General features: G+C 38.3%; 3 long non-coding RNA genes across 3 annotated transcripts; 1 reads left to right on the plus strand and 2 right to left on the minus strand.

The window, feature by feature from the left end:
- Window positions 1–24,184: 24,184 nt before the first annotated feature.
- Window positions 24,185–26,157, minus strand: LOC125179324. Its single transcript, XR_007157223.1, has 3 exons — window positions 25,895–26,157; window positions 25,136–25,297; window positions 24,185–24,404 (listed from the first exon to the last, which is right to left on the minus strand). It is a non-coding gene; the product is annotated as an uncharacterized LOC125179324 (long non-coding RNA).
- A 7,019-nt stretch (window positions 26,158–33,176) lies between these two features.
- Window positions 33,177–33,462, minus strand: LOC125179323. Its single transcript, XR_007157222.1, has 2 exons — window positions 33,368–33,462; window positions 33,177–33,259 (listed from the first exon to the last, which is right to left on the minus strand). It is a non-coding gene; the product is annotated as an uncharacterized LOC125179323 (long non-coding RNA).
- An 11,737-nt stretch (window positions 33,463–45,199) lies between these two features.
- Window positions 45,200–47,583, plus strand: LOC108672156. Its single transcript, XR_001930876.2, has 3 exons — window positions 45,200–45,245; window positions 46,229–46,322; window positions 46,878–47,583. It is a non-coding gene; the product is annotated as an uncharacterized LOC108672156 (long non-coding RNA).
- Window positions 47,584–72,089: the final 24,506 nt, after the last annotated feature.

Genomic DNA, 72,089 nt, shown 5'->3' on the forward strand with positions numbered 1-72,089 from the left:
TTTAGCAGAGATTTATGATCGATTTAATTATGAGATGGATAAAAATTACTATAAATAATGTCATGAATAAAATTGTTGGTTTAGCATGAAATAAGAGGATTTACAGATTAATATTGAAATCCCAACAATGAATTGTTTAACTAATTTTCGATGTTTTTGAGAGAATCTCAACTGTGAATATTTCGTCGAAGGTTCGTATACTGTTAGAAGGTGGTAGATAAACGGAAACGGAAGATGTACGAAAAGCTCGAAAGATGATGAACACTTTGAAGAGAACGACCATACACTAGAGACATAATTAGTGCCTCGTGCGGTAATAAGTAGTCTTTGAGTGGTGTAAGAGACGTGCACACGGGAATAAATTTACGAACATTGACAATTCCTTCCTAAAATAATGGAAACACACTTCACTCAGCGATGACAATGCATTCTGATAGCCTTCCAAATTGCCTAAGTAGGTGCTTAAGTATTCAAAGTTCTCGATAATGGCATCTTCCCACGTTTACCTGAAAACGGGTTTGTCTCTGTCATGACCAGTAGCCTTGGCCATGATGGACGAGCATTTGAAATAAAACACTGGACGGAAAACAAGTTGTGAGCAATTCCTTATTTCACACCGTAAATTTGTACATAGATTATAGGTTGCTTTCATTTAGTACACTTTTCTGATTTGTGATTTCATTCGTGATAAAAGTAGGTATTCAAAGTCAGCGATTATGTAGCAGGCTCACAGGTCATCGAAAGTCGGTTCAAACATTAGCTGCATATGGAAACCAAATTCAATTTTTTTACGCGATTTCTGGTTAAAGTGGAATTAAATCATAAATCTCGTAAACACGTCCTCCACTATCATCATTCATAAACAGTTCTGCCAACTTTTCTGCACCCGAACTTTTATTTATTTCTTATATCTTGCTTAAAACCTGTTTCTCTATTCACTAGTTGGTGTGAATGTTGTTATATTCAGTTTTGATTTGTTTCCTTTGCCCTTTAAAATTCGTTTGCTTATTCTGTTGGTAGTTGGCTTAGTTTAAGTAATTTAATTCAAATTTAATGCTTAGATATATATATACTGTTTCAAACAGTCAACTATCTCCAAGTGTTCTTTGCTTTGATAGTGCGGTGTATTATTACTTTACCCACGAAGTTCACTACAATTTAACCTTAAGATTAAGTCTATTTCTAATTTTCAAAAGCAGTAAACCTCTTCCTATAATATCTATTTTTCTAGTCCAACTTCCCGCCCCTACAACTGATTTACACTAATTTCTGCAATAAATCTTGATACAAAAAGTGTTCAACCATACTGTGCAATAAAACCTAAGATTGATAGATTATTTTAAGAATTATCTCGGTTTTCTGGTAACTTATAGTTGAATATTATTCCAGCGCTAAATGTGTCTATTCTTAATATATGTAAATCCATTCAACATAATCCAGTTATCCCGATCCAGTGAGTGGTCTGCTTATCTTTAACATTTTTCCGTCATCCATTCGTCACCCTGTTTTCCAATTAATGAGTCCCCTGCTACGAGCCTTCGATAATTGAAATAATTTGCAATGGGTTCAACTTGTGGATCCAGCAGACGAAACGGATCATTACGAACATTTGAGAGGTACTTTAACCTTTATCTCAAGAAAAGTCAGAACAAACTTCAATGCCCTTCGAAACTTTCTTGGTTAAACTTGAAATAAAAGTTCCCAGAATTATGGTTTCTTTGCCTTTACTTCCTCGTTTGTGTGATTAAACAATAATACATTTGGCACAGTATACGATCACGAACAAACCTTGAATTACGGCATCACTTATGCTGGAGGACTATAGCTCTACGACTCAAACACTTTAACGCAGTAAACCTGTCCATATAGACATTTACAGAGTTTTCACACTTAATTTTACAAAATGACCATGTATATCTTCATTTTGTAGTTCCAGTTCTCTCCGGCTCTCATGCATAACATAAGGGAATAAATCTCAGAAGTAAACAAAACTTGAAATGCGGAAGGCACGGAACCAAATTGGGAAAATAACGATTTCCAGAACAAAATTTCCGACAATGTATATATATTCGTTCTATTCTTAACGAAATGCTTGTCGGAGACCACCACTGCCGTGTTTGGAACGAACCTTCATGATCTTTCCCCTCAAGAACGTAGCCTATAACACTTCTAAATTGTAACATTATCAGCCGCGCGCCACCAGAAAGATCACATCCGTTGAATTAGATAAATCAGCACACAGGAAAGTAGCCTGACGTAGTATGGCTCAGCATTGTCTGCCAATACACGAAAAAATTCTACACCACAGGTAATCGCAATTGTTCACATGTAAGCTTCACGTAATCTTTCCGTTAAGACCTTCAGTCAGTCGTCCGACCGAAGTTAACCTGGAGATTAATTTGTCATTCGTAGTTAAAACTTCCTGTAATAGAAATACTTTGGTGAGTTTAGTGCTGCAATTTATTAGTTTTGCATCATTGATTTTGATATGATATTTTTGGATTACTTGGATATAATTTTGCTTCTATTTGTTTTTCATATAGATCGCTAATATTTCTTATGCCATACTATAACTATGCTTTCAAGATTATTCAATTAAACTCCTTGAAACCCGAGTATCGAAATTTCCCTTATGCCACTAGGGCTTAAGGCCCTGATTGAGAACCGAGAGGCTTCTAACAGGCTCGGCTCTTCCCTATGCGTTTCTTCACAAATTAGAATAGACATTACGCCACTCGTAAATGATATGGCAATATGGATTTTTCCATGCTTACCCAGCTATTTATTTATAAGCGTCGACCAGTAACCAAAAATATGTAAACTTTGTATTAAAAGAGTTTTAATGAGAGAAAATTTCAAGAAACTTTGAATATTATTGTTCATCAAGTCTTCGACTTTTATAATTTTTTCGAGATGTAAACGGGTTGTAATTTTTATTCTCCATTGAATGGTATACTCGGCATTCCTTGATCAGCCTCCTTGTTGTAAATATTATTTCTCAAAAAATAGTTATGATCGAGCCTGCTGATACGAGGAGGGAAAATCTTGCATACTAGCTGTTCAAATGGAGGCGTTGTGGAAGGTACGAGGGGAAAGAGATGTAGTAAATTACTCGACTGTCAGTTCACGACGGGCGGCATAGTGACGGCCAACTCAATGAGGGGCGAAGAATAATACGTGGCCAGTGGTCGGCCTAGTCCATTTAGTTATAGCCGACCGTTGGCCATTCTTCGGCCACCTGAAAGCGACCAGTTGCCGCAAGAAAGGGGCTGGCTAGGATATCATATTACAAAGAGTACAAGCTCGAGGGCAGCGACTGGCCGAGCTTCGGACAGATCAAGAATTTTACACGATGGTCGCGAAAACCTCGCTCTCAGACTTCGCTGCATTCTGACTACAAGCCTTAACACCACTCGGAAAGAGCACACCTCAGCCTTGCAGCGAATTTGATGCCCGCCACTAACCCGTCGCTATCTGTCCCGTGAGTCGAATCAACCTCCGGTTGAAGGGCCACTCGTCGAAGGACGATAAATTTTGGAACAGAACTATGCTCTCTGAAACCCAACTCCAGATGCTTTGAGCTAAAAGTGACCGTCTGGTGGTGCACGGCAGGATTATGCAGTTCCACTGGCGAGCTAGGCTGATTGATCGCAGTCTATTGTCCGCTGGATACTGTTCGAGCTGAAGTCAGGGTATGATGTGATGATTAGATGTAACGCTCAGTAGTGGACGATCATTACTTTGTGGGCTATACGCTTCAGAATATGGTGGCGTTAAGCTCTTGCTACGAGGCATGTTTTTCAAGTAAGTACCATTTTAGAATTAAAAAAAGACTTGCAAATATATCGCAATAATTTTATTTATACATGAAAGCCTTTACCTTAATCTATTTTTCTACATAGAAATTTCCTTGAATATTGAGGCACTTGTCATAATGTGGCACCAGTTAGTGAGTACTTTCCTGATAAAATTCTGGCGCCTGACTTGTTAACCACTGCAACAAAAATGTTTTGACTTCATTATCGTCTTGAAGACGCTGAAAGCCCAGATGTTTCTTCAAGTGCAGTATCAAATGGTCGTCGTTGGGCGCCAGATTAGGGCTGTATGCAGGATGATCTAGAGTTTCCTATTGAAATTATTTGATGCGACCTTTGGTCGGATTAGCCACATATGGACGGGAATTGTCATTCAGCAAAACTATACTCTTACTCAACTTGCCACGTCTTTTGTTCTGGATTGCACGACCCAGATATTTCAGTGTATCTGTATCACAATATGACGCTGCATTGATTGTCTGATTACAAGGCAGAAACTCCACTAGCAATACTCCTTTTCTGTCCCAAAAAACTGTGCACATGATTTTCCGGTCAGAAATTGTTTGCTTACCTTCACTTTTTTGGGTGGTGATGACTGTCGCCATTCCATGGATTGTTGTTTCGATTCTGGTGTGACGTAGGCCACCCATGTTTCGTCACCAGTAACAATTTGGTCTAAAAAAATTACCTTCACTTTTTTGGGTGGTGATGACTGTCGCCATTCCATGGATTGTTGTTTCGATTCTGGTGTGACGTAGGCCACCCATGTTTCGTCACCAATAACGATTTGGTCTAAAAAATCTTCACCTTCATTGTGGTACCGCTCAAGGAAAGTCAATGCACTGCCTAAAGGTTGGGTTTTGTGCACAACCGTCAACATTTTTGGAACCCAACGTGAACACAACTTCCGATAATTAAAGTTCTCGGTCACAATGCGATAAAAAACACTACGATAAAATTGAAGAAAGCAGTCGAACAATGTTAAAATTGTAAATGCTCTCACCCATTTCCTCACCATTCCATCACTCCTAATGTTTTGTCCGTAAACTTCAACAATCTCACGATGAATTTCGATCAGTTTTATGCCTTTAGCACTACGAAATTGTATAACAGCCCGTACTTCACAATCAGCGGGACTCACGATTGTTGGAGGCATCTTAAACACTCAGTAAACAACGTATACAATGAAAACTCAGAGGCGTCAGTGCGTAGACAAGAGATGTAGGTAACCAGCGCACATGCGCGGAACACGACCGTAGCGCTATGGCGGCGGAATCGCAAAACGGAACTTACTCAAAAAACATACCTCGTATTTGAAACAAGATAATGTCATGGGATGGTTACTGACGGCAGAATAAATGCGCGGCTGATTGGTGGCCTTACGGAAATATGCTAGGCGTTCTATTCAGGGCTGATTGGTGCATACAATTGGCGGTGCACGGCTTCACTCCCTTCCTAACACACATTGCAGTGCAGCGTGCTTTTCGTTAACGATTCGCTGTTCCTTCACGCGGACGTGTTCCTGGACGGCAATCAATTGTAAATGCATTCAGAACAGCATAATGCATTCAGAATTCAGGTGAATGCATTCAGAACAGCAGGGAATGTGCCATGTCTACGAAGAGGACCTGAGAGAAGGATTACAACACCACGAAACATCGAGAGAGTTAGAGCAGCAGTACTGCAATCTCCGAAACGCTCTGCTCGGAAGCAATAATTTGCTCTTGGCATTTGTCCATGTCTTGGCATTTGTCCATTTGTCTATGATAGAGGATTATTTTCAGCCAGCTCTTGAGGCGATGGAATTAGGGGATACATGGTTCCAACAGGATGGTGCCACTGCACACACAGCAAGGGTGACCATGAATTGTTTGTTAAGGCAAATGTTTCCTGGACGGCTTATCTCTGTGAGAGGTGATGTGACCTGGCCAGCACGCTCACTAGATTTAGCCCCCATGCAATTTTTTTCTTTGGGGTTACCTGACGTCTAAGGTGTATATCAACCGCCACAACACCATGGAACACCTAAGGAACAATATTGAAGCTGAAATTGGCAGAATACCAGCGGGCATGCTTGTTAGAGTTCATGAAAACTTCAGAAAACGTATGCAGCAGTGTGTGGAATGCGAAGGTCGACATTTGCCAGATACACTATTTAAAACCATGTAATTTATAAATTCCATTACCGTTCAGTATAATTCAAATAACAAATAAATTTTTCTAGTGATCATAATTTTTTATTTCATTCCAAATCAGCAAATTACCGCGCGCCACCCTGTATAAGACTATCTGAATCTATATCTATAAAACGTTCATTTTGATTTCATTTGATATTTACGAAAAATATCAAATTGTTTAATAATTACGAAAATGGGATGTACTAATATCAATTACGAAAATGGGATGTACTAACTTACAATCTCTATAAGCATTAGCACAATTTGTCTGAGATGCATAATCTTTCACAATTTTATGAACTACTGCATATAAATATCATTAGCATAATAAATTTGTAAGTTTTGTTCCGGATTCATTTCGTTACTCAGCTGGGTATTCGAATTTTTTAAGTAACAGTGATCAAATAGCTCATTATTTGCGAGTTGTGAATATCTCTACCAGTTTGAAATGCTAAAATGACATATCGAGCTCTTTACTTCGTGTCAGTCTTATCCAACAATTTTTGATAAGGCTAACAATTTTTGGTTCCAATTGTCGATTCATAGATGCGATTGGTAATCAGATTTCATCCTTTATTCGATTTTATAAGCTGTCATTTTCCAAAAGAATCTTTCGATAGAAATTTTCCCATCGACAAATTTATGATGATTAATTGGATTCTTATTACTAGTCTTACACAAAGCAATTAAATAGTGACCTCTTCATGATTATTTTAGAGCTTTGTTTGTTGTCAACAAAGGAAAGGAGTCGATGAGATGATCGATCGACCTAAAACATCAGAGCGTTAGTGAAAATTATATTAGTGGTGTAAAAGACGAGTCTATATGGGCACAGTCTGCATAAAGGGCTTGAGTGATTAACGACCATGTACGCCCAATTTACATTGCACTCCTGATATTTTTAACCACCACCGTTAGTAAAGTTTGGAAACAATTAGTTACTAAAAAAACCGGGACTTTACCTAGAGCGAGTGTTGGAAGATACTTCTAGAAGTCAGTCAAGTTGGAAAATACTTACCTAGAGATCAGGATTCAAGATGGGAGATATTTCTCTGAAGTATGTAGGTGATAGAAATTTTTGAAATTCTTCCCAGAGCCGAGATGCTTACTTCTTTTGATCAACAAAAAACTACCCTAACAAAGCTCGATGTTCCTGAAGACTACCTACATAACATGGAGTATTCATCATGTCAACTATTGTCCAGAAAATTGCTCAAACATCAAGTAATTACAATTTATTTCATTTTAGAATTACTTACTATGAAAATATTTTATGAATGATTTTTTAAACTCACAAAAAGTAATGGCGCAATTACATCATTAAAATAATATTTTTTATTTACTCAATATACTCGGATATATAAATTAAAATAAATTATGTGATATATTATAGATGAATAAATCATATATATGGATAATTTGTATTCGTGTTGCAAGGAGCTGAAATTTGATTGATGTGCTACATTCGATGATGCATTGGAGTTCACACATTAATACTAATATGTGTGATTAATATCAGACATTATTACTAACAATTTTCCATTTTGAAAAATTTCAGAGCTGCTTTGCATAATTTATTTCTATTTTATAACGAAGCTCCATTTCTCCAGAAGTCCAGAAGACTACTATAGAACTGAACAGAATATGATACAGAGAGAAATAAGCACCAGCGAGGCATCAGAAAAGGAACCTGACCAACTGGAAGCTCTTTGTGAGTATTTTTCTATTACTATATAGTGCAAGCCTCTTAAAAGTAATCATTTTCTCCCTAATAACCAGAGCTGGGCAGCGCGACTTTGAAATGTAGCGGCCGCTACCGTTGCCGCTACATGCTCTAAATTTAGCGGGCGCTACCACTACCGCTACTCCTATTAGCTTGTAGCGAGCGATACCGCTACCGCTTCAGTAAAATGTAGCGCCGCTACATTAGCCGAATAGCCAAAATTATTGGAAATCTCTAAATATTTATTGTTCTCCTATTAGGATTTACTCATAAACATTTAATGATAATAAAACATTTTCAAAACATATCAACGCAACTTTATTGCAATTAACCTAACCGAATTAGTACGGGTTAGATACAGTAAATAAAAGTTACTGTTATTTTTATGTTTTACCTTCCCTACATGGATGTCTACTTTAATCTACCAATCTCAAAAATTATCCACGTATACATATAAAAAATCAGTCTTTTATTTGCATATATATATATGTGGATTATTTTTGAGATTGGCAGATTAAAGTAGATATCCATGTAGGGAAGGTGAAATATAAAAATAACTGTGTTAAAATAAGCATGAATAAGCAAACTGAAACATGAAAAAATACCTGTAAGTGGTACCTGGTAAAAACTTAACAAGTGACAACTAACATGTTGACACTAGTAACAGGCTGAGGTTGACAACATTACACCGAAATCTTTCGTACAGTTTTATTCTGTAATTCATATTATGTATGTATCATGCTGGTTTTTAAATAATATTTAATACTATCAAGTAAAATCTAAAGGCTTATGAATGTAGAGGTAGCGCTGTAGCGGCAAAAACTCGTATCGCTACTTAAATATGTAGCGCCGCCACCGCTACATGTAGCACGCTACTGCCCTCCTCTGCTCATAACTTATGAAGAACTGGACCTGGCACTCTGAAATTTATACCAAACTTTGAGGCTTCTCTTGTCAATGTTCAAAAATTTTCAGGCTAGTATTGCACTGTGTTTTTAACTAGCAAGTAAAATTAAGCAAAATTTAGTAAACCCACATGTTGAAAAACATGTTAAATTAACCCCAATTTGAAATTAATCTTGAACATAAATTTTAGATAGGGCTAACAGAAAATAGTTAGAAACAAAATTGGTAAAGTTGCTACCTCTAGCAATCATAAGCAATGATGATGAAAACTGCTTAAACAGCGCCCAATAATATTGAAAAAATTGTAAAATTATCCAAATTTATTTAACCTGAAGGAGATATCTGGCAGTCACTTCTCCACCTTCTGATATCACTACTTCTGGAGGTCATAAGAAGATACCTGGTCAATGTTTGTAGAGAAAGTTACAGGACCTAGTAATTCATATAAAAATTTTTAATGTGTGGGTTTTTCCAACTTATTCTGACATGGGTGGTTTTTATAGAAGCTTTTTATAGAAGCTTCAACGAATGGCGGAATCATTCAGACTTACCCTACAATAATCAAAAATCATCCAAACTTTAATTTCTATGTTGATTGTTCTTCTCTGTAATAATTAACTATACAATTAACTGCCTTGCTACAAAAATAAATAATTAATACCCATGGCATGTACATTCTCTTGGAACTATGTAGATCACATCATTGACACGGATCAAGAATTGACGAAAGTATATTTCAACGAATGAAAAAAGAGCAATTCTCAAAGCTATAAACCTAATAATAATTAAAAATTATTTTTTTTGCTCGAAGCGAATGCCGTCAGAAAATGCTACTGCTAGAGGTAAAGAATCTAAACATAAGTCATTTATTGAAAAACAGTTCAATTCCGTCATAAAATTTTGAATAAAATGTTTAACGTAACCAATGTGGACCATAATTACGTTTTAACGGCACGTAATATGTGGTACCCGACATTTTCCTCATAAATGTTGATCCATACAATTTTGTAGGCTGGTAATTTTGTTTCGGTCCTGTAAACTCCACACGCAATATCACAGCGATTAGGAAGACAAAAGTTGATAAACTTGACCAACAGGGCGACAGTTGTGAAAATCTCAACGATTCATAGATGTCCTGAAAAGGACAACGGCTCATAGACGTGATGAAAAGAACAACGATTCATAGACGTTATGAAAAGGACAACGGTTAATAGACGTGATGAAAAGGACAACGATTCATAGACGTTATGAAAAGGACAACGGTTCATAGACGTTATTAAAAGGACAACGGTTCATTTAGACGGGCTTAAACACCTGCCTTCATCATGCACGTAAGCTACCAATGGGAGCAAGTAAGGCCGCGCTCGATTATTAACCTCAATTATGGCCAGTTTCAAAAAATTTTCTTGTGTACGAGCCAAAAGGCAAATCATCACCAATGGCAATAGAACATCAACCTCCAATCGTGAAGCTTTATTGCTTGAAAAACAATAGATTGATGCCCCATGCTATGATAAGAGGCAGTTAATAAACAATGTATGTAGTTAATTCTTTGCCTATATATTATCTGCCCTGCAGTGCATTGTCTGCCCATATTTTAACTGTCGTGTTGTTTATTATCTGCCTAATTTATATTATTTACTATTATCAATGTTCTAAAAACCCTACATTAAGGCGCTGCACCTCATTGGCTTTCAGACAGCCAATTGGATTGGCATTCAGACAGCCAAAACAAAGGCCTATCTTTTTCACAATTTTCAATTCATCGGCTGCAGGCTTCTCCTTGAAAAAGAAACAGTTTGTCATGTGATGATAATTTTTCTTGCAACAAGGACACATCATTTGGGAGACTTCAGGACCTTCGTCCATCACGTTAGCAGTCTTTGTAGATAGTGACCGGTTCTACAAGGCGCTGCTATCAGTATTCGCTTTTTAGCGCATTTTCTCATTTATGGAAAAAATGCACTATTGTGCTCGCCATGTCCGTCCGTCTGTCTGTCTGTCCGTCTGTCCGTCCGTCTGTCCGTGACCTCAAGTTTTCGTCGACGAGAAAAGGCGCTCTCTGTCACTCACTGCAGTGAGTACTGAGTTATATTTTTTCTGGTAAGGGGCAGACGGGGAGCTCTCGGAGTTCCGCCTGAAGGTCCACGTTTTCGGGGCTAGAAGCTCGCCGACCGTGGCAAACTTTGCCCTGCGCCTTACTACTCGCGACGGAAAATCCCGATCGGAGAAGTTTAAAACCATAGTCGACCGCAATTTTTACGTCGACGACTTGCTGGTGTCGTATCCTGATGAAAGTGAAGCCGTGGCTTCCCTCCTTGACCTGCGCTCGCTTTTGGCGCAGGGGAGCTTCAATTTAACTAGTTTCGCTGGAAATTCAAAGGAGGTTTTGAGTGCTCTACCGGGAGATTCCCTCTCAAATGCTCTTAATGCAGATGGCATCGCAAGATTTGAGATCTTAATGCAGATGGCATCCCTCTTAAATTGCAGATGCCTGGCATCGTAAGCTTTGCCGCAATCGATGGCATTGGGTGTTACGCGGAACACAGACAATGACAGCTTCGGCTACCGTATAGTTGCTGTGAAATTTCCAGCGACATGACGAGGCGTTTTGCGAACCATCGCCTCCATCTACGATCCCCTCGGACTTTCTGGCCCAGTAGTCGTGCCTACAAAAGCAATTTTACAGGAAACTTGCAGACTGAAACTAAATTGGGACGATGAACTTCCTCCCGCTCTGCTGAGCGCTTCGAATGCTTGGCAAACGGACATTCGTGCTCTGAGCGATTGGTTGGTGCCACGGTGCCTCCACCTCTCGCCAGATGGTCGTCGGGCGCAACTTCATGTTTTTTTTGTGACGGCAGCGAAACCGCTTACGGTGCAGTGGCGTATGCAAGAGTTGAGACATGTTCAGCATAATTGTTCGTCGCGAACAAAGTGGCTTTTATTAGAAGCCACTCATACCCTGATCAGTGGCGCCATGTTTCAACAAAATGCAATCCCGCTGACATTTTAAGTCGTGGGTCATCAGTTCAAACTTTAATACAGAGTGAGTTGTGGCAGAATGGCCCGAAATTTCTCAGAGATCCAGAGGCAACATGGCCCGCATTGACAGTGACTTGTGGTGCTTTGGCGGATGATCCTGAATTGAGGAAGGACGCCATCGCCCTGGTTGCGACTCTGCTCGAAGCGTCTCCAATGGACAACTTCCTAGCGTCAACATCTGACTTGCTTAAGCTCAGCGTTAGAATCACTTGGCTGCTTAGACTGAAGGCAAAACTCTTCTCTAGAAGCCCAGTGAGCGCTCCAGCTAGGTTTGACTTCTGACGAATTGAGTGCGGCCGAGATGAAAATATTAAAACATGCAGATTACAAATTTCGCTTCCGAAATCTCTTCGATTCGAAAAGGTCAATCTGTTGTCAAATCCTCGGCCTTGAGAAAATTGACTCTTTACCTAGACGAAGTGGCGTCTTGAGGGTGAGGGGTCGCATAAAGAACAGCGCTGTGTCCTATATATTAGTGATTAGTGCCCGGCAAGTCTCATCTCGCCGAAATGTTAGAAATGAAAATTCACAGCGACCTGGGACACATAGGTCGCGAGGGGGGCGCAGCCGTAGGCCAAAAATTTTACTCTTAAATAAGCCCTGGAGCCAATGCCTCGCTTCACCATGCGTTAACTGACTCAGCCTCAGAACTAGAAGCCGCAGACTACGCTTAACTTCCGTAATCCAGACAAGCGACACACTGCCGAAAGATAATAGCGCCGTAGGTCTTCAGTCAATGCTTAAGCATGCTCGCTCATAAGCAGGCAGTTCCCCATCCGGCTGTACCTACTCCGGCCTAACCTATTCACGCTGTCCCGGCTCGTATCCTTCTTGCAGACAATGACTGGCTCTACCCGCACACTTGGACCGCCTTTCTAACTTCTTGCAGCCAATGAGGTTAGGTTAGGTCCGCTCAGATTTGTTTTGGTGGAGAAAAGGTTTTTGTAAAGTAACGGTTCCAAGCACTCAAACAGTACAGTGAGTACACCTGGCGAAGCCAGTCAGGACTAGGCGACGCAAAAAAAAAATTATTTTTTCTCAAATCGTATCAGCTGAACTGCATTTTGCAGTGGGCATTGCTAGGTATTTGTCTATAGCAAGTAGCTCCTTCGCCGGCTCAACGCCTCGGAGCGAGACAGCAATCGAACTAAGTGTCAAGTTTGGCGTTTGCTCTGGCATGCGCCCCGCGGTCGCGAGACGGTTTTGTCCTCTATCCGCACGAAATACTGGATTATTAGTGGGAACTCTCTAGTTCGAAAGGCCTACTGTATTTAAAAGCTGATTTTACTTAGAGAAGGTTCACAAGATGTAAATTCCAATGGTATTTGAAATTTAGAGGCTGGTGTAATTTTTTAGCGAACCTTTTGTAAGCATAGTTTTTAATTGTCTATTTCTTATGCGCTCCTATGGTGTACCTGTTTATCCGACCTTTAAAATGTAAAAATAGCCGTCATCAACTAGTTTCATGCTAGCTCAGTTGTTCGTAGCCCGCGTCAAAACTGTTCATAATATTTTGGTGCGTTAATTTATGCCTTCTGATAAGTTGATTTTAGTTCTGATGGTTATTTGTTATAATTGAATATATATTATAAGCATACAATGAAGTTTATGGGGTTAATATATTTATGTTTGTTCTTACAGATACAATTTTCTCATTCAATAAAAAAGGAAATATGTTGTCGGAACTGCGGTTATCCGGAAACCTGAACGCCGACTTACGTCAACCCAAACTCGATAAAACGAAAAGCGTTTTATACTGCTCCTGCTAAGATGCAAACATTTCATTTTTTTCTATATACTATTATTAGAGTGAAGATGATCAAATTTCGATGAAATTACTTCCTGAAATAATAATGGATGTGGCTAATCTTTTGTTATCTTTCGGTGCTGGTTACGGCAAGGGAATCGCAACAGAAGTTCAGCAAAGTTTAGAATAAAATGAATATGAAATAGAATACAAAAATTGACACCTGAAAATAAATCAATCATGGTACGGTAACAAAGGACAACGAAAACACTGCGGGTCATGTGCCAATAGCAGGACAGTTTCGCCGGTCGACATTTTGTGTCGGCAAGTTACTTGTCGATGCCTGTTCTTGCCCAAATAAAAGTTATTATTCTGCTGAATAACTTGCTGCTGTGCTTTGATCACTTTATATGAAGCTATTCAGAGTATTGTTAATTAAACTTTGAAAGCATTGTTTATTAGGATAATTTTGAGTTCAAGTTTGGACAATCAGCTTCTAAAATAAAATGTTGACACGAGTATCTTGAAATGGCAACTACCAGGGCAACGAGCCTAGCGTGTCACGGGGTGAAGCTCATGGTGGGCTTGTTACACCTCTGTGAAGTGGTTACACCGCTGTGAAGTGGTCACGCCTCTGTGAAGTGGTTCCGTCTCTGTGAAGTGGTTACGCCTCTGTGAAGTGGTTCCGTCTCTGTGAAGTGGTTCCGTCTCTGTGAAGTGGTTACACCGCTGTGAAGTGGTTGCGCCTCTGTGAAGTGGTTCCGTCTCTGTGAAGTGGTTACGCCTCTGTGAAGTGGTTCCGTCTCTGTGAAGTCTCTATTTGTTTGGATATGTCTTTATGAGGTCTACAAAACTATGACTAGCTATTTGAATTTTTTTCATTAAAATTTGAATGAATCTATATGCGTCTAATTCACATCATATAATTCCTCATATGTTGTAACTTTCATACAAAAAAAAAATGAACTATCCAAATCAATGAAAACTTAGTAAAAAATTGAAATTAAGTTTGAAAAAAGGAGGCTGCCCGTTGCCCCGTGTTACCCTACGCCTAGACAATTTGATGATTCAAGAAGTGATGTACTAACTATTACTTTTGATCTTGTATTTTGACTTCTATTGGATGAACTTAACTTGAAATAACCACTAATTTTAGCAAATTATTAAACGTTGTCCAATTGCAGAATATATTTGAAAGTATTTTCTACTCATTATTATGAATCGTTAGCTCACTCTAGCACTCTATAAACTGTCCATCTTGGACAGTTTATATATAAAAAACAGCTTCAAATCATTAAATACATTAATGGTAATCACGGTACGTTTCCATGCAGTAGTTTGGAGACAGACACTGGAGAATTAATTTGTATCAATGATGAAATGTAGACCTTCTAGGGGCGTGCTAAAACAAATGCAAAAACTGAAACGCCGGCCAGAACCTGAGAGCCAGTGTATATATAAGAATTTCGAACAATTACCGGACAAAATTGGTAACATTACCGAACAGGGGTTAGAAAACCGGACAAAATCGATTCCGGTTATTAACTCTGCAATTAGTTTGTACTTAAAAACCGGACACGAAAATAAATGAACTACACTACCGGACATTCTAAAAAACGCCAACCTCGCTAGGTTAGGGTTAGAGTTATGGTTAGGTGTGTATAAAACCCTTCTTTACGTTGCTTGACATCTTTCTACTAAGGTTAGGTCCAGCCAGGTTAATTTTTTTTAATTTTTTTAACAATTTTGCTAACGTCCCTGGGCCAAAAATAAGCATAGACCGGTAAAGTGCAATTATNACCATTTGCACGTTAAAACTGGCAAAACTCGATGTGTTATGATGTTTTAAAGGGGTGGGGCTAACCTTTTGCGTCGGGCTGTATCTGTCTCTTATACACATCTAGATGTGTATAAGAGACAGGAGCATACGTGTAGTACTGCACCGTTTGACCTAGGAAAAATATTGATATGTTTAGCAGGATAATATGATTTTCCATGCTTCCATGTAAATCTGGCTATTTATTAGGTGTAGTAATAAATAAGTGAGCATAAGTGTGTTACTGTATAATTACATGAGCATACGTGTAGTACTGCACCGTTTGACCTAGAAAAAATATTTATATGTTTTCAGGATAATATGTTTCTCCGTGGTTCCATGGAAATCTGTCTATTTACCTAATGCAGACATAATCATATAGGTCTGCAGAGCAAGGAATACCTAGGCGGTAAAAAAACATATTGGAGTTACTGCTGATACTGAAGGGATTTTTTTCAGAGATTGTTTGATAATCTAATGCTGTAGGAATTTTTCCAGAGGTTATTTCTGGCCTTTTTTTTTGAGGGTTAGGAATTATTCAAAAAGGCATGTGGATTGTTGAATACTGTGTGGATTGTCTTGGACATGTGGATTGTCTTGGACAGTTTAATAACCATTTGTAGGATATGTTGAAATATGCGTCAAGACCTCGGCTCGTTTGCAATGAAAACCAGTTGTTCATGTTTAAATTATTATTAGAGAGGTTAATTTAAGATGAAAAAAATTAAAGTATATTATTTGAAGAAGCGTACGTGCTATCTGTTTCGCCTTTTTGTTCGTTAATCAAAATAAGTGACGGACGGTAGATTTTTCACACTGCACATTTGACGATATCGAAAGCTTCAACTTTGTTCTTATGCTCTGCTAATCTCAACTTACACAGAAAGGTACTTATGTTTCCTACCACACCATACATGGATCCATCACCTCCTCCATCAGCAGGCTCTCCTGAAGTGGGTATATTTCCAATGCGTCCAATGGCGTCAATCGCCATCCAGATTCCAACGTCGCCCATGATGGAGATGAGCGTTTCCATTTCTTCCTTGGACTGCGGATTTATGTTAGATGGGATTTTGGTGTTCAAGAATTACCCTGAGCATGATTATAATTGTAATAGACGGATTAAAGAGGTAATTGGGTTCTGTGACGGAACAATATTTGGATATTATTTTATGGATAATTCTATCATAATTATTACTATTTTTTTCTAAACCCTTATTATTACGTTAATACTATTTTTAAATATTATTTTATATGTTTTGTTTCAGTGAAGATGGATATTTATTACAGCTATCTTATGTAAAGAAAAGCATGGGGTGCTTTAATTTTAGATTTATTCTTATGAGTTAGTATATTAGAGAATTGAGAGAATTTGACTAAGTTCTTTAGTTCAACAGTAATACATTCCCATTTTGAACTAAATCGTCCAGTTTATCAGCTCTTGTCACAAACGCTGTGAATGAACTTCATATGTTCAAATTGTTTAAATATTTTCAATTTTTTAGGAAATACCAACAGATTCAACAATCAAATTAATTAATCAATCAAAGCAGTAATTGTTGGTCTCAGCGCAACCAGCTGAAAAACGTTGTAAAAATGATACACTGTGCCTCAACAGCTTTGTTAGCTACAATAATGAGAATATTAATCGAAGTGGAATCTCACGAATATTGACTGTGGGTACTAAGTTGACCACACAGCATCGGCTGAAAGTACTAAGTTGACCACACAGCATCGGCTGAGGGTACTAAGTTGACCATACAGCATCGGCTGAGGGTACTAAGTTGACCACACAGCATCGGCTGAGAGTACTAAGTTGACCACACAGCATCGGCTGAGAGTACTAAGTTGACCACACAGCATCGGCTGAGAGTACTAAGTTGACCACACAGCATCGGCTGAAAGTACTAAGTTGACCACACAGCATCGGCTGAGAGGACTAAGTTGACCACAGAGCATCGGCTGAGAATACTAAGTTGACCACACAGCATCGGCTGAGGTATCAAGTACTGATAAATCGCCCGATGAAATTTCGTTGTCATATCTATCGAGTTATTTGCGAACTCATACTTATAAAATTTGAGCTCTCATATTTAAAAAATTATTTAAATTTGAAGTGAAATAGAAAATTTGAAGTTAAATTGAAATTTCACTCTCATTAACACGTTCTCTGAAAATGTTCATAACAGGGTGAGATCAAGGAGGGTAAATTGTTCATGGTGCATTTTGTACAACAAAAAAATTCTATCTCACATTAAAATAATATCAAACAAGATGTAAAGCATCATTTGTTTCCATTAGGAAAAAATTACGCACGAAAATGGGGCTTTTTCTGGTGAAATGCTTTGATATCATGGGAAGCAATATGTACTTGCATTAAATAAAAGAACTGCGCATATTTTGGACTGGTTAAATTACAGTTTTGTAGAGGATCAAAAACAACTTGAGCGAGATATTTAGCTTACAAAGTAAGTAACACTTACGGTGCAGCACACAGAGCTTGGTCGACCGTGAGTAGCAGAACCCCAGGCATTCCTGCTTAGCAGCGTTGCACTTGGCTGAGCATTGTGTCTGTTCGGAGAATAAAACACTATTTAATGAAGAAAATAGTGGCACTTGAGTAGACTGATGCCCCGGTGAAATATTCATTTATTTATTGAACAAAGATAATAAAAATGGAAAAGAGGACAAATAAAAAGGCTGTAAAAACTCGAAAACTGCTTGAAAAGGAGGCGCAACGACGTAGAAATGTATTCAGATTTGCAAAGACGATTAAATATGAACTTATGAAACCCCATGTTATACTAATAGAACCCTTGTCATGTTTTCTGATTTTTTCATCCAAGATCTGGGCTCCGTGGTCTTTGTGCAAAACATAAAAATAAAATACTTTAAAAAAACTTAAAAAAAACACGTTTTTCTAGTGGACTAAAAAGTAGAAAATAAATTTTGACTCGCCCCCAAAAAACGTGGGTCGGGCTATTTTTGGTTCCCGTTTTGAATTGTCTAACTACTAACCAGTTTACTGTTGATAATACGTACTCCTTTGTCGACCGTTTGAAAGATTTTTTCAAGTCGTCGGGCGCCGCAACTCGGAAGAGGCGACGCGTGTCACGGGCTGACATCTTCTTGGGGCGGCCTTTGGTGTGCCGCTTTCCGTAGTTAACGAGGTCCTTGAGATAGTTGGAGATGGCTTTGCGGCTACACCCCACTTGTGCCTCCATTTGACGCAGGCTAGGAAGCTCGCCCTCAGGCAGCGCCATCAGGGCTTGAATGGCACCTTTCTAAAACTCAGTTAGAGGCTTTCCTGAGCCCATTTCTTGCCTAGGTGAGCATAAGATCCGTGCACAACTACTACGCTATGAACGCACCCTTGGCAGCGAGTCTACGCTGCGTCCTGTCCGCAAGAGCGCCAAACTTGCAAAGTGGGGCTAACCTTTTGCGTCGGTGCAAAAACACGGACCGCTTGATTTTTCCGCCAGTAATTAACTTTTTCACCAAAGTTCACCTGCTATAGATTGCAGAGCACAAGACTAATCGTTTGCCACCATTTGCACGTTAAAACTGGCAAAACTCGATGTGTTATGATGTTTTAAAGGGGTGGGGCTAACCTTTTGCGTCGGGCTGTATATAACTTACATCCATCAGTTATGATTAACATCATGGTTAGTGAACCAACGTCACCATAGTCAACGTTACCTGTGCTAATTCAGGAACCTATTCATCGAATGGAATCTATGCGAATTATCGAATTAGCGGTGAAGAAATTAACGAGTTTTTAACTTTGCGTGCTAATTCTATAGATTCTGGCATTATTTAATAACTATTCTAATATTTCTCACTTTACTAAAATGTGCTTTCAGGTTTTATTCTTATAAGTTTTAAATGGCAAATTTGTTATTATTTCCGTTTTTCAGTTTTATCCATTTATTTGATTCTGAGTTGAAGTATAACAAGTTAGGAATGCGAAAATGGCTGCTACATTCCTCAATTTGCATTATTTTATAACATGATATGATGTTCACTTAACTGTGCAGCACACAAGAAGCCGATGAGGCGGAGTAACACATTCCCAGGCAGTCCGGTGCCATGCCGCACTTGACCGCGCAACCCATCTGCGTAGAAACAAACTCATTATTCCAGTTGATTTAAGGCTAAACGTACAAATATCATGACATATTCATGATCAATTTCATCCCAATTAAGTGAGGTCCAAAATTCCAGGTCGAAAATACATCAATCCATTAAAGTCAAATTTCTGATTTAGCAGAATGCTCACAATAGCAGACAATAATTGCGAGTCTACTCCTAATTATTCTTAATTAAAAGAAAATTTTCACACATACAGGGTGCGGCGTGGGAACTTACTCTTTTAAAAAAATNAAGCATCCGAAGTTTTCTCTAAAATGAGATAATCCATCTATTGATATTGAAGTCCAAAATCTGTTGCAAGTAGTTCCGTTCTTTGTAGCCTGTCTCGCTTCATGTTGAGTGATAATATTTAGGTGTCACAGATTAGTTATTTTCAAGCCGCTATATATTCAATTCCATGCTCGATATCTTAGGCAATCTTTCCATATCATTTTCTTATTCAAACGATTCACATCAATACCTCCTTCTCTCAACTCCACACGAGAACTGACCATAAAAAGACCAATATGTTTGAGACACATAACCGAGTGACGCTCAGTTACTAAGTGATTCTTTGGAGTACAAAAATTTCACCTGTTCATTATGGACCGAGTCTTAATGCAGTGCAATGAATGCACTAATGCACTGCCGCACTTTCTCCATCTTGATGGTCCCCGTCGCCTAAATGTTGAGTGCTGCCCACCAAGCAATCTGTTGCAAGAAATGTCCAACCATTGAATTATTTTAGTGTTTTTATGGTTTTGCCCCTTTGTCAGTGGATTGATGATGCGATTTTAGTTCGCCGTTTCCATTAATTTATAAATTTTATTTTTCATCCATCTATTCCCGTAGTATTTCTTATTTGTTGCAGAAAGAGCTGGAGATGAGACTAATTTGATATGGAGACTGTACCCAACTTGGATTTAGATAACATGAACAATTTAAAACTGTATCTGTGCAACGAAGACGGGAAAAAATTGTGCACCTCAGTTGTGTATTTACTTCGTAAATTGCTGCATTTACGCATCCTCGTCGTAGAAATTCAATTTTGCACATGCATTTTGAATTGTAATACCTAAAGCTATTTGGACAGTTTTAGGTATGATTTTGTATCATTCCTTTATGCTGTCAGGAAATTGTCATTTGATGATTTGATGTGCGATCGTTCACAATAAGAATAAACTAAAATATTTATTTCAAATGGCCTGGAGGCACCACTGCAATTTTTTAGTATTCGATGCGCAGAAATTATTTGAAGTCAACTTTAAATTTATAAACACTACTTTACAGGAACCTGACCATGTTTGGCTTGAGGAAGCTCAAAACTATACATGAAATTCAAATGTTTGTGAAAAAATGTATGTTCATGTGCAGTATTTGAGGGTAAATTCAAAGAAAATTTAACATGATTGATAGCGTTTATCATCAATCAATGGATTCATTTCAGCCCAGCACTTAAAACACAGATTAGACGTACAGAAATGATCGCTCCATATCTGAGTAATCAGTCAGAAGTGAGAGAGCACTCAAAAAAATAAATGGGTCACATTGCACTTATAATAACAACCAACATTCTTAAGGACAGTAAGATCAGAGAACGAGCGTGTCAATAGTATACCGCCTTTCAATAGCCGTGCCAAACTAGATCAGGATGACCCGGCCACTAATGGGCAAAGAGTGCAACACCATTAGACAATGTTTCACTCATTTGTTTGAGTGATTGCTCTAACTTCATGTGAGTGCGGCTTCACTAATGGCTCAGGTCACGAATTAACCTTCAACGAAGCTCAGAATACCGAACATTAACACATATTCTGACCCCAGTCAAATTAGCTTTCATTGCAATGAGTTTTGAGGGTGGAGTGGAAGCGACATTTGCTAAAAGAATATCACACAAATCCCAAAATTACGGTTTAAGACAATTGATGAAATTTAGTTTCATAGTAAACTCCTACTTTAAAAAGTACCAGTAATTTCGAGGACAATTTACATAAAGCTATTTCCAACGGTGAAGAAGGGGTGTAGAAATTGAGATGAAGATATTAGAAGGAGAGAGGAATGCCTGCTCTTAGTCGTGGTGACGAGACACAACGGCAGGGAAAATAAAAAACAGGAAGGAGGAAATTTTGAAAATTGGAATAAAGTGAGGCAGTCTGATCTAAATTTAAATCGGCCAAAGTTGATAGCCATCAGTAATTGACGACTGAAATTTTCGTTAATGAAATAGATGCATCCACGTTACTTTGCTAGCTAGGTGCTGATCCGCTTCCATGAGGGTTTGTCAGTGGCACATTAATTAGCTTTTATAACGGTTTACATTTTGCTTTTCGTCAGTACACTTTTTTTCGTGTTCGAACTCGCAGCTTATCCACTACAGCTTTGCAGCCCTATAGCACTCCAGCGTTCTTGACACTTAATTGGGAGCTCTGTAGCAGCTTCTAAATTCGTGCGAGAACGCAACGCTTGGCTTTAGAAGTTTGTTCACAAATTGACTCTGTTTCCAAAAACCGTTTAATTAAAAATAATATGCCTCACTGCTATGCGATTCTAAGCTCTGTTGATTGAAACGTATGACTGAGACAAAGGTTTACGTAAGTCTTTTCTTGACGCAAATGTCACCAAACACTTTAGGCGATCAAATAAGTAGATGCTCTCTAATTTTGGTCGTACACGTGTCACTTAAATGATTTTGCCAATACCTCTAAGGAACTGCTGCTCCTCGTAAAGTGAGATAAATTAATCTAACTTAAAGCTCAAAATTAATGGGAATCTTGGCTTCGTGCGTCGATAGAAAGACTCATTTCAGATAAATTTTATTGCGTTCAGTCTTCTATACATCCCTTTAGCTATCTTACTGCTTAGATACCATGCATGCAGCAAAGATAGCTTCTGACAATACGGATGATATTAAACACATGAGGAAATATCAGATGTATTCTCTTTGAATAACGTTTGTTCATTTAGTATGAACCAATCATTAATTAACGAACAATTTGATCAGACAATGCTCGTATTTCACTGACCACAATTTTCTTCACAGTTGAGGTAAAAATTACATTTAGCGTTTCCAAATAGCACAAATGCAGCTAATGATACGGCGAATAAATTAATATTTGAACATTCTTTGTTTGAAAATGATTAAAATTACTCTCGTCCTTATTCATCGTGGAAATACGATTTTGATTGGCTGTCTTCGACCACGTGGGCCAATTTTAGTGCTGTGCATTACCTGAGCGCCAAATTTATTTCTCTTTATTTGAAAAAATTTTCACTCATCTGCACCGATTTTGTGCGCAAATGACTAATGATAATATTTATCGGCAAATTCCACGTGTAAACGCCTCTGATACTATAACAAATTTCGAAAATAGTCGTCTACTCTAATTTTTATTAGAGAAAGACATACATTGAATTGGAAAATTTTCTACTAACGCTTACCAGTTGAAATACGCAATGAATTTACATATTCAGAGTCCTAAAACTCATGAATTTTTAGCCATTCAATGATTTCATTTCTGTTATGCGACCTTAACTCATCGCATGAATTGTTATGGTGAATTCGCTCAATTATTACAAAGAGCTTTAAGTCAACTGGAGTCGTTGTTAACAGACTTACAAGTTCGATAAATTTAAACGTAAGTTCAGTGATGAGAAACCTTAATTTTTTACGAAATAGTTTAGAGAAATCCAAAATTTCCACAGAAGTTTTAGATTGCTTTCATCCAATAAATTCCATCTAAGTCTAGGATAAATTTATCTAGGTTTCATAGCGTATAGCGCTGTTGATTGGGACGGTGAAATTCTCTTTGAACTTTTTGAACTCACTTCTTTTGAAATTCGTTCTTTTTTGAAATTCTCTTTGAACTCACTGATAGTCGTATACTCAGTATTGACTGATAGAATTATATCTCTTAATGATTGATTAATTATTTGTGCGTGTCGATTATCTGTGCACTTAAATTTAAACACATTGTTGTTTTCCTAATTTACGAGATTTTGCGCGTTGGATTCCGAGCCATGCACTTAAGATTCAACTTCATTGTCACAAATAATTGAACTTGTGTGTCAAAAAGTATTTGAAGTGACAAGCAGAAGTTATTATTCCTGCTTTTATTGAAAATAACGTTCATTATATATTTCAATTTCATTGATTTAAATTGTTATTAATTTATCAAATTATTTTTTTATTCATTTCAACTACTCGCGATCCGTCATAACACTAATGATTCTAAAACAATTGTTCGTAAATATTCTTCAGATTGAAACAAAGAAATTTTTGTCTCAGATCTTACGTTCATATTTTGCTTAACTTCGTCCATCAAGGCCTAAAATTTTTAAAAATTAAGATTTTTGTTGTAACGAAATGATGAGTTACAAACATTAACAGATTTGGGAAAAAGCAAAACGCTGAAATAGAACCGGTTTTTATTATTTTGAACTGATCTTCGCTAGAACCTCTGCAAAAACGTACTTCCGAATTAACCATCAACAAATAAAAGGAATATTTACGTTAACCAATGTCAATGTTAAATACTTCGTAGTACGTGTGGGCACAGTGGAGTTAGGAAGAATAACAGGCGGTGCGAAGTACCAAATTACACGTCTAAATAACATCATTTCTAAAAAATATTCCGTTTAATAAATTGCGATAGAGCGGAAACTTGAACATTGTACACACAATATTCATATAGATTGCAAACATTCAATTGGATTTTGCTAGACACGGTTCCTGTGTCAGAGTACCAAATGAATGAACAAAATTGTGCGCAGACATTTACTGAATCTCATTCATTATTGTTGCACATTCATAAGGGATAATAACGCGTTCATTATCGTAGTTTTTTGAAGCACTTGTAGTCAGCGGGGTAGGATGAATGAGGCAGCGAAACTCGGCTGTACGGTGCGCAAGATTGGCAGATGTACGGTGACGCAATATCGCAAGGAAAGTCGTTGAAAAGACCATTATAAATGTTCAGGCACTGCTCAGAGCTCGTCAAGTGATTTGGTTCACCAGAGCCCCAATTCAGGTATCTCGGTGTCTGGCCTGGTTGAAGAGTGACAAAGAATAATGTTATTTCTCTCCGAATGGGTGCAGGCGATCTAGGTATATCTTTTGCATGATTTATAAAGAATTTAAAACAAAGATGATGGCACAAAAATTCACCATATCTTTATAAAAGATAACGGTTTGGAGTACAACTCCATCGTGAGTTTTTTAAATTGATAAGGTGATTTTTTTCATCTTATTTGTTTTTAAATTCCTTGTAAATTTTCATTGCAATACATCAACTTATCTTAGTACTTTTACGGATATTTATTTGGAAATGGAGACTCCGTATTGATGTCATGTTGGATATGTAAAGAATGAAATTTTTAACGCAATGACAATTTAGGAGTGGATCTCGCTTAAAATTAATTTAAAGTAAATGGCACATCTTCATAACCTTATGGCTGCACAGATTACACATTATAAGCATTATATGTTTTCTTACTTGGATGGGAATTGTAGCTTTAGAAAACATAAACATGATTTAAAAGAGACATTTTAATGAGAGTCTTCCGATTGAGTGATAGGAGGGAAAAATTCTGATTGGATAATTACACGAAAATAAATGAAGATTTAGCATCAAATTATCAAGCTATTTGGATTATCAGTTTCAATTGCAAGGAATATATTAAAGTTTATTTGAACGAAGAGGTAAAAAAATTACATGCTCACTGTTGCTAACATTACGAGCCTATGCTTTATTATAGTTAAAGCCTAAATTAACTGACCTCCGTAGTCGTTGAAAGCACCGCTGGTAACAATATTGTTACCAGCCGTTAGCATCAAGTCCTTTTCGCATCAAGTCCGTTTCGCCCGTTAGCATCAAGTCCTATCCAAAAATATCCCAATCCGGACGAGACTTGGCGTAAATATGCAAGTTCATTCCCATTCTGTAAATAAATCATTCTTTTCAAAGTGTTAGCTATCTGATGATACGTCTTGATACTTGCCATGAAGTTCATTCCTTAATACGCATTCATGTGTAAAATTGTAAATACCGTTTAGGTGGTATCGGAAGAATCCAACTCTGCTTCATGATCGTATATGGTGCCATGGAAAATAATAGAAACCACTTAAAATCTGTTAATTGCAAAATTGATCTGACGAAATGAAAAATTGACGTTCTGTTCCAAATTGGTTTTCCTACTCCCTAGTTTTCTAAGTTCAAGTTCCATTCTCGACAATCGGGACATTAGACTCAAGGATTTTCATAACTCACGCTTCACACTGCCTAACAGTTCTTAACGTCCGCTTCCGAATTTTAACTTACACGAATTACAAGTAAAATGACTCTAATATAAGAACAAGTAATTAACAAATACCAAAAATATCATTAATCTGCAATCGCAAAGTAAGGGTGAAAGTTTAAAGTTAAAAGTCTACATAATTGTAATGAAATATCCTGTATTTATTATTATTTAATTCTTAAATTTGTATAATTAATTAATTAATAAATTCTTGTATAAGCGGCAACAAAAATCACTCACGGCCGGCACTGCGAGGTAGGCGCCCCAGGCTCTACAGTTGGAATAGGCGCTGGCCTGAGGGAGGCCGTCGGAGTGGTAGATGTACGTCATCATTCCATCGATGCGGTTTGAGCTGGAGAGGTAATTGGGTTCTGTGGCGGAACAATATTTGAATATTATAAATATTCGCATACTAAGGCATATTGTTTCCTGTCATTAAATATGAATATTAAATGGCTCATGTTCGAAGAATCATTGAGTGGCTGGCGTTAGATTTACTATTGTATTGATATTTGGGATTCTCCAAAAAAATAAATGGAGGTAAAATTCCGTGAAATTTTTAAAGTTCGGAAATAAATTTTAGACCGTGGATCAAATGAATTAGATTTTGGCAAAATTCTTTAAAAAAGCGTCTGAAAAATAATCTATTTAAATACTCTCTAGTTTTACCTATGGTAGGAAAGATCATGTACAACATTCAAACAATTTAATGATGCACGCAGTCCAGCCAATCCTCTGTCCTCTGCTGTGTGTAATCCCTAATTAATCATAAAAAGTTTATGCAAACATGACGAGCTTCTGAGCGAACCGTCAATATGAAATGGCACGAGGGATATGATTACATAATAATAATAACAATAATAGTAATATAAATATAAAGAATAATAATAATGTTAATAATAATATTTTATATAATTTTCATTGTTATTATTATTATCATCATTATTATTATTAGACATCGACATACACTGGTGAGTTGATAACATTGTGTGGACTGAGGGTTTCGAGTTGTTCACATTGTATGGACTGAGGGCTTTGAGTTGGGTGGGCGAAAGAAGCCATAGAGAGTGTGCAAGCTCTTCTGGCGTGGGAGAGAAGTACGCCTACCATGAATGGGTCTCTATGTTCGACTAAGACTGTAAGGATTTTACACAGTCGAGTTTTGAATCTTTTTAAAAGTTTATTTAATTAATGAAAGCAGAACAAGGAACTTTGGGAGGAAGCAGCAACGGCGCATCCACATATAGAAGAAACTTCATTTATTTAGAATTCATTAAAAGGCTGCAAACTGCTCTTCTGGTAACAGCGCAGAAGCTAGGATGGTTTTGGCACAAAAAAATAAGCACAGTTATTGCAACCAAACAAAACGAAAATGACACACGGCGTTCACACAAAATAAGGAATAGAGAACCAGGTTTATAGGAAGTTTGAGAAATACTTAATGATTGATGAACATGATGACACTGATTGGCAGGCGGTACAAAATTTGTAGTTCGAATTGGTCACTGAAGGAACCGACCACCGCTCGGAACTGCTTAAAAATTGAATCTGCCTATCTTGCTCGCGCAGAACCCAACGTCAACTTGTCCGCACAGCTGGACAAAAAAAGACGACCGCACTGCGCGAAAAAATTAATCATTTGATGTTTGTGTAATTCTCGGGGAGAAATGTTAAATTTCTCACACACTCCCCCCGGCGACAAGAAACTTCAGGAATCGAGAACTCCACGAAGCCGCGCGAGACACCGCTCAGCTGCCATCCTGCTGGGACGGCCTGCACATTGAACAGTAGGAGCAGGTTTTGCATTAGATTCAGAAGGTTTGTATGACGGAACTGAACTAAGGCCTAATTCTAATGGATACAAGAGACTAATGGCATATTCTCCAGTGGAGCGGTCAGACCTCAACACCTCCACGGAGCGACATTTACCGTCTCGTCCGGTAAACAATTTCGTTACTCTTCCCAATAACCACATCGGCCTAGGCTTTACAGGAGAAGATATAAGTACTATATCGTTAACCTTGATCCGATCTTCCCACGAAGGTTCATAACCATTGCGCGTGGCTTCACGTAATGACAAGAGATAGTCGTCATACCATAGTTCTTTCAATTTTGACAGAATTTCTTCACGTTTCTCCAATGCTATTGAAAGCGATTTCAATGACGGTTTCAAGATTTCACTCCCGGAATGCTCTCCGAACAGCAAATTAGTCGAGTTACCACACTTCAAGAATGAGTTTGGTGAGATCACAGTATGGGAAGGGTTATCGTTGTCTCGAGCTGTCAATGGTCTGGAGTTTACTGCATCCTGCACATCGGAAATGAGGGTTAGAAATTGGTAATACTCTATTTTGCTTTTGCCGATTGATTTGAAGAGACAATTTTTAACAACTTTAATAAGCCGCTCCCAGGCCGCGCCGTACCACGCACTGTAGAGGGAATGCGAACATGTTTAACGCTGTTGCGAGCAAGAAATTCTGATACGTAATCGTCTGAAAAAGAAGAGTTAAGTAATTTGGCAGCTTGACTGAAAGTTGGGGCATTATCACTGTAAATTGCTTTGGGAAATCCAAACCTGTTTGTGAATCGAATAAATGAAGACAAAAATGAATTTGTTGACATATCCGGAACTAGTTCAAGATGAATGGCTCTTATGTTGAGGCAGGTAAATATTATCAAATACATTTTAATGCAAGATTCGCCGAACTGAACGAAGAAATGGCCAGTAAAATCCACGCCGACGTTGTCAAATGGCCTGATCATGTTTACTTTGTCGCTATGAAAGTCTGAAGGTTTCGGATATTTGAATGCGTGCGAATTGTACCTCTGACAAGGTACACACTCTTTGAGCACGCTTTTGACAAGTGGGCGCCCTCGTGGCAGCCAAAAGCCCTGATTTCTCAAAGCATTCAAAGTTGAGCTTGCGCCCAAATGTTTACATTTTAGATGACATTTGACAATTAGTAATTTAGTAAAATGATTTTTCCTAGAAATTAATATTGGATTCATGACGTCGTAGGGCAGATGTTTGCAACGGCTGAGCCTGCCTCTGGAACGAATCACGCCGAATTCGTCCAGGAATAAATTTAGATCTCTGACAAGGCTGGGAATAAACTTAGAATTGCTGGGATTACGAAGAAATTTGAGTTCTTCCTCAAAGTGAACTTTTTGTTCATGCAAAATCCAGTAACGTTTTGCCTTTGCTAGACAATCAAACCTGGACAGCTTCACACGTCGACACAAGCCTGCCACATAAAAAAGTCGGGCGGTGACTCCCAAGAGTCGATCCAGCGATGAATAGCGACTGGCAGTCACAACAGGACAGCTACTATGCTCCTCGGAAACCTGTAATGAGCACGTTACAAGCATCTTGTTCTTAGCGGACAAGCACTGCAAGCCGCTCTCGGGCCAGTCAATAGGCGAACGCGTCAAAAACACAGGCCCCTTCTTCCATAGATTGAACTTCTTATCAAATTCTTTGATGGTAAGTCCACGCGTTAACATGTCCGCAGGATTTGAATTGGTATCTACAAACTTGAATGAACAGTTCAAATCATGTTCGTCTCTCAAGGTCTGTTGAAAATGAATAATGTCTTTTACTCTATTGTTGGCGAACACATTTTTAGTTTTTACCTCTTTATTTAATATCCAGGAAATGGCTATTTGCGAATCCACCGCAAAGTAAACATTAGAAATGCGAACTCTCTTCAGAGAAATGATCAAATTCGATAAGCATTTTATAGCAAGATATATGGCCAATAACTCCAAAGTTGGAAGAGTCTTGGCTTTGAAGGGAGCAACTTTATTCTTACTAAATAGCAAATTAGAAGTTATATTACCGTCACTTCCACTGACGGTGTACACGGTAAATCCATAAATTGTTTTCGAAGCATCTGTGAAAATGACTAAGGAAACTTCATCATTAGAATCGAGAGCTCTGCGTTCGAAACAATATTTTGAAACTTCATTCAAATCTTGCCTCAGGCGAACCCAAGTCTTTTTTAGCTCCTCTGGTAGGTGATCATCCCATCCAAGCTTCAACTTCCAGATCTCTCTCATCAGGTTCTTCCCCCTCACTGTGATCGGATTCACTAAACCCAGCGGAACAAAACATTTAGCAAGCCGGGACAACACCTGACGTTTAGTGCATGCGTCATCACGAATGTCTTCATTCTCTACATTCACAAATAAAACATCGGAGTCTGGAGAATATTGGTAACCCAAAACTTTCTGAGACGGCTCACCGTGACTTACGCCTACTCCGTCCTCGTCAAAGGTCGCATTCAGCTCAGGACAATTCGAGGACCATGACCGCAAATCAAATCCACCTGCAATCATACGAGAATAGGCTGTTCGGTAGAGTTCCTGTAGAGTTACTGGGTCATTACACGTCATGAACAAGTTATCTACATAAATTCCGTTATGAAGGAAATGGTTACACAAATCTGAGGGATAATTCCTGACATGATGCTTTATAACGTAATTCAAAATGAAAGGACTAGAAACAAATCCAAATACAATGGTGGTATAGCGATACACAACTAATTTACCATCTTTTTCCCAAAGAATGCAAAACCGATTTCTGTCTTCCTCGGCTGCTAGATTAATCTGCAAGAAAGCTTTGCGAATGTCAGACAAAATTAAATACTTGTCGTGCCTCAAGCCAATGAGAAGGCTCAACATATTAGCCATCAAATTTACACCTGGAAAAGACGCCTCGTTCAAAGACGGGTCTTTACCTACTTTCAAGCTGCAATTCAAGACCGGCCTCACTTTGGTTGTGCAAGCTGGGTCCAATTTAACAACCTCACGATGCGGAATGTAAATGCGCTTCTCTCCATCTGGAGCTTTTAATGGAACTTCTTCCAAAATCCCTTCATCAAGCTGCTTTTGGAGCACTTCTTCATATTTCTCAAGAACATTTCTGGCTCGCTACCTTGTCAATACCCTGGTCAAAACAGCACGAGCTACAGAGAAATTGCTAGGAACCTTTTCAATCTTATCATTCCACGGAAGAACCACATTATACTTCCCATTTCTCAACTCTATACCCGCAGCAAATTCGTCGATCTTAACTTGATCCGTCTCTGACACAGACTCGTTATCTGACAATCCAATTGATTCCAAGCTGAATAACTTCTCAATATTACCTTCGACCTGACTATCCGTAATCACGTCATTAATTGGGTCTTGGTAACGAGGCAAAGGCGACATAACAAAATTGACACAAGACTGAAACTAACTGTTAGCTCTATTCAGTTCATCATACATACGTCTAGCCTGTTCTCTATCCAAAAAATGTTCTACGTTACCAAACGGGATCACAGAGTCGCCGTAGCTAAAGGCAGTCCCCTTAAGGCAAGGAATAATACTGAAAGCATTAAAGCATTGCACAACATCTACCCCCAGGATTCCGTCACACTTTATCACATTGGAATCCGATGTCAGAGAAGTATCTGCTAGCCTGTATGAACGTTTCAAGTTATGCACAGCTTTACCCAACGAGTGAATCTCAAATGACATGTCGAAGGTTTCGTCGACCAAAATTGGAACCTGCACAGGTTTGGTATTATCCAACAAATCCACAGTCAAAGCTACCTCAGAAAATTCCCGAGAACCTTTCTCAAGAAAGGTATTGACAGCGTATCTCGTTACTTTACGGTCTTTGGGAAAGTTAATCTGATCAAGCACACTACTGGAGACATAAGATCGCTGCGAACCTGTATCAATGAGAAATCTGGCATGGTAGACAGCTTTGCCCCTGCTCACAGGAAGTGTTATAGTAGGCAAAACATAAATAGATTGCTTATCCGCAGAAGAATTGAAACAGACATTAGCTTGCAGCTGGCCATCTTTGGCTTGAGCACAAAGAGCAGAAATATGGCTCTTAGATTTACAAAATTTACACTCGTAATTTAAACTGACTTTACAAGACTGTTTTTCATGCTTTGTACTAGAGCACACTTGGCACATCTTAAGCTCTGCACATCTGTCTAAACGGCTTTGGTAACAGGGATACACGTTACAATGAAGCATGTTATGGCTCTGACTGAAACAGAATTTGCAGGTTTTTCTCTCGGGCAACACAGTGGAAGGGTTAGCAAAGACCTGCTTCTCAGCCGCCTGCACCTGCAAAGACTTACTATGCACGGGAATAAACTTCCGGCCGCCATCAGATGCTGCATCGAAGGATCCAGATCGAAGATTTAAAGTTGCAATCACTTCAACATAGTTGTCAATAATTGCTGTCAACGATGGGTTATTGTCACTCAACTTACGGGCAAGTTCCTGTTTAAAAGGCACAGGCAATTTTGCATTATCACGTTACTTACGACTGTTGAAGCAGCATTCTCATTCATGATATCGCATTCGTAACTTTTCAGGTCAGACAAAATACCTCTAACCTCACCAATGAACACTTTGGTTTCAGCATACGTCACGTCAAATTTGCATCTAAGAGACATCAACTTGTTACTAAGATCACTTACAATGGCTTTCCGATTCAAAAACTCACCGTTCAAGAGATCCAATGCAACATCATAATTAGAGTCATTAATGGTCAAATGGCTAACAAGCTTAGACGCATAACCAGATAGATACCCTTTTTAGTACGTAAGTTTAGCCGATTTGCTCAAATTTTTTCGATGGCCTATGGCGTTGTTAAACTGAGTTATGAAAGTGTGATACTTTAGATAGTCAACTTTCTCACCTGAGAAACTGTCTAGCTTCAATTGAGGCAACTTGACATCCCGACTGACCGGACAAATGCTCTCGACACTTTCCTTCCGCTCAACCGTAAGCTCCTTCAACTTGAGCTCAACCTTGGTAGAGTAGGCCACTTGTTCATCTATTTCAGCATTCAGCGATTCATCGGTACCCTTACCTTCAACGATCTGATCGGTTATTTTTTCATCCCACTGACGTACTATCTCAATGTTACGCTGCACCACAGAGCAATGAGCTTGACATTCGGCTACATCACCGCGCCTAAACGCATCTTCAGCGTTCTGTAAAGCGATAGTTACCTTGCGCTTATATACGCCACGTTTCTTGGGCAATGACGAATCCATTACTGAAAGAAATAATTAAAGACAATACAAAAATAATCAGCAGTCAGCACTCCAAACCTGAGAGAAAGCAGGAAAAAACGAGGAATTAGTTTGGCTACCAGAGGATTGGCGTTCAATTGAATTAATTAGATTTTAATGCAAGTAGAAAATTGATAAAAACCTCAGTATTAACCTGTGTAAGGATTTTACACAGTCGAGTTTTGAATCTTTTAAAGTTTATTTAATTAACGAAAACAGAACAAGGAACTTTGGGAGGAAGCAGCAACGGCGCATCCACATAGAAGAAACTTCATTTATTTAGAATTCATTAAAAGGCTGTAAACTGCTCTTCTGGTAACAGCGCAGAAGTAAGGATGGTTTTGGCACCAAGGCAGGCTTAGTTCCGAGCGGGGCAAAATGCGAGGTCTTCTGGTCAAGTCTCCTTAACGTAGTGAAGTAATCATGACGCCAGACGACGTACACGTGACGTAAAAGAAATATCGTCGCAATGGGAAAAGGCGCATCCACTGCAGGACCCGAAACTTGAATGTTGATACTAGAAAGTATTGTAAATTTTATCAGACTTGCATAAGGATCGATTAGGCAAAATTAATGACATAATAATTTCAGGATTGGCACAAAGATATCAACACATTAAACCAACCTGAGGTTTTTAATGCCCAGTGAATTGATGAATTCTATTTGATGAAGCGAATGAAGAATTTAATTTTAGAAATCCAGAGGAAATCAGTAAGAGGAGTAGGAAGTTGGACGGAAGAAGACAGTAAGAATAGTTAGAGGTTTTACGTGTTAGAGGTTTCTGCGTGTTGAAAGAAGAATAAAGACTTAAATTAGGATGGCAAAAAACCGTAACAGTATAATAAACTGCCGACGCAAATTGCACATGCCCATTTCTTGCAAGTAGATTTATTTTAATACAATTTAATATAGATTTGATACATAATTTAATATAGATTTGATATATAGTTTGATATAAATTTGATATAGAAATTTGATATGAATTTGATATAAATTTGATATAAATCTGATATAAATTTGATATAAATTTGATATAGTATTTTGATATAAATTTGCTTAAAAGTATACCACTTGTGGTAGTCTTAAAACGATGTCCAACTTCCTACAGGAGCAAAAAAAATAAGCACAGTTATTGCAACCAAACAAAACGAAAATGACACACGGCGTTCACACAAAATAAGGAATAGAGAACCAGGTTTATAGGAAGTTAATTTAGAATTCATTAAAAGGCTGCAAACTGCTCTTCTGGTAACAGCGCAGAAGCTAGGATGGTTTTGGCACCAAGGCAGGCTTAGTTCCGAGCGGGGCAAAATACGAGGTCTTCAGGTCAAGTCTCCTTAGCGCAGTGAAGTAGTCATGACGCCAGATGACGTACACGTGAAGCAAAAGAAACAACGTCGCAATGGGAAAAGACGCATCCACTGCAGAACCCGAAACTTGAATGTTGATACTAGAAAGAAAGATAAAATTTATCAGATTTGCCTAAGGAGCGATCAGGCAAAATGGCACGATAATTTCAGAATTGGTACAAAGATATTAATACATTAAACCAACCAGAGGTTTTTAATGCCCAGTGAATTGATGAATTCTATTTGATGAAGTGAATGAAGAATTTAATTTTAGAAAGTCAGAGGAAATCAGTAGGAGGAGTAAGATGTTGGACGGAAGAAGACAGTAAGAATAGTTAAAGGTTTTACTGCGTGTTGAAAGAAGAATAAAGACTTAAATTAGGATGGCAAAAACCATAACAGTATATTAAACTGCCGACGCAAATTGCACATGCCCATTTCTTGTAAATAGATTTATTTTAATACTATTTAATTTAGATTTGATACATAATTTAATATAGATTTGATATATAGTTTGATATAGGAATTTGACATAGTAATTTGATATAGTAATTTGATATAAATTTGAGATAAATTTGATATATGTAGTAATTTGATATAAACTTGCTTAAAAGTATACAACTTGTGGTAGTCTTAAAACGATGTCCAACTTCCTACAGGAGCAAAAAAAAATAAGCACAGTTATTGCAACCAAACAAAACGAAAATGACACACGGCGTTCACACAAACTAAGGAATAGAGAACCAGGTTTATAGGAAGTTTGAGAAATACTTAATGATTGATGAACATGATGACACTGATTGGCAGGCGGTAAAAAATTTGTAGTTCGAATTGGTCACTGAAGGAACCGACCACCTCTCGGAACTGCTTAAAATTGAATCTCCCGATTTTGCTCGCGCAGAACCCAACGTCAACTTGTCCGCACAGCTGGACAAAAAAAGACGACCGCACTGCGCGCAAAAATTAAATCATCTGATGTTTATGTAATTCTCGGTGAGAAATGTTGAATTTCTCACAAGACGCGGTTACCTCATTTCCCCTCATTCCCTTAATTTCCCTCACTCCTTCTACTCCCTCCCCCGCATCCATCACTGCTGCCCGACATAGTATTCCGCCTACCCCAACCCTTGACCGCAACGTGACCCCTCCCCTTTCCGCTTTAAATACCTCGAACAAGAGGCATTTAACTGTTAATAAACGCGTTTGCTGGAGATACTTTCAGGCAAGTGCGATTGAGAGAATGAAGAAATGAACTGTAACTATTCTCACCCTAAGATCTGTCACAAATTTGCAACATTTGGAAGCAAAAGCCAACGCGGATGGAAAAACGGGAGAGGCTGTCAATACTACCATCCGTTCTTGGCTGGAATGCTATCAAAAATGTAGCTTGCAAACGAGATTCCTGTCGGTTTCACCACCTTTAACTCAACCTGCAGTTGAGAGGTAACGCCGAAGAGAGTCGGGACTCTGATAGTTCCTTCTCGGAACACAGGATAGATACTACTGCTACGCTCAAAACATCGGAAAAGATTATATAGTTAGGACTAAACTCGACTCAACTCGATTCGACTTTACTCGATTCGACTCGTCTCGATTCGAGACTCGACTCGACTCGACTCAACTCGACTCGACTCGACCCATCTTTAAAAGAAATCAGTTCTGGGAAGGGAAAATCGATTTTAATCAATGGAACAGGACAGTTCAGAAAATTATCGCACTGGCCAACCCAACCTACCGGAGTGAAGAAGAACCAAAAGGACTCGATATCAAGCGCAGCAATTTTTTAGGCCTACAGAAGTAAGTAGATCAGATTCAACAACAAATGCAGCAGCTGTTGACATTGCAAGAACAACAGCAGATATCACAGCAACAAATGCAACAGCATATGAGCCAGATACCCCTAGCAGTGCAGTGTTACAGCAACTAAGAACGCAAGGAAAAGAAGAGTCTGGCATCATGATAGCCAACATAAAGGGGCTCTTCCCAAGAAGAAAACGCCACAAGATCGGTGTACTTAGAAAAATGCTGAGACGAAAGGAATATTAGTATGCCTGCCTTAACAGGAAATCAAAAAAAAAAAAAAGAGGATAAAAGAGGATATCCAAGATGGAGAAATCGAGATGAAAGGCTTCCAACATTACCGAGCAGACCGAAAAGAAGGGAGGAGAAAAGGAGGCGTTATAGTCTAACTCAGGAACTCCCTAGCGGCAAAAACAGTTCCCCTGCATTTAGGCTCCAATGGATATGTGAAACATGTTATATTATACATCTCCCATCTCCAACTGTGCATAGCTATCGTATATCAACCGCATGCCTGCCCGCCGGAAAAATTAAAAAAATAAATGATACTCTCGAGAGAATAGAATCAGAGGTAGCCAACTTAGGTGTACCTTCCCCAAATATTGTGTTTGCGGGAGATTTTAACCTACCACACATACGATGGCCACACTTGGACTGTTTGGAACGGCACCGAGATCAGGCCAGAAACCAGGCAACACAACTACTTCGATTCGCAAGGGAGCACTTGCTAAGTCAACAGGTTCTGGTGCCAACAAGAGAACACAATATCCTGGATCTATGCTTCACCAGAAATGAAGAACTGGTTGCTGATATTCGTGTTGAGCAGACCGCACTGTCAGACCATCGACTAGTGGTAGTCGATACAACAATTGAGAGGGGAATCCAGCCAAGACCTACACCTCGAGAGGGGCTAGCTGGGCTAAATTTCCATCGTNGCGATCACGTGGACTCGTAGCAACATTTTTAGGTATTAGTGGCAAGTATATTAAAATATTTGAGATAGGAATATTTTGCATATTTTAAAACGTATAAAAATTATTTGTATTTTTATTTTTTAAAGTACATATGCAACATAGCATAAATATTTTTAAATGTGTTTATAATAGTAAATACGTTACATAGTGATTAGAATATAAAAAAATGTGAATTTCAGCATTTGGCGGAAATTTATTGCTTTTTACAAATTGGTAGAATATATGAATAACTTTGTAATTGGGAAAGTGGGATTAGAACCTATAATTAGCGCAACTTTGATCGCTACTTTATAGAATAGAATAGAAGCTGTCTCTTATACACATCTAGATGTGTATAAGAGACCACATTGTATGTAATCAGGGGTTTAAGTTGACCACATTGTATGTAATCAGGGTTTTGAGCTGACCACATTGTATGTAATGGGGGTTTTGAGGTGACCACATTGTATTTAATAAGGGTTTTGAGGTGACCACATTGTATGTAATCAGGGTTTTGAGGTGACCACATTTTATGTAATCAGGATTTTGAGTTGCCACATTGTATGGACTGAGGGTTTTGAGTGTCGAATGAGATACTTACAACGTTATACTCAACTTTGAATATTGATTTCATTTTTAATTGAAATAAAGCGATCTATGAATTACAATCAAATTTATACTAATCGATAAATTATCGCGAAATGATCATAACGGGGTTAAAAAGGAGGTTAAATTCTCACTGGTGCATAATGCAAAGTATAAATATTCTACTGTGCATCAATATGGATTTTTAATATATTAACTTGAAATTATTAAGTACATCATATTCCCCTCCAGGTAATAACCGGCATTTTCTGCTCTCGGAAAGTTTATCCTGCAATCAATTTTTAAACGTGAAAAATGCTTCGATTTTCTTTGAAGACTATACTTATTTTATTACCAGACCTAAATGGTATTTAATATGCAATCTATATATTGTTTGGGACTAACAAAACATAGTTTTGTACGGAATTGGAAACAACAAGTACGAGATATACGAGCCACTCACTGTGCAGCACACAGAGCTTGGTCGACCGTGAGTAGCAGAACCCCAGGCATTCCTGCTTGGCAGCGTTGCATTTGGCTGAGCAGTGTGTCTGTTCAGAGAATAAAACCCCATTTAATGAAGAAAATAATAGTCTTCAACAAAACTGATTATCCTTGGGGTGTAATCGGAGTATTTTTAGACATTTATTAAAGATAATAACGGAATACTGTAAAAACTTTAACTCAGTTGACATGTTTAAAAAAAAAGATAAAATGTCAGGGCATTATCAAAGATATTAATTTATTCCGAGGTTTAAGAGAGAAAAGGGAAGAAATATTGAGTCTGTAAGTAATTAATAACATTTAATTTCTGATCATGAGTCTTCGATAGAGTCTAAAAAAACTTTAAGCACAAAATATAGAGCCTGTGTTTTATCAGATCACGAATATTATCCTCGTCTTCATTTCCTATTATTTCACGGAAGTTCTGTCTCTGGTGCATATATATAATGAGACCTAAAAAAATTTGAAATACTGTTGAGTGCATCCGTCTCACATAGAGTAGAGATGGATAAGCTTTCGTCCTTTAAGAGAGTCTTCTTGAATTGTCATTATTTCTCGTAGTATTTTGAGAGTTAACCCTCTACCTCCATACATATTTCACTATCCGGGAATATAACTTAGATATAAGTTAAATTATACGTAAACTATCGGCTATATAAGTTAAACTATCAGTTAAAGTTAATATAAGTTAAATAATACGTAAAATATCGACTGTAGTATAACATGAGGACGGTTTCCCGCTATAAATAACATCTTAAACTAAGATGTTGTGCTCTTACACAACAGCAACCATCAATGCAATTTATTTTGCGCAAACTAGCAACATATCCTTTTTGGGAAGTAGACTTGTGACAGTGTGTTCTGGAGAGGAGAAGAGAGAAGTATATCATACTGTACACTTGGAAGATAATAACCGGACTGGCTCCCAACTTCGAGAGTGAGACTTCCAGAATAGTGACACGTTACAATGAAAAGAGAGGGACACTGTGCGAGGTTCCCACATTTTAATAACTGAGCCGCGGCCAGAGTTCAGACTCTTCGTGAGGGATCACTGTCCGTGGTAGGACCGAGGCTCTTTAATGCCGTGCCAAAAGCGCTGAGGGGAGGGGAGCTTACCCTCGCAACATTCAAGACTGGACAATTGGCTGAGAAAGATCCCGGATTGTCCAGTAAAGGGAAACTACCCTCAGCAAGTGACAAGCAACAGCATCTTGCATCAGCTGGCCCAAAGGAGGGCAAATAGACGGAACACGTCCAACGTTACATCCGGGACCCGAGGGAGGGGTGACCTGCCTAGCGACGACTCGGAGACGGAGGACGACGAAGGCTGAGCATCAGCTTGACCGTGGACTACTAAGTCCTAAACTCATCACAAGGTCAGTATTGCTCCGCTGTTCATCTTTAACTTATCATGGACGAAAGCAATGGCGAGCTACAGAGCTGTGAATTATTATATGCTATTGTTACGCATCAAAGTCATGTTTGATATCTTTGGTTTCTCATTTAACTCTATAACGAATTTGTTTTATACGGTATATTGATTGTCACTGAGAGGGAACACCCGGCATTCCACGTTCTTATTGTCTGTCACTGAAAGTGAACAACCATCAGGAGATTGTATGGCATTACATTTATGAGAAACAAAATAAAAGATGCCAGCATTTTCGGATGAATTTATCATTTTTTAATGACATTTTAAATGATAACATAACAAAAGCATTTAAAATGATAACATAATGAAAATTTAATTATTATTTCATTAATTACTACATGGGTAGTATAGAGTCAATATATAACTCGTATACAAACTTAAAAATTCCGTATTTCTCTAATTCCAGATATATACAACAATATTCAATGTAATGACGGAGAATGAACGGAAGCTTTCAAACTGATCTTACTAATAACATAAATAAAAAGGACAGTATATTTTTCAAGTCATTGAATCTTGGTAGAGCACATTTTTTCGTTATCTGCTTGTTTATTCGTCCTCATTTTATGACGATCATGTTCATAATAGAATTTACTATCCAATATTTCAGCTGTTTGCCTGACGCTCTTGTGAGTGACATGTATGTGACTTTGATTGTGATCATATATCGAGTAGGATTCAATTAAATCAATTATTAAAACAGTAACTCACCAGACTGGCAACCTCCTCCTGCAGCCCAGGGTTCTTGCATGTTTCGTAGATGCGCTGGAAGAGCGTGTCTACCTTGACAGCTTCGATTCTGACCAGCAGACCAACCGTCCCATGGCGAGCCACGCGATCACGTGGACTCGTAGCAACATTTTTAGGTATTAGTGGCAAGTATATTAAAATATTTGAGATAGGAATATTTTGCATATTTTAAAACGTATAAAAATTATTTGTATTTTTATTTTTTAAAGTACATATGCAACATAGCATAAATATTTTTAAATGTGTTTATAATAGTAAATACGTTACATAGTGATTAGAATATAAAAAAATGTGAATTTCAGCATTTGGCGGAAATTTATTGCTTTTTACAAATTGGTAGAATATATGAATAACTTTGTAATTGGGAAAGTGGGATTAGAACCTATAATTAGCGCAACTTTGATCGCTACTTTATAGAATAGAATAGAAGTGTCGGCACTGAAGAAGTAGGCCCATGGATCCGATTCGATGAATATCCACAATTAATAAATAAATAGGAGATTTTCTGAAAACATTAATTGAGTAAATTTCCTTATTTTAGAAATAGCGATTTGCCCGCGGTTAAAATATAACCATGTTATTCCAATATTTTAAGTACATGCCTATGTTTTTAACAATCTATTTCCAGTTGTGTAGTGTTTAGTGTGACTATAGTATCAAAAGCTATGAAAACTTAGCCCGTCAGTGAACAGAACAGTCCTTGCCTGAAAGCACTGAAACTGAGAAGCATTTTGCATTTCCCTATTTATAAGCGTTGCCTAGCTGGTCAGCTCATTGATCAGCTCATTGATTTAGCAACTAGTGTCAAACTTATCTAATTGATGTGCTGAACATGAAAGCGTCAGCCCTATTCAATCATCTTAAAGATCGGATGATCATAGAGAATATTATTAAGACAGCGATAAATCTGTGTAATTCAATAGAGATTAGGTCCAGAATACTATGTTAGAGTGTTTAGTTGCATTAGTCTGATCAGTGCGATTTAGTAGCCTTCACTGTGATTAGTAGCTTATGATCCGTTGAAACAATATTACCGGGAACTACAGTCGGAATTTAGATTAACTATGAATCGAAAATGATGGAGCTAAGATTTTCGCCAACTCACGTGTGTAAAATAAATTCGGAATTCCGGGAAATTTATAGACTGTATGATACGTTATATAAAGAATGAATGAATGGAATTGAAATACAAAATTATGAATTTTACTGAAAACTCGTGTTGATGCTTCCATTATATCATTTTTTAGGTATTTATAGCAAAAGTCCAAATATTGGATAATAAAACGAATGACTTTATATTGCTGCATATAATATTAGTTCTCAATTCTGAGAATTTGGTGCACAGACAAAGAAACATACACTCAAATAAATGAGAGGGATTTTGAATAAATAGCGATGAATTTTTCGCCTTTGCATGTGTCCGCTTGACCCAGACTGGGCCGGCAAACAAGCTTATCAGTGCAACGTCCACTCATCTGTTCGTGTCGTGGTTGAGGAATTGTGTTATTACTTGAACAATACACGGCTACACGGTTACACGGCTACACGGTTACACGGCTACACGGCTACACGGCTAACAGCTACACGGCTACACGGCTGCACGGCTACACGGCTGCACGGCCACATGGCTGCACGGCTACACGGCTGCACGGCTACACGGCTGCACGGCTACACGGCTGCACGGCTAGACGGCCATACGGCAACACGGCTACACGGCCACACGGCTACACGGCTACACGGCTGCACGGCTACACGGCTACACGGCTACACGGCTGCACGGCTACACGGCTACACAGCTGCACGGCTACACGGCTAAACAGCTACACGGCTTCACGGCTGCACGGCTACACGGCTACACGGCAACACGGCTACACGGCTGCACGGCTACACGGCTACACGGCCGTTAAACAACAACAATTCATTCCTAAAAACATTAAAATGAAATAAGATGCTAGTAGCTACTCCCTCATCTGAAATGTCAATTCAGGGATGGCCGAATTCTTATTGATCCGAATTCCATTAAGATAGCTGGGGAATATTGGTCACTTTAATTTTTCTGAAGATCGGAAAATTATTAATCAACAGATTAATTAATTATTGATTATTCAGACGATTTTTAATCGCTTTTTAACATAATAAACACAATAAAAATTCTCAGTGATCTATCAATAGAGTATTTGTAGAAGTTATTTGTAACGTATGCTTGTTATATCAATTAATAAGATTAATTAATTAATTAAGGGTTTTTCTGGGTTTTTTATTCTGGGGAATAAGGGTTTTTCGGGGTTCTAAAGCCAAACCCATGGTTTGAAAACCATAGAATTAGTGTTCCATGGTTAGTGTTCCATAAGATTAATTAATTAATTAAGGGTTTTTCTGGGTTTTTTATTCTGGGGAATAAGGGTTTTTCGGGGTTCTAAAGCCAAACCCATGGTTTGAAAACCATAGAATTAGTGTTCCATGGTTAGTGTTCCATAAGATTAATTAATTAATTAATATGTCTCTGGTATTTTCGTTGTAGAGTATCAAATATGTTATAGGAAAACAATTGATGTAATTTCTGAAAGTTATTTATTTCGTGCATACATTTCTTTTATTCTCCCTTCAGTTGGATCCTGTACTCTTCAATCTCTTACGCTGGTACCTCGTACCATTATCACAGTGTCAACAACTGCTTCAACTTGTCTACCTCTGCATCTGTAAGCCTAGGATGGCAACGGGAATAATACTTTATCTCTTCAATACTTAATATTGTCATAACATTGACACTTATATCAGCTGCTATTCAACTTGTCCACCTTAGCATCTGTAAGCCATAAGATAGCGACAGGATAACACAATATTTCCTCATTACTTATTTTTCTGAAAATAACTTTTATATTAGCTACATATACAACATATCAACCTCAGCATCTGTTGAGCCTAGACAGCAATGATGATAACACTATCTTTTCAATATTTATTATTGTTATAAATAGTTTTTAAAAAACTTTTGTAGCATTATACATCACTTCTACTAAACAATTGTATCGCAGGTATCTTCTCTGTGGTACGCGGGCAGCCCATAGGGCATGGACGACGTCTATTTCAACCTCTAAAAGTTTACGAAATTTGGAGGGAACGAATTCACGGGAAACGCAAAAACTGAGACCGTCGTAGAGTTGGACATGGATGCTTCCTCCTCGATTATCAGTGGACAATCGCCGTGGACTTTCTTCACGTAAATACATCTTTAAAGAGGGAGTACATCTACCTCAGTAACGTGAAATATTTTTTACTCAACGTTGCTCGTTCTGCAGTTTACGGCAAAACCAACTGATTGATGATCAAACGTTAGTGCTTCTAAATATTCTGTTCAATTTGAAGCAAAAAATATCAAGCAGATAAGATATATCAAGAGGTTCGAACCTCATTTAGTGAACCAATATGTGTTTCAGCTGTTTTAACTGTTTCAGCACTAGAAACCTAGGACGTCGCGGCGTAGCCGGACTCGTGGCCGGTCTCACGACCAATCTCCTAATTCGATTATCAAGTAATATCTCCCAAACTAATGAACGCAGCTCTATGAAACTTGGAACACGTATTCATCTGAACATAACGGTGATGTTTAGCTCGTAATTTTTTTTTAAATGTCACCTTCATTCGTGAGTTACGCGTCTATTGCGAAACAGGCCGGAGTTCGCTGTGATCGCAAAGAATTTCTTCCAAACTATTGAACAGATTTTAAAGAAATTTTGAATATACATTCCCAACTACCAAACGGTGATTTTTTAGCTAGTACATTTTTTCGATTTTACCTTCGTTTGTGAGTTTTTTTTTTATTTCACCGTCATTCTTGATGTCACACTTCCTTATATTCGGCCCGTCTCGCCGGGTAATTTGTCACTTAAATTCGCGGCGATCAAGAAATTTATTCTAAACTACAGAACAGATTTCAACGAAACTCTGTATATAAATACCTAACCTCTCAACGGTGATGTTTAACTCGTGACAATTTTTTCTATTTTGCTTTCGTTCGCGAGTTATACAGATATAGGAGGAACGACCAGCTTTTCTACTGGCCGGTTTAACCAAGAGCGCGTATGTATATAACCGTATAACTCGCAAACGAAGACAAAACGAAAAATTTGTAAACATCACCGTTGCTGAGGTTAGGAATTTAATTACTAAGTTTCGTTCAACTATGTTTAGTAATTTGGAAAAAATTTCTTGATTACTGCGAATTTCTGTTCAAATCACGAATGAAGGATAAATGGAAAAAATCGCGAACGAAGGCACAATCGAAAAAATTTTCACGAGCTAAACATTACCGTTCGGTAGTTAGGATTTTAAATTCAAAATTTCTTTCGAATCTGTTCAGTAGTTTGGAAGAAATTACTTGATCACTTAATTTCGTCTCCTATTGCCATATAACTATGGCAAAAACAAACTATGGCAAAATTCTAACAAGTTTCACGAGCAAAACATTATTGTTAGGTCCTAATGAATACGTGTACCAAGTTTCATCGAGTTAAGTTCACTAGTTTGAGAGATATTCCTTGATCATTGAATTTGGAAATTGGCCGTGAGACCAGCCGCAAGTCCGGCCGATAATTTGTCCGAAACGTAAACCCAGGAGAGGTTAAAAAACAGATCTGGGTGCAAAAACCATCCCTGGGAGTCACGTGCTGCCCGTGTATTGTACAAATCGTCAAACAAACGTTCGAACTTCTGACATTGACTTCGGACTACCGCCCCCCTACCGCCCTCTTCTTCCTTACCGCCCCCCAAAATCTTTCCACCGCCCAGGGGGGCGATATCGCCCACTTTGGGAACCACTGGTCTAAACTAATAATGCTCGTACGTACCTCATAAATTTAGGATACGTTCCTCAAGAGGAGGATTCGTGTCTTTGGAAGCGAGGATATGGGCTTCATTCAAGTCGTGGGTACGAGCATCGCAGGAAGAAGCACGTTTTTCATGAAAATAATTTAACCGGAGGTTACCATGACCCTTTCGCCACAAAGCAAATCTGTAGCATGTAATTTCATATTAAGATGTTCCGGGGTTTAGGACCCGAGTTCCGCGGTGTCCGTCACCGACCGGTCTACTTTAAACTGGTGGCTTGTGCTGTGAAGACCTAATGCTTGGGTGAGTGTTTAGGTAGGAGCTTTATTGAAAATTATTCATATTGTAGATAGTTTAAACTCTAACGGCAAATGTGTTCATTTTTATCTAAGAGTGCTAAGTGTTAAATCCATTCTATTCACCAATCAAACTTGGCTACTGCCGTCAGGTGGAAGTTTTACTGTTTCACCTAAACACTTTTTGGTAACCAAACTACTTTATTAATTATTTTACTTTCACTTGCTCTCATTAGTTGTTTTTCCAACCCGGTGATCCTAAGCGAGTGTTACTTATCATTATTGAGCTCAATTCCCTTTTTATTATGAATATTCGTTAAGAGGGGGCACAGCGAAAATAGGATTTTGTTACCTAACTTTTCTCACTACTTTAACTTTATCACTGCTAAACTGAACTTCAATGCTGCGTGTATATATTAATGATACTATTTTATACTTATAGTGTGTCATAGCGTGTGTATTGATTAGGTATTTCTTCTGTGTGCAGTTACTGCTTGCCCCTCTCGTGCTCCTTACATACACTTTAGTTCACTCTAGTTTACAACCAACTTCAAATCATTCAAGTTTCTTGTTTAACTCATTTTTCCATGACGGCTGTGAAATTATTCACCTGTAAATTCAACCCATAGTCTAGTATACTTAAAATATACACTTGTTTTACTATTCTCCCAGAAGAATTATTAAGGTTGCCAGAGACATAAAGCGGGTCCTTCTGACCCCACCCGTATTCCACGCGCCGGCAACAATAATATAATAATCTCATGACGAAGACATTTTCGCATTTCAAAATTTAGACACCAGACTCGTATTGAGGGAGTTACTGCCAAAAAAAAACAATAAATACGAGCCTCATTTAGCTAGGTTTCATGCCTTGCAGGAGAAAATAGCCCTCACAAAGAGGAGGTTTATGGCTTCTAAAAAAAGTGGGTACATGTCTCTTTGAACGAGGATAAGGAAGTCATGAATGTTAAGATTTTATATTGCTCTCAGGGGTCTCAAGTTCATCGGCCAGTCTGCGTGCGTTTATCCCAAATACCAATATACCGTCAACGGCATTTCTATTCATTATGGCTACGCAACATCGGTAAGAAAAACCTTCAAGTGTCCTATAGTAAGCTTGTGCTGTTTCCTTAAAAACTTTTGTTGCTGTTTAGAAAATCGCTCGAATATATATTTCGCAATAAAACAGATCAACTGGAAATCTTCAAGAATCTATAATAGGAGGGATAAGTGAGTGAGTCTGGAGAATTAATTTGAATAAATCATCGGCTTGTTGAATAATTGAGGGAATTTGTTGACACTCCAGTTTTTAATGGCCCTCCAAAGACAGTTAAACTTTAGAAGCCGTTGACTTACCTTACCTAAATGGGTGATCTTCACATGCATATTTGTGAGAGTCGTTCATGCTGCGCGTAAAAAAAATCGTTACTGTCATAGGACCATTCAACAGGTATACAATGTCGAAATTTATGCATAATTTACTTGCATCCAATTTCAAAAACTAGGATTATTCTTACGTGTAATTGGGCGCTAATTACTGCCACACGTCGACATTGTTTACTGCCGTTCAAACTATTTTTATTGAGCGCTATTAATCGTTCTTCGTATAATTAACCCTGATTCCTGTCCTGCTCTCAAGATGTCATCTCTGGGCTTGCCTGACAACTCGATCAGGTCGGTGGCGAGAGGCTGCCTCAGCAACACCGTCTACAGGGACCAACTCTAGCAATTCCAGCAACGGCCGGAAGAAGATATCAAAAAGATCATACGTCAAGAGAACTGATATATTACACACGCAAAACATCAGTAATGTATCACATGCAATGACTTTGAATTGAATTAAAACAAAAATTTTGTTGCTTTATCACCCTTAAGGAACAGACCCCGAAGATATTTGAAGAACTTTTGAGAAACAATATTATTTTTGCTCTGATCAAGCTCCGCTACGACTGACCATTGAAGTGCGAGTTTGATAAGAAAATATTCGTTCCAATCATTGAACAAATATTAATCTAGATTAATATCCTACTATGCAGTTATATTTCATTTGGATTCATAGTCATCCATTTCAAACTGTTAGAATCACTGATGTGATAAGGAGTTTTTAGCAATTCAGTATGCATTATTAGAAATTGTGAATAAAAGTTTCAAAATATAATCCGTAGACTACATTTAGACGTGTTTTTTTTTGGAAATAAGTTGCAGATAACGATATAAGGCGTGTTATTTTTGGTTCCCACCTCTTAATGTGAGAGGGTTTTTTTGGTTCCCAACCTCTTGGTGTGGAGATTATGCAAGTATTTTGTCTTCTATTGGATTTGAAAGTTAAAAGTTTGTATTTTGAATCGTATTCTTTTATTGTTTAGAAACACCTATAAAGTCGTATTCGCAGAGTTACTCGTACCGCACGGAAAGAAAACATATAGATGGATTTGCAATTGCGCTTGTCCGGCGATCGTCACGGAACCGAAGTGAGTCAATTTAAGAATTTTTCTTTCCTACGCTTCAGCTGATGGACATTTTGGTATCTTCAAACGCTCAATAGTTTGTATCGGGGCTCGCTCGTATTCACTCAATGAATACCTTCGTCTGTAATTAGGTATGAATGACAGTTTCCTGAGTTTTTTAAGAATGTTCCTTCCACCTCAAATCGCAATATTTCTGATAAAATTACTGAGGGCTCCCAATAAATACTAACCGTACCCAAACAAGGTTTTCATCGTGATATGTATATTGATCGTTCTTACAACCGAATTCACCCTCGATCCTGCCTCTGGTGATAGAAGTGGTCAACTGAAGCTAAAATTTACTGCTGAGATTTTTAGGTTCTAGGACTTCAAGTTTCTAGGTGACTAGTTTAAGTCTGAGAGTTTTCCAGTTTCAAGGTTCTAGATTTTGAGGTTTCAATATTCTTGACCTTTCTGTTTCAAGATTCTAGGCTCTGTTTATTCACGGTTCCGTACAGGATAATGACTACAGCAAGGCAGGAATTCGTTCATATCCGACGGGACTTCACTTATATTGATAGTGACCATACCTGCGTTTAGGGCAGAGAAAGGTCCTGCTACGGGACCCCGGCAGAATTTTCTTAACATGGGAGTTGAGTGACAAAATGTATTATTGCTGTATAATATATTTTTTATTATGCCAAAGGAAGTGAATTGTGAGATTTTAGATAAATCTTTTGTTCTATTAAAAAATTTTTAGCATTCGTGTCTCTAAAATGTTTAAATGAGGTGCTGTCAGATATACATATGACGCCGTATGCGAAAGTGTTTGATAACATGTAAAATATAATTCATCTACTTCGACGTGAAAAGATTGTGCTAGTCAAATCAAATTATCAACATTTATTCTTGATAATTTGATATCCCAGTATCTGAATTATGGTTTACAGGTCCACACTTTTTCAGCCAAAATTTCAAATTTGAACACTCGTAACGGCGAAAATTAGGCGCGAGCGTGGCCGCTCGCGATGGTGCATCAGACCTCTCTAGATCGAGATCTATCTGGGGCAGGACATATCTAGATCAAAACTTAAATTGGTGCAGGATATATCTAGGTCAAGACCCATACAGGTACAGGACATACCTAAATCGAGACTTACTTACTTAGGTGCAGGATGTTTCTAGATCGAGACTAATCTAAGTGCAGGACCTATCACGATCGAACCCTATCTAGGTGCAGGACCTATTTAGGTTGAGACCTATCCAGGTGCAGGACCTATCACGGTCGAGACCTATTCAGGTGCAGGGCCTATCTAGGTCGAAACCTATCCAGGTGTATGATCTATATAGGTCGAGACCAATCGAGGTGCAGGGCCTATCTAGGTCCAGAAGTACGGTGGCAACGTTGCGGCAATTTAGACAACGTTAGACACTGCCTCTGGCGCTGCACTGTGGCAAGGGTTGGTGCCGGCATTATCATCCGCTGCACATCTCCTCGACTACGGCGAATTTTGCCTTGGTTTTATGAAGCTACGAAGCCTCAGTTATCGACGTCTGCGTGGGGACCTCATTGAAGCATACATGTATACTCATGGTTTATACAAGGTCCCAGAAGGATTACTAGAATTTGAATTAAGAACCAACACCAGGGGCCACGGCTATAAACTAAAAAAAAACTGCGTTATAACACATCCATGCGACAAAATTTCTTCTCGCTTCGAGTCACCGACATGTGGAACAGCCTCCCTGATAGAATCGTTCACGCTCCAAGTATGAACGCCTTCAAGAACAGACTAGACGAAGCTATGCATGAGCATATGTTCAGTCTTGAAATGCCTAGCAAATTACGGACCATGCAATAAGTCCAGCAGCTATCTTAATCAATCGTCTGCAATGGAAAGATCGGGTTCCAAAGGCCGGATCCCTTGTGAATCAAGTCACGAAAAATTCAAGAATCGGCAACAAGCCATGGGCCTATTTTCTTTAATGCCGACACTTCTATTCTATAGTTCACAAAAATTCCTACATGCTGAGGTGTCGATGGACGCACTTACGACCCATTCTTCCTTGGATTTATAAGATGCAACGAAGGATTCCACAAGATTTTTAGATATTGCTTCACTAGCATGAAGCAATCAAACACAATCTTGAACCTGGATTTTTTCTGCCGCTTAATTTTGTTTCATTTCCCTTTTTCTTTGCCAATTTTGTCACCTCATAGCTTTTCCTTTTAATTTTATTTCTTTTTAGATTCTACTTGTACAAATAATTAAAACAATTTTTTATGTGGATTTGGAGGAAAAATGGAAATCTGTCGGGCAGGACCAAGTAATCTGAAAATTATAACATACAGAATGTAGACAAAATATACGAAACCCAGTAATAAACATCAACTCTTCAATTAGTTATTACTGTCGACTGAAGCACATGTAATCCGCAGGGTAGGCCGAATTAGGCAGCGCAACACAGCTGTACGGCGCAAAAGACTGGCAGACGTACGGCCTCACTCGCGAGCAGTCAAGGTCGTTGAGTCCATCAGCAGCTTGTTCCAAACACATTTCTATGCCCCAAGCGTAATCAGGCTGTCCAGGGCGGAATGGTGGTAGGTACTTCGGGATTACACCTGATCAGAAAAATAACGTTAAAGCGTACAATTTGTTGCTAGATGCATTTTCCAACCGTTATTGTTATTTAAAATTTCATGATTAGCATCTATATCATGTGGATGATTCTAATCAGCAAAAGTGAAGATTGACAATTTTTATGTTAATTGTGTAGGGCAACGTTATGGAGCGGACCAACAAGGATTCATTAATTTATGGGGTACACGAATACTTTTTAAATAAAATAACGTGTTCAAAAACTTCTAACATAAAATTAAAGTTGAAGGACCATACTTGTTGCTGATACATGATTTTTTTAATTTAAATGGCTTTAAAAACATCTCAACGATGTTAAGAGGTAAAAGAATATAGAATAGAATAGAAGTGTCGGCATTGAAGAAAGAGGCACATGGCTTGTTGCCGATTCTTGAACTTTTCGTGACTTGATTCACAAGGAATCCGGCCTTTGGAACCCGATCTTTCCATAACTGACGACTGATTGAGATAGCTGCTGGACCTATTGCCTGGTCCGTAATTTGCTAGGCATTTTAAGACTGGACATATGCTCCTGCATAGCTCCGTCTAGTCTGTTTTTGAAGGCGTTCATACTCGGAGCGTCAACGATGCTATCAGGGAGGCTGTTCCACATGTCGGTGACTCGAAGTGAGAAGAAATGTTGTCGCATGGATGTGTTCCAAAGCTGTTTTTTTAGTTTATAGCCGAGGCCCCTGGTGTTGGTTCATGTTTCAAATCCTAGTAATCCTTCTGGGACCTTGTATATGCCATGAGTATACTTGTATGCTTCAATGAAGTCCCCACGCAGACGTCGATAACTGAGGCTTGGAAGCTTCATAATCTTCAATCTTTCCTCATAGGAATTGCCTTTCAAGCCCGGAACTATCTTTGTTGCGCGTATTCGAACACTCTCCACTAAATTTTTGTCCCATTCAAATTTCTGTGACCACACGAGGTTTCCACACTCTAGGTTCGGGCGCACGACAGCAACAAACAACTGCTTCATCGCTTCTGCATCTAGGAACTGTAAAGAGCGTCTGATCAGTCCAACTAGTTTATTGGCTTACAGGGCTGACAGGGCGATAGTTGCCAGGGCAGCTTTTGTCACCTTTTTTGAACAACGGTGTCACTTGAGCTTCTATCCAGTCAGCCGGCAACATTCCTTCCTTCAAAGTTTTTCGAAAAAAATGACGTCAGAGGGCCGGTTAGGACAGTTGCTAATTGTTTGAGTAATCTGGGTGGAAGCCGTCTGGTCCACCTGACTTAATTGAATTTATAGCGATAAGGCGCTTGAGAACCTCTTCTTCTTGTATTTCAAAACTTGTTAATTTAGAGCCGACTGGGCGCTCCTCAATAGCTGGAATACTGTTCAAGTCCTCTTCAGTAAATACGCTACTGAAAAAATGATTAAGCACGTTAGCTTTGCCCTCATCAGAGGATATCTTTCGTTGATCTACTTTCAAATTCACTTTCACCATGACCCAGCCACATTCATGTCCTTAATACAGTTCGAAATATTCACTGCATTCACTGCTTCACGGAGTTTATCATAGTCGCCTTTCGCAAAATTCAAACGCTCACGCTTCCGAGGCGTCTTTTCTGTACAGCACTTTAGATTGAAAAACAATGATTGGTGATGGCTTTTGCCCAATGAAGCCTCGTGACGAAGCTCATCTAAATTTGATTCATAACTAGTAAACACCAGGTCTAGAATATTGGAGTCTGTTTACTTCTATAATGGGTTGGTTTGGTAACGTGCTGGACTAGGAAAGAATCTCTTACTGACTCCATGAACAAGGATGCTGGGTGATTCTCTTCCCTTGGCGATGATCCATCTATCCAGTCTAGCTCTGGATGATTAAAATCACCAACGATCAACGTGTGTGACCTACGGAAAGTAATGCTCGGTAAAAGACTGTTTAGTACTTTATCGTTATCAGAAGAACTGTTTGGTGATCTATCCACGACGCCTATGAGAAGGCTATCTTTGCCTTTGAGAGAAAGTTTGCACCACACTGATTCTCCAGCTGATTGATGTTCTGCAGAAAACTTAACTTACTGGGTCCCATAAGAGGTTCTAACCCAAAATCTACACCTCTATTGCACTGCTCTTCATTCAAGTTATGAAAACAATCAAAACCTGGCAACTGAAATTCAATAGGTACAATTTCCCCCCCCCCCCGTGATTTTTAGGGAGTGTTTCTGTTATACAAATAATGTCTATGCGCTCGTTCTTACATTGTTTGCAGGCCTGGATCTATGGACATGACTTCTTACTTGTCTTCCAGCTCCGCTGACTGACCGTGTGCGGCCGGTTTTGTCTTGACATCGTGAAAGTGGTTGACCTGAGTCTCCCTTTTCCGCCTGAGTCTCTCCTGCCATTTCTTGCGAAAATTTTCTCTCAAGGGGTAGCATCCTTCTTAACAAAGACTGAATGAAACACTGTGAATTCACTTAGCTTTCTCGCAACCTTAAGCACATGTCCGACCCTGAGCTGTATCCTGCACAGTTACTACGAGCCGTCTACAGGCGGTAGCGTCTTTCGATCGCAGCCTCTTGCATGCCGTTATATTCACAACGACGTTAAGTGCCTTGGCACAGCAATCAGTAATAAATTCAGCATCCGAAGCATTGCTTTCGGGAACGAAAGCAATGCATTGGGAACGAAAGCATTGCTTTTTTACCAAACAAGGTTAAGTTTTCTTCTCTCTCTATCCAGCAGTTCACGAGTTCGCACGTAGGCGAGATCAGAGATGACCCCTTTGCGGCCTTTATCACCTGTGTTATCGCTATTTTCTGTTTTGTGCAGATGAGCTTTCATTTCCACCAGCTCGTTTCGTAACGAGTGTAATTCGCTACGCAACAAGCTCAATTCTTTCTTGTGGTTCTCCTTCATTTCGGCTCTTTTTCTCAACTCTTGCTTGTTGGTTATTTCCATTTCGGCTTTCAAGACAGAAAACATTGAAGAGCACTTCTCTTCCACCATCTTTTCGCTTTTTACAGCGTTAAGTTCAGGTTGTTGGCAGTTCTGGCAGTACCAGTGTACTGACTTGTTTTTGCGAATAAGCGAGCAGTCTGTCTTGCTCAACTTTGCACAATTGTTGCAGATGATATCCTCGCAACGATCACAGGCCACCGTAGCGTCATTGACGTTAAGCAATCCCAGCTTGCAAAATTTACAAATTTCTCCTCGCTCATTTTGCGATTTGATCTTCGCATTCGGGTTAACAGGACTGGAGGCCTTCTCAATTAATCTTTTTTCCTCTCCGACCCGCCATCATGAAATGCAAGAGCTACAAAAAACACAAGTTGAAACTGGATCAAGTTGAGTAAAAATTGTAAAGTTTCAAAAGTGCTGTAAAAACTCGGTTACAGACTTTAGAATAAGCAGCTTTCAGAAAGCGGCGATGTGAGCGGCTGTAAAGGTGTTCAGGGTAGAGGAGGTGAGATTGGACATAAAACAAAGGCTGTATTGTTCTACACTGGCGTTGCAGTGCACGTTGCCCTCGCTTGCTAGCGACCATCGCTGACTCTAAACCGTGTTATTTCAGCTGAAAACACTTTTACTATAGGCTTGTTTTTTCTATTCGCACTCTCTTTTACTGACTTCACTGAAAATTCGGTCATTCACTGACACGGATCATAAAAAAATGCAAAAAGAGTTCCGAAAATGGCACAGTAGTCCGAAAATGGCACAAGTTAAAAGTTGAAAATCTGGGACCGCAAAACACGAGCGTCCGCTCTCGACCACGACTGAAACTTGATAGAATATGCCTAAATTATCTGCTAGATTTACAACTTAAACAATTTATTTTTGAATTATTATTTAGCATTAGTAAAGATTTTATAAATATTAGTTCATTATCTTTCTGGAGTCAAACAGAATGATCAACTTCATAAAAAGATTGAAATGAGATGGAGAACCGACTCAACATCAACGAAGTCCCCGTAAATATTGTTTAATAGATCAATTCTTTTCTTTATGTCATAGATCAGCTAATGATTGTATCAAGGATGTATTTATTGATATCAAAATCAAATACAAAAATCAAAAATCAAATAACTCACCTCCGTTGTCGGCTGGGCCACCAGAAGTGAGAAATGTCCAATTGCGCCCGATACAATCAATTCCTATCCAGATCGAGCTTGCTGAGCCAGAAGCCTTACGCAAATCTGTAGCTTCCGACGCATTCTGGAGACGAATATTTTTGTTTGAAGCTTGTGAGAGCCTATGTTACTACACCAGAATAAGATATTAGATTAATTAGAATAAGAAAGTTTCTTTCCTCCGTTGAACTGAACCCAAACGGGAAAACTTTACATAAACAACTTCCACACATAAATAAGTGTACATAATGCTGAAGAACAAGTTTGTAATGAATAAATAATAAACAGCATATTTTGCATATTAAAACACGAAACGAATTTAGATATTTGAAGAATTATTATCGCCCCCAACAGTAATTTGTCTCACTGCCGGAATGCCGAGGTAGCTGTTCAAACCCCTGCACTTGTAGAAGCCAGAAGAGTGATTTGCGCCTGGGTAGAAGGAGTAGCTCCTCATGCCGACGATCAGCATGGAGTTCGCGAGGTCTGATGATTCTGAAGAAATGAATGGATTTTTTTCATCTCGAAGAGACGGTCTATAATTGATTAAATCAAAAGTTTTTAATAAGTTTTTAAAGTAGGTAGCGCGATTACAGAATGAATATTAGGAAGGTATTTAAATTGAACTTTTATGAAGTCATCTCGTGCCTGTTTTCAACAGAGTGATTCACGGAAACTTCCTGATTTGAAAGCTCAATAAAAAGAACTAGTATAGACATTATCGCAGTATAAATTTCATTGAAAATATATTTACTGAATTTTAATAGAGCTTAGTTTTAAACATGACATCGGACACATGACGGCCCCCATTGTCAATGCATTCAGTTGGTCAATTTTTGTTCCGTTCAACTCGCTGTAGCATATTGAAGAGTATGTTGGCGATGACTTGGCGTATGTTGTTCTTCAAATGAGGTAGTGTCCTTGTAGACAATTGATTTAAGATAAGCCCATAAAAAATCACACGGGTCCAAATCGGGGGATCGGGCCGGCCAAAGAAGGTCACCTCTCACGGAGATGAAGCGCTCTGTAAAATTTTGCCTCAAAAGATTCATTGCACGTCGCGCTCTGCGACGTGCACCCTTGGTTGGTATTGGCTTGGTAATAAACTTGCTCCATCCTTGGTATTAGTTTCGGACTTAGCAGTCCCAGGCCACCGATATGGATCGCAGCCTTTGATTATCGCTCATCATTTGGGCCAGCTGATGCACGATGCTATTGCTTGCTTCTCGCCGCTGTTAGTTTTGCAGGGGAGGTTGGCCTGGGATTGTGCCCAGGAACACGTCCAGTCGTCTTTTGAAGGTCTCCAGGGTGAACTACCCCTCTCTTAGATTCTTTGGTAGGACGTTTTACAGCCTCGGCCCTGCCACGGAAATTGATCCTTCCCGCAGGGATTGAAATCTGACTGCAGATTGTTAGAACCAGATTTCCCTGACATTCGTTTCAGCCAGTTTTGGCAAAAAAAGGCGTTAATCGTTTGAGTGTACCGCAGAAGTCACTGCTTCTGCGCATTTTTTTCCTCAAAGAAATATGGGCCAATTATGACTTTGCGCATTGCACACCACACATTTACGCGTTCACAATGAATTTAGTGGCCACTGATGGAGTTCACGCGGATTGTTATCACTCCAATAACGCATGTTTTTCTTGTTTACTGTTTACGCTGCTGGAAGCGCTGCATTCATACTTCCACTTGCCCTAAGTGTGTTTGCCCACGTAGGAACCGATTTTCCGATCAGGAACCCGACGTGAAGGACGAATGCGGAACCGAGTACGGAATGCTCGTTGAGTAGCGATAATGAAACGGGCATTAGAAAAGTACGCCTCAACAGCAAACGCACGCTGTTCACTTGTCCAATACATGTTAGCAACTGACAAGACAGGGGAGAAAACTTCATGATCTTGCCTTTCATATTAAATACTCCCTGCCTTTTCCTACATTACCTGGCTACTTGCCGCGAAATACAAAGCAGAAATTTCCCGTGAATCACCCTGTATGTTTACGAAGTTCTACGGCTCTGGGTCATGGTATAGTATAGTATAGTAGTATAGTATAGTATCTTCGGCATTAAAAAAATAGGCCTGGATAGGCCTGTCGCCGATTCTTGTACTTTTCTTGACTAGACTGGCCTTACGGACGGTAGATTTAAAATCGCTTCTAGATATCAGTTGTTCCGTAGGGTACGNTCTGTCTCTTATACACATCTAGATGTGTATAAGAGACAGGATTTAGAACATTGGCCTTGCCCTTATCAGAAGATATCTTCCGTTGATTTACATTCAAATCAGCAATACCGTCCCTTGTCTTACACTTCGAACTAGCATACAAGAAGAAGGCTTCGGGTTCCTTTTCGAGTTTTTGGCAACGTCTTTTTCAAAATTTTTGACTGCGGTGCGACAAGCTTTTTTAGCTTGATTTCGAGCTCTAGCATACAGGTTATACTCAACATCGCTACGAGTTCGTAAATAACGCTTGTAGGCTTCCTTCTTTGCTTTTAGCTTTGCTTTAACCGTATTGTTCATCCACAGTGTTTTTCTGACTCCACCGAGCTTTATCTTAGGTACACACGCATCAACTGCAGACATAACCGTGTTCTTGATGAATGACCAAGACTCCGCCACATTCATGTTCATGATACAGTCCGACATGTTCGCTGCACTCACTGATTCACGAAGTCATGCATAAGAGGTTAAATATTAGAACAATATTGTTAAGTTTATGATAAACCTGGCATTAGCGTTTTGAAGATGAATATATTAGCTAAAGTAATGAGCGATTGCAAAGTGTTGAAAATAAAAGTCAAAATCTTTATTCACTCCGATAATTCCTCAGATTTTCGGTAAATTAAGCCCCCAGATTATCACATTAAAATTCGTGTTTGCATGGAATAATTTGCAAAACATTTCCGCCAGCACATTCAGAAGTTACTTAGTTTTTGAGAAGATTAACCGATGTCAAGATGCTGTCATATCCAGACGAATAAACACGTGTCAAAAAATTATTCACTGACTAGATTCTCAAAATTGATTGAACATATTCAGTTGAACCAAACAATGTGAAGCATTATGAACTATCACAAAATTGCCCCACGTTGATTCCTCCCTTCAGCATAGTGTCTACATAGAGGCTGCTAATATTGCCCAATGTTGACACGCTTCCTTACACACAGCACGAGCAGAGCTAGTGACTCTGACACGCCCCTTTGCCAGTCTAAACTGGGTCAAGATGACCCACACGAGGGCAAAAAGTAAATCGCTATTTGGACAAAGTCTATCTGATTTCTTTGATTGACTGTATGTAATTTGTTAATGCAACTTATGCAAAATTGTACTGATATCAAGTTGTTGTTGTAACTAATTTTGACTGAAAGATGACAAATGAATCAATCCAGTAAGGGTTTAAAAAAATTAAGTGCTGAACAATAGTCTTACTTCATTTTCATATTTATACATTTTATTCGTTCAAGAAGTAATATTTTCATAAAATCTAAGTGATTGATTTTTAATATCTTAATTTTAACTAAAAACATCAATAATCTCATGGGAAATCATTCTCAACAGGAATTGTAAATATTTTTCTCTCAAAAAATTTTCTCTCGCGTATAATGCATAAATGTTAAAACTTTTTATCGCTGTAAAAGAGATATAGAAAGTACTATGCTCTACTAATTTGATTCTATACTCCAGTAAAATAATTGTTTTACATGCTGTCAATACCAACTTGAAAGAAATTTTGCGGTAGCAGCATTTCGTTTGTTGTTCATGCATGAGAGTTGACCGAGAATAAAGATTTTTCTAGAATAAATAATAATCTAATCGAGAATAAAGGTTAGCTACGGTTTGTCGTCTATATGGCGTGGGTGAGGAAAATGCTTTTTTCATCGTGGATTTGGTGTCACCCCTATTAAAATTTTCCAATAATTTTCATATATACACTGTAAAAATAGCTTGTGCACTGTATAAAAAAAACCTAATTTAATGTTCGGTTTGTTTACAGAAACCGTCCTAGATGATAAAACTGAGATGAGAGATTCCATTAATCTACGCGAATGCACACACTTCTGCAATAATTATGACAGTTTCAATTCAGAAGAAAAAATATGGAAGAATAAACGGCCTGTAACAAAAATATCAACATAAACTATGACACAATAAGCTTACTGTGCAACACGCACGACGCGTTCGACGCCGAGTAGCAAAACCCAAGGCAGTCTTGCTTGACAGCGCGGCACCTCGCCGAGCAGAGGATCTAAAGAAAAAACACAGAATTTAAACGAAGAAAATTAACTTACGGTGAAATGATTGCTTATGGTTTGTTTACCGGTGTTCTTTGCTCCGCCATTTTTACAGCCTCAGTCGTCCGGTTATGGCCACATGCTGTTCGTAGCGTACTTCCTTAAGAGCACAATTAGCTTGTTTGTTTTTCCAGTACGGAAGCTGTGATTACTCGCAACACTGAAGGACTTTTAGGCTCATTTTGAAGCACATTTCAAAATAATAACCGGAGAAAAAAAGGCGTGAATGTTTCATCACAATAATATCTGTCGAACAACATCATTTAATACATTTATTATTGAGAAAATTGAACCATAGCTAAGATCGTTACTATGCATAAAAATAGATTCAGTATCATTGCGTTTCAAATGCAGAAATGCAATTTATTGCTAATTAGTCAATACCACAAGTAAAGAAATAAACAGTTATAGATCAATGTCCTGATATGAAAGTTGTAAGATTCCAGTTATCAACACTTGCGGAGTAATCTTGTAGTGTGTACAAAGTGTGATTTTTCATGAGAATGTTGCCAAATTCCAAGAAACTGTTCAAGGTTTTATCTCAGAAGTAAACAATATTTGGGATAAGAATTATGTAATTATTAAAGTAAATCGGAATCGGTTTTATGAAGCGCAATCCAGTCTTTTCAGGGGAGTTCAATCGAGTAAATGAAACACGTGGAAAAATTTATATTGTACAAGCAGTAGGTATGTACAATCATATGATATTGTACAAGCAGTAGGTAGGAAGTACGAAAGCGCGTATGAGCACATTTTGGCAATCATTTTCGGGAATTAAAAATATGAACACGTACCTCGTACCTCTATAAAATTAAGCCTAGTGATTCTCGTTACTTTATATTCATAGTCACTGATATTGGATATCTATTCAGAACACGTGAATTGACCATACCCAACCACTTCCCGCAATAAATAACACAATTAATCGTTAACAAGGCAGCCATTTAGGAACTCACCCGACTGTCAGCAACGGCGTTGTTGATGATGTTCCCACAGGTTTGGTAGACACGTTTGAAGACGGCTTTATTCAATGTACCTGAACTACTAGCTAACCATACACCTACGAGCCATGCAACCGCGTGGGTAAGTGACAACATTGTAGATAACTACCGAGATGTCTTCATTGTTTAAATATAACCTCTGAATCTACTCGAGTAATCCTGAAAAAAATTGTATTAATAGGAATGCTGTGTTTAAAATATAATATTAATTGGTGCGTGAGTTACGACAGTCCGGAATAGCAAATGACATGCACATACCCATGCTGATGAATGATCCAAGTAAGTCTTAACAGAAATAGTCTACTATATTGGCAAATGCGAAAGCCCCGAATATTTCAGCCGAAAAGTAATATGTACCTGACCCTATTAAGACCCCAAATCAACCGATAGGTTAATATTTTATTGACATTGTATGAAAAATTCCTTCGCCGTGCATATAAGTGTTTGAAACTGAGGATGTTAACGAAGGACAGAGATGCTATAGCGTCTCACAACTGCATGGTGGTGTCGCTGACTGGAATTATCGTGCCTTGTTTTTTGACAGGGGGCATTAATTCTAGGTCATTTAATAAAATTCCAAACAGAACACATAATTTCTGTTAATAATTTATGTGAAATATTTAATGTCTCTCAATATTATGTAATTAGCCGAATGGAAATCATGTCCTATATATAGTTCGCAAATGTCAGTTATGTTGCCAAAAACAATAGAACGAACTTGCTAGCTAAATTTCCTGGCCAAGAAATCAGTCTGAAAGTCTTTAACTAGTTAATATTCTCAACTGAACTCCACACTGCTTTAGATAATCTAGGAGCAAAAATCTCATCTGTCTCAGATAAGAAATTTATAATCTTTCCAAAATCTGAACAAATATATGCAATTCATTGGTAGTCGGCATCCAGTTTACAGTTCACGCTGTTTTTCAAGGCAAGGGTTCTCCATTAGCGGAAAAAATTGGTACAGTCGTGGTATGCGAACACGAAAATTACTCTTTAAAACTTAATTTTGAGGTCAGAACAGTCATGGTTAGTGAATTCTTCCCCCTACACTATTGTTCTTCAGATCATCTTATATAATTCTAGGTTGTTGTTGTGATTGTTGCCCCAGCCTAGCGCGTCAGTCAGGCTGGACCAGACGGGCCTGGCGCCAACAAGACACCTGAACCATAATCGCCAATGGAGTGGCCGGACCGAAGTTGGGCAAGTATTCGTCGTGTTTTGCGTGGCAAAGTGACTTCGGACTTGTTCTGAACGTCCGCCAGATCCACCCCATCTGTCGCCTACCTCTTGCGGTTATTGCCGTTACGTGATCACCAAAATTGACCTGAGTATTCATCAACACTCCTAGATCACGAACAATTTGTTTCTCCTCGATTTCCGAGTTGTCAGGTGCTGCGTAGCGGTGCTCCATGCCAGCTCTTCCGCTACCTCTGTATCTCAGAACCTCAAACTTGGTCCCGTTGAACTGCATGTTGTTCACTTGGGCCCAGTCATATATTGCAGAGAGGTCTTCTTGCAACCTCTCGCAGTCCGTCCTGTCCGTTATGGTGTGGATTCGTTGGACCAGTGTGGATAATTCGTTGCTTCGATTTTCGTTGCGGAATTCAGTGTAGGCTGAGCGCCCATGTAGATAGTGAGTGATTGCCATGTAGATAGTGAGCGATCCAGCGTGCGATTGAACGGGGCAGGGTATAATCGATAAAGTCGTCAACGAGTGTTCGATGGTTGACTGTATCGAAAGCTTTGCTAAGGTCCAAAGCGGTAATGATAGTGTGGTGGGCAGGTTTCTTTTAGTTGAGTCCATTGGTGATGTCGTTTTTCAGGAGAACGAGGGCCGAGGTATAGATATTGTTTTAGACCCGGCCACTCAGTGTCCGGGTCTAAAACAATGTTGGTGCCCGGCGATTCTAAGGTGTTCGTTGATAGTGGGTCAAGGCTTGTGTCAACTATTCTCAATACAAAATTTCTCTTCAGAGTTTCTTGTAGCATTTGAGGTCAGGAATTGAAGCATCCGGTAGCCACACGCAGGCTCCGGCGAAGGGAAACTGGCAGACAAATTTCCTGGGCAACGAACAACGTTGTTCCGCCCGCCTGCGCCGTTGATGTTGATGCATTCCTCCACTGTAAATAGCGTGGGCCAGCCAGGTAACCACGAGATGAAGGATATTGTACGGCCTGCAATTATATTAATATAATCAGATTTTAATCTCTGAAGTTGAATCAAAATCAACAATAGACGAGCAAATTGCCGGTATTGTGTCTTTGATCCGTAGTGTTAAGAAATAACATCTATGCTAAGTACCGACTCACGTGTCATTGATGGCAAACCTCGGACACAACGAATTCGAATTGATAATCTACACTGAAAATATATATATAAACACTAAGTAAATAGTAAATACGAGGTCACATCGAGTTGTAAGATTTAATCGCATCCTAAAACTTATGCTTTTCATCTGTCATAAGTGAGACCAGCACATTCTACCTAAAAATTATTTGAAATGTCTATTATATTAGTTTGTTGATTATTGTTATTTTGATCACCCCCTTCAGGTGGTACGCCACTTGTGAGGTAGACGGTACGAGAGATCATGTCTCCCCTGATCCAAAACGAGCTGGAAAGGCTTGCAAATTTTTGGGAGATGAAAGTGTTTTCCTTCGAGTTCTGCAATGAGAATTTCAAACATAATTATGGTAAAAAAATTATAGTTCGGCTTACAGTTTAGCATAATCAGATTCTACTATCGATTACGATTATATAATATACTTTTAGGATTATAGTTCGGCTTACAGTTTAAGATAATCAGATTATAAGTTTATAAGTTGGAGCTTTAACACTGATGTCTTCGGCGTCCAGTTGAAGTAGGGATAAGTCTAGAGTGTATCTTCTACTCTGACGTTAATTTAGAATTACTGTCCTGTTTGACATGGACAGGATCAATGGGGTATACCGTAGCGGTCCTCGCCCAAGACTGAGTCTCCTGGTTTGGGCAGAGCTCATATAGCTTCGCGAATTGACGTCACCAAGGGCGAGACTTGATAAACAGGAAAGGCTAATACAAGGAAATGCTCATGAACATATCGCATGTGAAGGATCTTATCTTTCAACAAGGAAGACATCAATCAGGAAATATCAAGGGACGAATGGTATCAACATTGTCATCTTACACCTTCCTCCTACGGGGAAATTTTTAGATCGTCCTCGATCATATCAAATCAAACGGAAGTGTTAACGCTCCTGAATTTCAGCGCTAGTCAAAATGCAAAAAATTGACAAATTGCAGCATTTCGATAAATCATGCAGTTAGCAAGCATTAATAATCAGTTGAGCATGTCGATAGCTAAGAGATCTTAAAATTAGAAAATTCAGATTCACAATAGCATCTTCCTCCCTACCGGAAATTGGCCTCTCAATTTGACATGAACCAATTTGTATACTGAAACCATAAGTTCAGAATATTTGAATCAATAGATCTGATTATCCTAAACTGTAAGCCGAACTATAATCCTAAAAGTATATTATATAATCGTGATAAGGATCTTATCTTTCAACAAGGAAGACATCAATCAGGAAATATCAAGGGACGAATGGTATCAACATTGTCATCTTACAGTACTCACTGCAGTGAATGACAGAGAGCGCATTTTCTCGTCGACGAAAACGTGAAGTCACGGACGGACGGACAGACAGACGGACATGACGAGCACAATAGCGCCTTTTTTCATGAATGAAAAAAATTTGCTAAAATAAGAATTTTTTCATGAGAATAATTAAAGTAAAAAAGATTTTGCTATAAAGTGCATTAGAATTCGTATGTATTCCGCAATGTTGGGGGTTAAGAAATAATGATGTCGATAACGAATTGACGATAATGATTTTATATAACGCAGTGACTGAATTCTTGTTAGACCCTTAATTTAGGTTTTGAGGTTGGTTGTAGTTCATGGACGATGTGCAAGTTAATAGGTGCACACTTCCTTCGATCACGTTTAGAAGAAGAAATACGAACGACAAAATTTTCGTCGCTAACTCATTTCAATTTAATTACTTGTTCTAGTAAATGTACTTTTTATCCATGTATCTTTTTTACTTTATTTCCTGTACTTCTATCCTTGTAACATTTATTCATTCTGACTTGCAGTAGTAAAAAAACTTTGATTTTGACTGAATTTAAACTGGTTGTCATACCTAATTAAATTCAGAAAACATGAGTGATGTCCACCATTCGATACACGCTCTGTCAGCAGAGTGATAATTAGCCAGAGCGTTCCAAGCAAGAATAATAACCCGAGGCAAGTAAATTACGCCAAAACGCGTTAAAAAACACCTATTTGTCATTAACAGAATCAAATGATATGATGTAGACTCGTGGTCTTAATAACTTAGCTTTCCAATCAATAGACATCAATTTCATAGGGTTCTTATTTGTTTGATTTGACTTGAAGAGGAAAAATTCTGAGCAAAACAATGAAAATTTTCGAGATACGGAATAATTTCTTATAAAGACTCAATAAGAACAAGTCATGATGAAAAAGTCGTTAGTTAAATCTAGCCTGATTCCTCATCAAAAATTTCCAACGCGAATTTGTTCTCGGGATCGCTTTCATTAGGTTCAAAATAGTAATTAAAAATTTAGTTTAAAATTTAAATATTATTTTAAAAAATCCACTCAGAACCATTTGCAAATTATTTAGGATGAAACTTCCTGAACTCGAAATAGCTATCAAATAACATTGCCAAAAAAATTCCGCATGTATCCTAAAGTAGCGGTAGAATCGCCACGGACATTGCAACATAAAATTTGAGTTAACTTCCACATATAAGTGAAAGTTTAAGTTACAATTGAGTGGAATATTAATTCATCCTAATAAATTATAGATACATAATTAGTACATTATTTGTACCCAAAGGTTAACACGGAAGAACTCAATCAATACAATACGTCCGAATATTGCTTACCATGCGTGGCACCGAGAGTTTCGAAAACGAACTTTCTGTGCAAGCTTCGTCAATCTTCTTGAATTTTGAGCCAGTGCTGCTCAGTAAGGATCCACGACTCGAAGAAATGAATACTAATCATAATACAGCTGTCACTTTACTGAATGATAACATGGTTGGCTCGGTAATGTTTTACAAAAAATTTACAATGTGCTCCTTACATAGTCGCGTATTTTACTTTGAGCTGTTCGCACTTCGTTCCATTTCAGTTAAAATTTGGAAACGTTTTTCTTTGGTAGCTTAATCACAGATTTTAAATTCAACCGATAAATTCTTTTCATTATCATTCTCAGTTCAGTTTCATTTTTCTGTTCGGAGTTAAAGCATTATTTCAAAACATTGAACCTGAGCGTTCTAATTATTTCGAAATAGTTAAATTTAAATTGTCGCGATCTCGCAATATAGAATTCAGAATAGTAATCTAGAAAATTGTTTTTAAGTAATTGAAAAAGCTGCAACACCCAGATATACGGTAGATAAATATACTGTTTTTTGAGAAACACTATGAACTTGAGACAGAACATGTAAGTCTATGTCTGGTCAGTAAGGCACATTCGTTTAAAAATTTCGTGACTCTGAAGAGAGAAACGTTGTGCGTTCATTCCAGTCCCTCAAAACCATCAATGATCAACCATCGTGTGTCGAGGCTACTTGTACATGTTGAGAACAACGACTTATAATCAATGTCTATTCAACGTCCTAGGAAATGTTTTGCATTTTTTCGAGCTTGCTAAATCATTCTGAATGCCCACATACGTTAGCGGCACACAACTGAATGCACCCCCTGTTGTCAAACGATCAGTCCAACAACAAAAATTATATGGTTCTGGTAATTTTAGCTTTTTCTCATTATGATGAAAATTCCTTATTCATAACTGCTTCTTCATTGAACAGCCATCATAAATTATATCGTGGAATTGGCAAACCAATGCAGCGATTTATCTTGCATCATCCGGCTATACCTACTGACAGAGCCTTTGTTAGGTATTAAAGCTACTAAGAGATTTTTCTTCACCATTGGCAGACATTTTATTCTGATATACCGTTAGAGTTTGCCAAATCGATTTGTTGACATTAGTTGAACGAAAATGATGTTTGGCCCCATTAGAACTTCGTCAAGATGACTCCATTGAGACTCATAATGACTCAATTGAGACTCATGGTGACTCCATTGAGATTTGTGATGATCTCATAAAGACTTCAGCGCCTAATCATACTTTACTAGCAAAACCCCCCTGAGTTTTGCTTACTTGAATAACGTAGTAACCGCATTAAAAAATCGATTTTGTGCTCAAAGTCTCGCACCGGAAATTTATATTTGATTTTGACATACTCACCAGACATCTGAAGTAAAATAACGTTAATTAAACGTTATTTCAACGTAATCAACTCGAAATTGACGTTGTTTTAACGTCATTTGCCTGGAGGATAGTTTTATTTTTAACGCGCAAGCCGTTCTTAGTTGTGGATAGTTTATTTTTTTGCTCCCATACAAAATGCGGCATAAAATATGAATTCCCACGTCATCGGAACTTCAGACCTTACATTTTCAGGCATGAGATTACGATCACAAATTAACACAATATTTAAGAAGTGACACGTCATTTCATCAACGTTAAAATCATACACTAATAATTTTACATAATAACTTTATTTAAGATGCTAGATCAAAGCTAGGGTATAGGGTAACATGGGGCAGCGAGCCCACTGCGGGTCATGGGCCAATAGCGGGTTTCTCGCTAAGTATGGCAGATATTGGCCCGTGTTCTCTACCGCCGGTCGACAGTTTCACTGGGATGAAGTGTACGGATTTACGTTTATGTTTCATTAAAAATTGAATAACTCTATAGGCGTCTAATTCACATCATACATTCCTCATTAGTTGCACCTTTAAACAAAACAAAGAACTACCTCGTATCAATTAAAACTTCATCAAAATTTCAGTTTAAAAAAAGTGGGGGGAGCGCTGCCCCATTTTGCCCTATATTGCGATCAACTCTGAAAACAACCCATGCCCATTTGAGGTACACAAAAAATCCACCCATTAAAAAATTATCTATACATTACTGGTCCCTTAACTTGTTTTATAGTCATTCAGGACCTATTATAATGCAGCAAATTAATCAATGACCACCAGATATCAACTCAAAATATATTTAGATAGTTTTTAGATTTTATCTAAGTTCTTGGGCGCTGTTTTAGTAATATTTGTCATCGTTGATAGAGGAATAAACTTTTTAAAAATTTTTGATTATTCTAAGTTAGCGCTACCTAAACTTTATGTGAAACGTTAATTTCAACTTTGGTATTAATTTATTATGTTAATTCGCCATTTTTTAATTGTGCATAATTTTGTTTCCCAACTAAAATTCACCAGCGTTACAACCCTAATCATTTTTTAGCAAATACACTAGTAGTATCAATGAGGTTTGGTACGAATTTCCTAGTACTAGGTGCAATTCTTCCAAAGATTTGGAGTAAAAGCTGTAGAAAAAATTATGTGACCGTCACTATATAAACTTTCAAATCCGTGGCAAAAAAATACAAACGTGAAACAAGTTGCTTTGTCATATGATCCCCACATGTCAAAGACCACAACCAATACGCTCCCGATATGAATATTTTTCTTTCTTTTGATGGGTGACAAATTTCCTAGAATTAGAGCAATATTATCAGGATAGATGGTAGTCTGAGGATGGTACGGCCGGTATAGATCTAAACATGGCAATGTCAAGAGAAGACATATACACTCAAATCAACACAAATAACACAGATATTCATTGCAGTTAATCATGAAAGCTTATACCCCCTCATTTTTTTGTTACTTTGAGCTCTTCAAATTATATTTATTATTGGCTAATTATAGATGTTAATATTTCAATGCCTGACCTTGCAAATAATCGTGGCAATATCTGCTGCTCAGAGTATATAAAATAATGTGATGGTATCCATGGTATCAAGCGGGCTTCGAACTGAATAAACACAATATTTATGTAACAAAAGAACCAGCGTAGTATGTATTTTCATTTCCGTTTTTTTATGTAACAAAATAACCTACTAGCATAGCTCGGGTTAAAGATGCGCTAAGATTCCATGATCCAGTTTTATATATCACTTACTAATATAATGTATTTACTTCTCAAATGTATGAATGGTTTCGATGTTCGTACAACCGTTTAGGCATTGGTTTTCCGGAAATAACTTCCATATAGTCCAGAATCATATATCGCTAAACTTATATTGTACTCACTTGTCAACTGTGCAGTTACTGTATGATAGTATCGATGTTTGAACAATCGTTTTATTATTATCTTCTAATGAAATAACTCCCATGATTCAGTATCATATATCACTAATCTTATATAATGTATTCAATTTTCAACTGTGCAGTGGCTGCTACGATTCTTGAGATGAACTCTTCTCTGCACCATGCATGTAAGTCTCTAGAAACCATCTACGCTCAACCATAGTGGGTACGGATATCTTGTTCACAGGGACAATCATAAGCACGAGCAGTGTTTCTAATCATTTTTATTTATTAGAATATTCTCGCTATTTCTTAGTTTAGAGAACCTGCTTATTGTATGGTAATTTGGGCATTCGTGGCTTATCGGTTGGCTCCTTAATGTCTAGCGATCATCCAACAACAGAAAATGAATGTTGACGGAATCGGAAGATGACGATATTTTCGGACATTTTCCTCACTGAGCAACAATCATGAAGGCCAACGAGGAATTAGAAAGCAATTTATTAATGGATCATTTATTTGTCCAGAAATACAGACATTTTGTTATACGGCAAAATGTGCTAGCAGAGCGCGCGTTTGTGGTACTGCATTGCAATCATTGAGAAGTAATCCACAATGCAATTCTTCAGTTTTTGCCAAATTAATTATTCGATGGAAATTCAACTCAATAACTGAAATTGTCGATTGATGCTCTGGAAACTCGGCGCTTACTGGTTATATATTAATATTTCAAACAATCAGGCACGCACCAGAAGTATGAGAAATTTTTCATTGCGGTTCAAATAAGTTCATCATTCAGATTTTAGATCAATGGCTGTGATCACTATATATGGCATTTGTGCAGTCGAGGTTAAGTAGAATTGACTATATGCTCAGATATTATTGTAACTAACATGTGACTTAAATATTTTTCTTGTGTATCCTGAGAGACACCATCCAGTCATTGTTTAATACGGTTGTATTCAATGTGCGATTCGACTCCGAATCATGACTTCCTGGCTCCAAGACATATATCAACTTGATGGAATTTCAGAGTAACGTCATTTACGAATCTATTGTTGGCTGAATGCCAAATATCGAGTGTTTATTTCTTTACAGAAGCTGTTTTATTTGGACACGTGTTTTATTTAGACCCTTGTTTTATTTTGAAATTTGTTTTATTTCGCCACTTGTTTTATTTCAACACTTGTTTTATTTCAACACGTGTTTTACTCCGACACTTATTTTATTTCGATACGTATTTCATTTGGACACGTGTTTTATTTCTATACGTGTACGTCGTCATGCTAGTCATGTATGAGAATCCAATCCGTAATTAAATATATAAATTTTAACGACAATTTAAAAGTGATTTTAAAAATAATTAGAGTGACGGAGTGCCTATTTTTTAGATCATGAATGCCGATTACTGGTATAATTTGAATTTTTGTATATTTTCTGCCCCATAAAAATTTTACACAAATTTTTGGGTAATCTTTATCAGTCTCATAAACCTATGTATCTTATTCTTGTGTTATGTACTCTAGAATGTGAATTTAAGTCATAATTTCAATCCGTACACATCAAAGCAAATCAGTACATGCGATTTTTTTCCAATCCAGCAAAAGTATCTACGACCAATCTCTAGATCTTTTATTTTCTATCGAATGGTAAATCTCTCGTTGCTGTAGCTTAAAAACTGTAGGAGGAGATAGTTTTCCAGTGACAATATGGGTGATTGTTCAGTATAGAGCCCGACAAAGTCCCGGGGGCCTTGAAGTCGGCAATCAAGGCTGCAAGGAGGCAAGACTTGACGATACTAGAGCTCAATTTCTGACAAGGATGGTGCGAACGACGGCGCGAGAATCATCCCACACGACTGCAGCAGGGTTGTTGGAGGACTAACTATTTAGTGTGTGAAGAGTAACTATTTAAAGTGCACTGCGGCAATTATTCCCCATCTTAAATGTTTAAGAACTACCCCTTACCCCTTCGCGGTCTGTCGTGAACGCATAAATAAACGTACAGAGATGGTTTTGGTAGCGTTGAATAGTTCAGAATGTCAGCTTCAAGATGACACTAAAAAGCGGAAAAGCCAAAATCCAAAATTTTTGGCCATACGCTCCCCTTAATTTAAGGCTGTCAGTAATTGGCAGACGGAGTAACAATCCTTAAATTATTTTATATGAATCAGTCCAGAATGAAATGTCTGGCCACTTACTGTAAAGCCACCAGCCAGCAGCGGATTCCATATACCGTCATTAACATACATATAACGTCTCTATTTTATCTCATTCATGATACACTACACAAACTTCGGGAAAGAATTGAACAGAGCTTTATGAATTCTTCTTCAAACAATGGTTCTTGAATTTAAAACTCGCGTTAGCGTTCAACTTGCCCCATCGACTGACCCCATCGAATTGCCCCATCGACTGACCCCATCGAATAGCCCCATCGACTGACCCCATCGAATAGCCCCATCGACTGACCCCATCGAATAGCCCCATCGACTTTCTGACAGAGAACAGGCTGGTGGGCGCATTTGTCGCCACAAGTCTTAACCCCAACTATAAAAAAATAACCCTATCGACTGACCCCATCGAATAGCCCCATCGGTGACCCCATCGAATAGCCCTATTGACCAATTGCCCCCATGCTGCGACCAACAAGACAAGTACACGAAATATAATTTTCCGTACGATGCCTCACTCGTCTGTCGGAGGCACATAACTTTGTTGGATGAGTGTCTTTTGCCGATAGGCGCTGATTAACTGTGGGCCTATTTCGTTGTAATAATGGATGGAGTTTGTTGTAATAAAATATTAAACCAGCGTGGTGGAAAGCAGGATACTCCTCGGGACATAAACCTGAATAAGATAGAAACTTTTTACCGATTCTGGCCATGTCATTTCTCATTAAAAATGCGTATTAACATTGCAGTGGATATATATCTTAATTTTGATTATTTGAATCATGTGCACAAACTATGATGATTATATGTGCACATATGGTTTTAAATTACTCACAAATCTATATAATACTTGTATATATTTCTACTCTCAGATCAACCTGTGAAGTACGCAGTATTCGCACCTGGACAGCCAGATCAATGGGCTATTGCAGAACAGTGCATTATGCTTTGGCCAACTGGATTCAACGACGCAGGCTGCTCAACCCTGCTACCGTACGTCTGCCAGTCGTTTGTACCCTACAGCTGTGTTGCGCTGCCTCATCCTGCCTATACTGCGCTGACTACATGTGCTACAGCAGACTAATAATTAAACCAATCATACCTACGTGTGCTACAGTAGACTGTAATAATTAAACCAATCATCCCTACATGTGCTACAGCAGACTGTAATAATTAAACCAATTACATCTATTGCCGTCTGTGATAAGTTTGGCTCACAGTTTGTTGGTACCTACGTGAATTGTTTCATCTCATTCAATTAATCTGACTGATCGCATTTCTGCTGCACCTATCATTGATCCTTATGGTGAAGTAACTTTGGGAGCATTTTTTGCGCACAGTTCACTAGCAAATCGAGGGATATGGGAAGAAGTGATACAAATAGGTAGAAAAAAATATGAAATGAGATGTAAGCAGAAGACAAACTTGAGTAAATAACAAGAGTGTAAGGAATTCACAGGAATATAGTCGCTGATAATTTTTATTTGAGAATCCACAGGATAAATCTTCGAAGGTTTTCGAAGGCAAAAGAATTCAGAACTGAAGAAGCAGTGGAGCAACTGCAACCATAGAAAAAAGTATGATTAACTGATAAACTAAGTTCTGTATTTCAATTTATCGGCATATGATTTGACAGTGAGCATGATTCCCAGCATTAACCTTGCGAAACTAAATACGGCAGCACGCAGCAGCAAACAGAAGAGGCGTTCCGTACGACAAAGTTCCCGCAGAATGGGCGACGTGTGATGTGCGTCATTATACTGTTACGTAACAAAAAGAACTTCTTGAATCACAGTAAAATACAATGGGCTTCTTAATTAAACAATATTATGTCAAATATAGTCGTATAGTTAATTGCGATCAAATATTGATTCACCAACCTTCTAAATCATTGCCGATTGCTCCATTTAGAAGTGGCATAGATGCCATTCAGAGGTTTGGTTTAAGTAAAATGTGCAAAGGTTAGT

Source organism: Hyalella azteca, unplaced genomic scaffold (genome assembly GCF_000764305.2).
Source record: "Hyalella azteca isolate HAZT.00-mixed unplaced genomic scaffold, Hazt_2.0.2 contig16636, whole genome shotgun sequence".
NCBI lineage: Eukaryota > Metazoa > Arthropoda > Malacostraca > Amphipoda > Hyalellidae > Hyalella > Hyalella azteca.